At 45.3% G+C, this 70,876-nt stretch overlaps 2 protein-coding genes across 2 annotated transcripts; one reads left to right on the top strand and one right to left on the bottom strand.

The window, feature by feature from the left end:
- Positions 1-5,477: 5,477 nt before the first annotated feature.
- LOC136122269 (carbonyl reductase [NADPH] 1) lies at positions 5,478-11,429 on the bottom strand. The gene is made up of 3 exons (XM_065876199.1): positions 11,122-11,429; positions 10,265-10,372; positions 5,478-6,018 (listed from the first exon to the last, which is right to left on the bottom strand). The coding sequence occupies exons 1-3, from the start codon at positions 11,408-11,410 to the stop codon at positions 5,582-5,584; spliced, it is 834 nt and encodes a 277-aa protein (XP_065732271.1). The 5' UTR covers positions 11,411-11,429; the 3' UTR covers positions 5,478-5,581.
- A 7,340-nt stretch (positions 11,430-18,769) lies between these two features.
- Positions 18,770-40,638, top strand: SETD4 (SET domain containing 4). Its single transcript, XM_065876708.1, has 10 exons — positions 18,770-18,939; positions 22,460-22,555; positions 26,852-26,889; positions 29,257-29,345; positions 30,872-31,301; positions 33,639-33,813; positions 35,285-35,366; positions 36,502-36,582; positions 39,109-39,232; positions 40,504-40,638. Exons 1-10 carry the CDS (start codon positions 18,867-18,869, stop codon positions 40,636-40,638), a joined length of 1,323 nt encoding a protein of 440 aa, XP_065732780.1. The 5' UTR covers positions 18,770-18,866.
- The last annotated feature ends 30,238 nt before the right edge of the window (positions 40,639-70,876 follow it).

Below are 70,876 nucleotides of genomic sequence, written 5' to 3'. Positions count from 1 at the left end.
AAGTCTGAAATCAAGCTGTCTGTAGCACTGTTCTCCCTCCGACGTTTCTAGAGGAGGACGCTTCCTTGCCTCTTCCGCCTTCTGGTGGCGGCAGGTGTTTATTCACTTGGGGCTGCATCACTCCGATCGCGGCCTCTGTGGTCACAATGCCTCCTCTTCTTGTTTTTCAAAACTTGCTCCGTCTTGATCTTATAAGGGTACCTGCGTGATGGCATTTAGAGGCCACCCAGATAGTTCAGGATAATTTGCTCAGAATTCTAACTTAATCACACCTTTTGCAATATAAAGTAATATTTATCCTTTTGCCATACGTATTAGTCAATTAATCAGGATTTTCCAAGAAAATAGACCAATAGTGTATGCGTGTGCGTGTCTGTCATGTGTGTGTGTATGTGTGTGCACATACAGAGAGTGAGAGGGAAGGAGAGAGGGAGGAAGGGAGGTGGCGAGAGAGTTTAAGGACGTTTAAGGAATTGACTCACACAATTACAGAGGCTGGCAAGTACACAATCATCAGGGTCGGCCAGCAGGCTTGAGAGTGACATCAGTAAGATGGCAGAATAGGAAGTCCCCGCCCTCATTTCCCTACAGAAACACCAATTTGACAGAGGACCGGAATCTAGTTTCAGTACTCCAGAGGAGCCCAGAACTGAGAGAAGCTGCGATGCAACGCATAAGAAGAGCGATTTCACTTTATGCACCTCAGCCCTCCCCTAAGCCAGCACAGCTCAGCGCTGAGCGAGATGGCCGTGACCCTCGAATTCTCCCTTGTGGGGGAAGATGGAATGTAGTGTGCCTCAAATGTTCTGCTCTTTCAGTGCACTGCCCGAGGGGCCAGCTTTTCCCTTGCCTCACATGGAGTGCTGACGGAACCAGGATAGTTGGGACACCTGGGTGCACTTCAGGACAAAGGAAAAGGGGCGGGGATTTGGTGTGACTGGCACAGCTCTGTGAGATTGAGAGAAGGAGCAGAACCTGAAGCTTCTCCACAGGGAAGAAGGAAGAGGCATGGACCATGCCTCCAATATCCCGGCCCGCAGCAGTGCAGCAGTCAGACACCAGAGAAAGACGAGATTTCGGGTTCCTGGAGGGCGGGAGTAGAAACCAATAAGTCCTCTAATTTGGAATCTACACACACAAGTCCAGAGAAGGCCCCTCCATAGAAAAAGTCTGAGAGGCTCCCAGAATCTCTAGCCAGACCGAGTGGTGAAGGCCTTTCCCTTTCAAAGCCAGTCTGCAAAGACAGGGAGAGGTGGTTATTTCTTCTAATATAGACACCAGTGCAAAGTTACGAAGAAGACAAAGATTCAGGGGCACATGACATAATCGGATGAACAGAGGAAAGTTCCACTAACTGATCCTAAAGAAATGGAGATCTACAAATTGCCTGACCAAGAATTCAAAATAATCATATTAAAGTAGCTCAGAGAATTATGATAGAACACAGATAGACCACTAAACAAAATCAGGAAAACAACGCACGAACAAAACGAGAAGTTCAACAAAGACAGAAACCCTAAAAAGGAAACAAATTCTGGAGCTGAAGAATACAAAGGAATTTCAAAATTTACTAGCGAGCATACTTGATAAAGCTGAAGGTCACTGTGCTCAAAGAAAGTCACTTGAAATTATCCAGTCAGAGGACCAAAAAGGAAGAAGTGAAGAAAGTAAAGGACTTATGGCATGTCCTCAAGCAAATCAATATACACACGATGGTAGAGTCCCAAAAGGAGAAGAGAGAGAAAAAAAGGGAGAAGCCTTATTTAAAGAAAGAATGGCCCCAAACTTCCTATATCTGGGGTGGGAAATGGACATACAGATTCCCAAATGACCTTAAATAGAATGAACCCAGGATGGGATGAACCTACATGGAGACCCACTGTAGTCAAATTTTCAAAATTAAAAGACAGAAGTTTGAAAGTAGCAAGAGAAAAGCAACTTATCACATACAAGGGAGCCCCCATAAGACTCCCTTCAGTAGATTTCTTAGCAGAAACCGTGCAACCAGAGGTAGTGGAATGATATATTTAAAGTGTTGAAGGAAAAAAAAAAAACCCTACCAAACAAAAATACCATGCCTGGGGCTTCCCTGGTGGCGCAGTGGTTGAGAGTCCGCCTGCCGATGCAGGGGACGCGGGTTCGTGCCCCGGTCCGGGAGGATCCCACATGCTGCAGAGCGGCTGGGCCCACGAGCCATGGCCGCTGAGCCTGCGCGTCCGGAGCCTGTGCTCCGCAACGGGAGAGGCCACAACAGTGAGAGGCCCGCGTACCGCAAAAAATAAATAAAAAAAAAAGAAGATGACTTTAAAAAAAAAAAAAAATACCATGCCTGGAAAAACTATTCTTCAAAACTTAAGGAGAGATATAGACTCCTCGGCAAACAGAAGCTGAGGGAGTTTATCACCTCTAGACCTGCTTTACAAGAAATGCCAAAGGGAGGTCTTAAAGTTGAAATACAAGGATGGTAAGCAGTAACACGAGAGCATATGAAGTAAGAAACTCAATGGTAAAGGTAGATATACAGACAAACACATTACACTGTAATACTGTAATGATGGTATGTAATCAGGATTCAAGTCTAACAATTAAAAAGACAAAAGAATTAACTATAACTATAAAAATTTGTTAATAGATACACAATATAAAAAGATGTAAACTGTGATATAAAAGTTTGTGGTGGGGAGAAGTAAAAGTGTAGAGTTTTTGTATGTGATTGAAGTTTTTTTTTTTTTGAAGTTAAGTTTTTATAAGCTTAAAATAGACTGTTATAAGTATTAGATATTTTATGTAAGCCTCACAGTAGCCACAAAGAAAATACCTATAAAAGATACACAAAAGCAAAAGAAATCAAAGCATATCACTCCAAAGAAATCACAAAGGAAGACAGCAAGAAAGGAGAAACGAGACAAAAAAACTACAAGACAGAAAACAACAAAATGACTCTAGTAAGTCCTTACCTCTCAATAACTAAATATAAATGGATTAAACCCTCCAATCAAAAGACAGTTGTGGCTGAATGGATAAAAATAGCACCCAACTATGTGCTGTCTACAAGACACTCACTTTAGATTCCACACTGAATCTAAAGGCTGAAATACACCTTTCAGGTGTAGGCTGAAAGGGAAGAGATGGAAAAAGATACTTTATGCAAATAGTAACCAAAAGACAGTAGGAGTGGATGAACTTATATCAAACAAAAGAGGTTAAATAAAAAACTGTCTCTAGAGACAAAAAAGGTCAATATGTAATGATAAAAGGCTCAATTCATCAGGAAGCTATAACAATTATATGTGCACCCAGTATCACAGCACATAAATATATTGATGAAACATTGATGAAGATGGTCTGGAAGTGAATTCCCTCTTCCTCAGGGGACCTCAGTCTATTTTATCTTAAGGCCTTGAGATGACTGGAGGAGGCCCATCTACATTACAAGGATAACCTGCTTTATTCAAAGTGTACTAATTTAAATGTTAATCTCATTGAAAAAATACCTTCACAGCATTCAGACTGGTGTTTGACCAGTCTAGGTACTGTGGCCCATGAAAGGTGACACACAAAATAAGCAAGTATACCAAATAAGGTAATATTCATCATTTCCAGGGATTAGGAAATGAATATATCTTTGGAAGCCATTTTTGTTTATTTAAAAATTAAAATTTTTTAAATTAAAAAAATTTCATTGATTTATAACATTATGTAAGTTTCAAGTGTATGCTCGTATTACGTCTGTATACTCTATAGCGTGCTCACCAGTAAAATTTGAGTTTCCACCCATCACCATACAGTGATCCCCTTTATCCATTTCACCCTCCCCACTGCCCCTTCCCCTCTGGTGACCACTACTCTGATCTCTGTATCTATGTGTTTGGTTTGTTCATTTATTTGTTTGTCTGCTTTTCATATTCCAGATATGAGTGAAATCACACAGTATTTGCCTTTCTCCATCTGACTTAGTTCTCTTTGCATAACACCCTCAACGTCCATCCATGTTATCACAAATGGGAATATTCTCATCTTTTTTTATGGATGAGTAGTATTCGTTATGCGTTTGTGTGCGTTTCTGTGTGTGTGTGTATAACATCTTCTTTATCCATTCATCTGTTGATCGGCACTTAGTTTGTTTCCATATGTTGGCAATTTAGAGTAATGCCAAGATGAACACAGGGATGCATATAAGTTTTCAAATTAGTGTTTTCGTATTCTTTGGATGAATACCTAGAAGTGGGATAGCTGGATCATACAGTAGTTCTATACTTAATTTTTTGAGGAATCTCCATTACTATTTCCATAGTGGCTGCACCAGTTTTCATTCCCTCCAACAGTGTATGAGGGTTGCCTTTTCTCCACACCCTCAACAATCCTTGTTATTTAAGTGCGGTCAGCGAACCTAACCCTGTGGGATTCCCAGCGTGCTCCCAGGTGGGAGGGTTGTTTATGAAGGTCTTACTGTGTGCCAAGTCATTAATTGGAATGTTTTATTTAATGGTTATCTAATCCTTACAATTGCTAAAAGTGCCTGCATTCTGGTTTGTCCTAGGTCAGAGACAGTAAGTGGCATATGTAGTTAGGTGTTATTTTATGGAATTAAGAAAAAAATCTTTAAGATCCCTGTGTCCATTTCCAAACTAGTAGTTCAGATGTTATGGTGTTGAGCTAGACATTGACAATCCTGTTGGCAGTTTAGAAAAATAAAATAACAAGAGGAAACTAACAGCCTAGTGGAAGGGGGACACTTGTAAAGTAAACCTGACTCTTCAAATAAGGGTTCCACACTTGCCTTCAGGGGCTGTCACTTTTCACCTCCCCAAGCCTGAGAATCAGATGTGAAAAGTGACAAATAAGATGACAGTAGAGGCGTCTGTACAACATGGAGTGCTTCTGTGAAGGGAGGGAATGTGGTGGACAGTCCCTGGGGCCTTGGGGAAGCCAGGCGCGGTGCTGGGCAGTACGAAGCTTCTCGTCACTGCCCTGGGTGGTACTGGGCCCCTCTCACAGGGACTCGTGATAGAAGACACTTGTGCAATTCCAATGTGATTTCAACATTGTCACCTATATAGGGGTGATTCCTATGACTATTATCCCCATTTTACATTTGAGGGGATACAGTAGATGCAGTATTTTGATCAAGGTCATGCAGGAAGGCGGCAGTGCCAAGACTTTTTGGTTTCAGATGTTTGCCTTGAAAGATTTCAAACAGAAAAGTAGAATGAATAGTAGAGTGGACACCCATATGTCCTCCAAAGTAGGTCCAACAATTATGAGTAACTGAGCTGGTTCAGCCTTGAAGAGTCTGCATAAATGGACGTTTATAAAGAACTATTTATTCATCTATTGCCTTTTATTTATTATTTGTCATCCATCCCACTTTTCCTCCCCTGGGATCACAGAAGGAAACACAAATGGCTTCACAGAATTAGTAGCCATTTCCCAGTGAGAACTTGATAGAGATATTTTGATTCTTTTATTTCTTCTTCTTTTTTTTTTTTTTGCATAGGGATATTTTTGACAGTGTAAGTGTCCTTTCCGTGAAATTCGGACAGGAACATAATCGAGCCCATGGGAGGAGCTGTGAGTGAGCTCACCATTGCACAACTTTTTTCTCAGAAACAAACTGTCCGTGAGGCCCCTCAGCATCCGAGGGCAAAAGGGCCAAGTACACGGGGGTCTCTGCTCCTTCTTCTGGGCTTTTGGTGGCTGTGGGTCCCGCCATGTCAGTTCTCACCCACCCTGGGCAGCAGGCATTCAGGAGGATCTTGTCCCCTCCTCTCTGCTCACTCAGTTTCCTGGCTTGGATTCTGGACAGGACCGTGACGCCGATTTTCGTCACCCCATATGCGGTCTCAGGCCAGCCCTCCTTCCTGTGCACCCCGTTCTTTGTGTCTTCCACAAACTTGTTCATGAGCCCCACCAGCTCCTCCTCTGTGATGGTCTCACTTCGAAACTTCTGCTGCAGTTCGGGGCTGCATTTTTTAAGAGAGCTGACACTCACAAAGCTAGACACATTCACCACTCTGCCTAAAATACAACACAAGTCATTACGTAGAAAGGTGAGCACAAGAACAATGAATGCCAAATTCGGGACAGGATTTATGTCCTCATGTCCTCTTGTCGGAGGACCTTAGGGAAGGAAGAGAACGTATTTTGGGAGGGGGTTACTCATTGGGTTTTATCTGTTTTATTATTATAAGTAACAATCTGTTATTTCTAATGTTTTTAAAAATTACACATAATTATTTTGAAAATTACAGGAATGAACTATTTCACTTAAACCTAAGAAATAAGTAATGACAACGGGAAGAATTCTGTGAATCTACTACCCAGAACAACTTGTGAAAATTATTTTAAAAACGTAACTATTTAAAGTCTCTGCTAATGGTCCTGAGGGCATACAGCAAATGAAGAAACTTTTATTCCCGAATATCTGCAACAACTCAGGTAAGAACAGAGTCTGTTCTGTGGTATTTCTACCATGACCTGCTCCTTCCTTTCCCCCTTTCTGGCCATAACAATGGAAACTTCACTCTAGGATGGTGCATCCGAGAACACGAGACTATTGTATCTTCCCAAGTTGGGTAGGACATCAGCATGTCTCATGCTGCTCCTCAGCTACCTGTTGCAGAGGTTCAGTTCCTGGCAAGTGCATTTAGGAGGTGACCCAGCCCTCACTTGTGGGACAAAGGCTCTACCTTGGGCTGGACATCCTGAGAACACTGGGGCCCAGACTGCCCTTTCCCCAGCCTGTTTGTAAGGCAGAAGTATCACGCAAAGAGAGGCAAGCTGACAAGAGCAGAGACCACTGCTTCTCTTCCCTCCTAGCTCCTAAAGCAGGAGTGTCACAAAGAGAAGTGTCATCATCCCTGCCTCTATCTTCAGACCTGTGGCTTAGAGATTTTGCACAAGAGGGAGAAAGAGTCAGGACATAAAAACCGATGCTCTCCCAAAAGGATGTGATTTCATTTGAAAGAGTGTGGGGAAGTTCGACCCTAAGGGCACTCTCAAAAACAATGGAAGTTGTGCTGAAAAGCAATTAGGAGATTGGTAGCTTTGTTAGAAATATAAACTAAATCATGTAAGTCAGCAAGTTTGCCAGAGAAAACTAGAGAAAGATAAGGGTAGGAGCCCTTCTCGGTTCAGAACAGAGCACCAAAACTACCCTTTCAAAAGAGCCTGAATGTAATTGGATGGAGATCCATCGGTGAAGCAATTTATGCTGTGCCTTGTTAAAAACAGTGGAGTAATCAGCCAGCAAGTAGTGGAGCTTAACAGCTGGGTGTGGCGCAGGAAAAAGACAGCAAAAGAGAGTTCTGCTAAACCCACAGTAATCCCAGCGTGACTGTGCGTCTCAGCTAGGCTGTACTTTCTGAGATGAAACATCAGAAACTTCACACTGCGAGGGGAGGAGGGCGGAGACTCAACTTCAAAAAATAATGTAGCCAGTCACTGAACAAATAAGCAAATAACCACCACAAGCCCGTGGGAAGTAGGGTCTAATAGCAAGAGTAGCTATAAAATTCTGCAATGTCCCGTTTCCAACCCAAAATTACCAGGCATGGACAAAAATGTTAAACCCTTTTTTTCCATGGGGAAAATATGTGGCAACAGAAATGGCATGTCATGCTACCATGGTCAGTTGGCTTTGATGTCTATCCCACTAAAGGTTTGGAAGTTCAGAAAACATCAACAAATAAATTAGTAGATGGCATTAGGACTCCCATTCAATGATTCTCTGAAATACATAAACTGATTTAGAGAAATTGCCATATTAATCTTCCGGGCATTCTTCTAAGATGAACACATTTTTGAAACGGGTCGATTATTCCATGTCCTCCTTCTAATCTAGAACATGTAAAGAGTAAGAAGCAACTAGTAAATTAATAGAAATGACATTGTCCTTAAGATAGAATAGAACCAATTTGTCCAAATGTTGCAGTAAGCACCATTCAGAGATGCTATATTTAGGATAATTTATTTTGCTCTCAAAAACATGACCAAGCCTCTCTCACAACAAAAATAGCACATATTTCATGAATTAAAAATGCAAAATATAGAAAGGCATAAAGAAAGAAAAAAAGCCTGCAGGAGCGGAAGTCAGAATGGTTAACTGGTAAACGGGAAAGGCGGCTATATTACTATCAATAAAAGGGCCTTGGGCTTCCCTGGTGGCGCAGTGGTTGAGAGTCCGCCTGCCCATGCAGGGGACACAGGTTCGTGCCCCGGTCCGGGAAGATCCCACATGCCGCGGAGCGGCTGGGCCCGTGAGCCATGGCTGCTGAGCCTGCGCGTCCGGAGCCTGTGCTCCGCAAGGAGAGAGGCCACAACAGTGAGAGGCCCGCGTATTGCAAAAAAAAAAAAAGGGCCTTGACATTATTTATTTCATGGGTCTTCAACCTGGACAGTAGACAGAGAAATACTGTTAACTTCTTCTAGGATGGTTATAATCAGTAATCAAATGACAACCTTTTTTATTCTGTGTTAACTAGTCTACCTCAGGAAGTCTAGAATCAGCGGTGAAAATACTAACCCGTATCAGGGAAGCTTGACCAGGAGATCCAAAGTTCTCTCGAGGTGATAAACTCCTGGATATGGCTGTTTCATCTTCCCAGTGTGTTCCATGCCAGCCCCTCCCACTGACTGGATCCCCAGGGATTAGAGCCAGCCACCTGGAGCCCTCTCCTCCCAGCTAGGTGAGACTGTAGACCCGGAAGAGAATCACACGCTCGATTAAGTCACGATAACATGAACTGCTGTAGCTTTTCCCCAACAAAACAAGAATTCTCCTATTTCAAAAGGCAAGTAAACCTTGCTGCACTCATACTGAGAATATAGCATGTTATTTAAAATTCCATTTACTCTAGCTTTCGTGAGGCAAGACGAACTGTTAAACAGAGGCTGTCTTAGCACATCTGGAGGGTACTCATTCCTCCTTCTGGACAAAGCCCAGACACAGCAAGAAACAGCCCAGCTAAGTAAGAGGAGTGGTGGGCCAGAGGTCCTCAGCACGAGGTCAAGAGGAATTCGGCATGCGCAGCTGGCACAGGGAACTCCACTGCAGCCCGCAAGTGTTGGGACGAGTGGAGGAATCAGGTGACACTCTAAAGAGCTGACTTTTTAGGTCCTAGTCAACCAATTCTTAGAAGAACTTTCCAGGACAGGATGGGGAAACAGGGCAGAAGCTGAGTGTAAATCGTAGATGCATGTACTAAATCTCCAGCCACGCCTCTTAACCTTTCTAAAAGTATCTGCTTGTCTTATTTGTATGTTTAATGGGTGGTGGTTCCCCTCCTGGCCCATTACTTCGGGGGTAAGTATTATAGTAGTTTAACCCAAAGGAATATGAGAGTTTGTTTTGTTTGAAACATTGAGCAGATTGAAGGGCAGTTAAAATGGACCTGGAGTTCGGCAGGTCGGATTATGGAGGTCCCTACAAGTCATGCTAAGGGCCTGGACTTCACTCCTGAAGGATTTTTGGGCATGCAGAGTATAGAGAATGCCCAGGAAGCAAAGGACTCAAGAAGCAGGGAGAGACCCTTAGGAGAGTTTACAATTGTCTAGAAATGACAGCTGAGGGCCCGTTTGTAGAGCTGGGATGGGGGTGAAGGCCTGGGAAGAAAATCAGTAGGAAGTGTCTTAGGATCTGGTAAATGGCAGTAAGCGGGCAGGCATGGTGACCTCCAGGATCCTGGTGGGTGGATGATGGGATCAGTGGCCAAGATGATTTGGGGAAAGGACGAGTCTTTGGAAATATTTGTTTTAGATGGGGGGATTCAGGGGAGGAAGGATGGGAATCAGGTTAAGATGGAGAGGCAAGAAGACACAATGTGTGCCTGGAGCTCTGGGAACGTTCTAGGCAGGTGACAGATTTGAGTGAGGCCTAATGAACTGGTGGGAGTAGAGACTCCACTAGCCTGAGAAAGATCACTCTGAGAGGGGGTCAGAGGAGAGAAGGCCTGAGATGGACTCCTAAGGGAATGCCGCCTGTGGGGGGCCTGGAGCAAATCAAGAGCCTTTCAGAGGAGACCTTTGAGCTAAGATGGGAAAAAGAAAGAGCCAGATGTGCAAAGAGCAGCTGGACAGACAGCACCAATGACCTGGGCAGTGTTTAGAGGAACCTGAGGCCTCAGGGCACCTGGCCGGATGGTGACACAGATGGAGGCCAGTGTAGCTGAGCAGAAGAGGTGGGGGGCCTGTAGATGAGACCAGAGGCAGGCAGGGCCCAGATCTTGCCAGAAACACTGCAGTTTGGGCTCTTCATCAGACTCACCTCGGGGTTTTATTAGAGGCAGTAGCTCTGTGCACACATCTTGGGTACCAAAGAAGTTTGTTTTCATAGTCACTTCTGCTTGAATATGAAACGGTGTGGAATCAATGGCTTTTAGGAGAAAAGAAAAGTTGAGTGAATAAATAGTAGCCATCAAGTAACATTCTTTTTTTTTTAATAATAGTTGTGGCTCGCGGGCTCTAGAGCACAGGCTCAGCAGTTGTGGCGCACGGGCCTAGCTGCTCCGCGGTACGTGGGATCCTCCCAGACCAGGGCTCGAACCCGTGTCTCCTGCATTAGCAGGTGGATTCTCAACCACTGCGCCACCAGGGAAGCCCTCAAGTAACATCCTATAGGAAGATATAAAGAAAACAGCGCATGTGAAATCTGTTGAATTTTGCGTAAAAGTTGTGTCTAGTTAGTAGTATTGTGCCAGTGTGGATTTCAGGGCTTGATAATGCCTATGGTTTTGTAAGATGGCACCACTGCGGGGGGCCGGCTGCCCAAAGGGTGCACACACACGGGATCTCTGTGCATCAGTTTTTGCAATTTTCTTGTTTATTTCAAAATGCATTAAAAATTAACCCAACTGCCCCAAAGGCCAATCAGAAAGAAGCTGTGGGGCAATCTAGAAAAGGTCCCCAGGATTCGAGCCAAAGAAGCAAAGTTCCCTATGGGTAGAAAGCATCCAATTCCCTGCAGACTCCGCTCTTGCTGCACCCCTCCCCCCTTCCCTTCTCGGTCCCTAGGGAGTCATTCTGGACCCCACAGGCGGGAGAAGCCCCACCGCAGCGATTCCCCGACAGATACGGCCCATCCCGGATGATGAACGTCTCGCCTGGGAGCACCCAGCCCCTTACTCTTGAAGGCGATGCCCGCGTTGTTGACCAGCACGTCGAGGCCCCCGTACTCCTTGAGCAGGAAGTCACGTAGGGCGCGGATGCTCTGCAGGTCATCGATGTCCAGCTGGTGGAAGCGCGGGCTCAGGCCCTCGGCCTGCAGCTGCTGCACGGCCGCCTGACCCCGTGCTGTGTTCCGCGCCGTGAGGACCACGTCCCCCGGAAACTGCCGGCAGAGGTCACGCACGATGGCGAAGCCGATGCCCTTGTTGGCCCCGGTGACCAGCGCCACGCGGGCGCAGGACGACATAGCCGGGTGCTGGGTGTGCGGTGCCCTTGGGTGGAGAGCCGAGCCCGTTGCGCTTTCCCAACGGCGCGGCGCGTCAGAGTGTCTGCGCAGAAGCTGGAGCTTGCAGAGCGCGCACCTGAAGGTCCCACGCCCGGAGCGGCCAGGATGAGCGCGCAAGCGCAGGCGCAGGCGCAGGCTCCGCCCCTTCAGGGCTGGGATCGCCGGCGCCCTCCCAGCGGTGCAGGGAACGTAGAGAAGGGCCATCAGGCAAGTTTGCAGGACAGTCCTGCTGAAAAGTCGCTGCTGGCGACTGCCTGCCTGGCATCAGAGAATCGTTCTGATTAGCTGTGTTGCCTATGTTTAAACTGAACCCTATCCTCTGTTCTCCTCCTTTTCATCCGGATGTTTAACTCTTCGCGGTTGCGCTTGAAGAAATGGGTCATTTGTGCAGACTTTGTCTTTCCTGGTGTTTGAAAAATATCTCTCGAACTGAAGTCTTTGTAACCTAGAGTTGTGGAATAAGTTGGGAGAACATGGTAGGGATCAAGTGTGTGTTGCTTCCTCCCGTAAGTATGTGAAAGCCAAGCTACTGCCCTATCCTTGAATGATTCTCACGTGTTAGTGGGGAGTGTTTACCTCACTAGATACTTCCAGGGTTGTCAGGTTACCTGTATGCAGGTCCTGAAGAGTACAGGTGCAAAGGGGCTTTGCAGCCCTTTCTCACACTCAAAATAACTCATCAGGATGTATCTCCATTTTCAAGCGAGGAAATGGATCCTCAGAAAGTTCATAAATTAGCTCAGTGGTGGGAAATTAATTTTCTTCCTTACTACTTACCACTTAAAACAGAGGAATTAGGGGGTCTATAAGATCATTTTCATTTCTGTGCTGTCTCTTGTCGACTGAAAGGAAATGCACAACCTAGGGGACTTAAGCCTTGGGATATAGCCTCTCAGATAGCTGAGGGACTGTTCTGAAGAGGTAAGGGAGGAGCCAGGATATGTAGGAGTTTTTGCAAAAACAAAACAAAACAAAACATAAGAACAACCCAGGTAGTCGGAACATCAATTACTGCTAATTAAAGAAAACCAGATATCTCAAGTTAATGAGTTTAGCACTTTTCAGTGTATGGGAAGATGCAAGAGTCTGGGCTTATTGAAATTATTCCTTTGATGTGCACCTGAACCATCTAGAGCCAGTATCCTGTTTTTCTCCATCCTGAGTCCCCTTCAGTGTGCACCAGCGCAGTCCGCTGCCATGGCTGATGGCTTGATCCTTTGTTTACTGAAATGGCAGGCAACATTCTTTGTCCACACTCTTATGGTATCCACGAGCTACTAGTGGCTATTTAAATGTAATTTTAATCAAAATAATACAATTAAAGTTAGTTCTTTAGTTGCTTTAGCTGCGTTTCAAGTGCTGAATAGTCACGTGTTAGTGACTGCTGTATCGGACAGTTCACATATTCCTTTCCATCAGTGCAGAAATTTCTCTTGAACAGCTATATTTTAGATAGTCTCCAATTACGTTGCAATTTCAAGGGATTTTTCCAATCAGTTGCAAAAAACAAAACTAATAACCAGGGAACACGATCTCTGGTCGTGTTCCATATCAATCCTTACCTTTAAGGGAGATGATATATTGGCATTGCTCATAAGGCACCAGCCCAATTTTCTAGTGTTACTAGGCTGGTTATCCTTAGTATGCTTTTATTGTTTCTAACATAAAGGAGCCTTTAAACTTAAATGACCAAAGCCTGGTGTTAACCACATAAATCCATCCTGTAACTGAGGAGGTTTTCGACTGTGATTCAGTTGGTGGTTCTGATTGAGCTTGAGTGACCCTAAAAGAAAAATTCATATTTATGGCCAGAGTCAGAGCAGGTACTATTAACTGGCCAAGTGAGGGAGTCCCCTCTAGTAATATCAATTGTGGCCCAAGGGCCTTCCAAGTAGAGCCCTGGAGTGCAGAAATCCACCAAGGTAACCCAGAAGTACTGGCTATAGGTAATTGACCACAAACCTAACAATTGGATTAACTTTAACTCTGCATAAGTTTGTGAAATACAGGGCTGTTTTCCACAGTGGCTGCACCAACTTACCTTCCCTCAAGTGGTAAGGACAGATTTTAATCAGTATTATAATGTAGTAGGGAAGAGTGTCCAGCCTGAACTGAACTCAACTTGGATTTGTACAGAGGTGACTGGATGTTTTAAAGGGAAGTTGAGGGAGTAGGCAGGGGGAATGGAGGGGCTTGGGTAGAGTCAGGGGAAAATTATAAAGGCCTGGTGAGTGTAAATGCCCATCAGGGCTATAAAGAGACTGGGAGACAGAGGTCCTATCCTATCTGATCATTACATTTCGAAGGAATGGCTTTCAGATCCTTGAGAAAGAAAGACTCAGGTCCTGAGTTGTAGGAGATACATATATATTGCAAATGGACAGAGGAAGAAGTCACAAATTTTAAGTCCTTTTTTAGTAAATGCTCTAAGAAAGGGTAGTAAAGGACCTCTTGTCAGGTGTTGGCTAGAACAAATAGTAAATTCTTCTGGCAGCCTGGAGCTCATTAAGGGGGAAATAAGGTCATCCTAGTGATACAGCCTTGAGCTATTAGAAACTATGTTAGTGTTTAAGTCTTTTAACGTGGGGGTTGGTGGGGGAGTGGATGAAATCATTAGTGCCGAGTCGGTAGGTTTTATAGGCCCAGGCTGAGGCCTAACTGAAAAGAGGGCTTGGAAGAGACTGGCTAGAGCTTGGTCAAGAAGAGAATCTTTGTCAATTCCCCTCTAGAAAATGGGAGTATACATGATTTTTCTCCCTCATAAAGGGAAAATACCTGTTTTATCTACCCCTTTTCTTCTGTCTTGAATGCATTTGTAATGAGAATGTGATGCCTGGTGCTGCAGCAACTATCTTGAGATCATAAGGAAACAAACTAAGAGGTTAGCCAACTCCCTAAGGATGGTATTGTGGAAAATTAGGAAGAGCTTTGATTTTTAATGACATCACTGACTCATGGGTCCAAATCTGGAACCATCTATTTCCAGCCCCCCTTTGCTTTTCAATAAACTTTAAATTTTAGAATGGATTTATTGAAAAGTTGCAAATGCAGTACTGAAAATTCCCATATACTCCATATCAAATTTCCCCTATTATTAACATCTGACTATTGAAACTGAGTGGGACACTGTGAGGCACTCTCACGTACAAAAGCTCCTCCATGTCCCCTGTTTCTTGTTTGCAGTAAAAGGTTTTAGTCTCCTAGGTCTTCCCTGGGTTCCAAGGAGCAGGCACATGCAGTTACTAATTAGGGAAGTGAGGGAATGCAGAAAGAAAGGAAAAGCAGTTAAATAAGAAAACTAACGACAGTAGTTCAGTGATAAAACAGAGTCCTAGTTCTCCCCAAGGTATGTACGTAACAACTTGATGGATATCTTTGAATTGTTCTTTGGGAACTAAGACCTCATCCCCACCCCCAGAGGTGGAGGATGGAGACTACATGCTGAGCACAAGCACCGGACCCCAGACTGGCTGGGACCACAAAGTTGATGACTGAGATTCCTGAAACACCACCCTGTTACCTCACCACCAAACAATCAGAAGAAAGTCATGAACTCTGCAGCCCTCACCATCAAATGTTGCCTTTAAAAACGCTCCCCTGAAAACCATTGAGGAGTTCAGGTCTTCTGAGCGTGAGCTGCCTGTACTCCTTGCTGGACCCTGCAATAAATGCTGTACTTTCCTTCACAACTTGTCAGAAATTGGTTTTGCTGTGGGCGAGTGGACCCAAGTTCAGTTTGGTAACAAACACTATGATGGTAATTTGTTATAACTAAGAAATAACCCCGGAACAGTATTAACTAAGCTCTATGCTTTATGCGGCTTTCACTAGTTTTTCCCTCTAATATCCCTTTTCTAGTCCAAGGTTCTCTCCAGAATACCACATTATATTTAACTGTCGTGTCTCCTTAGTTTCCTCTGGTTTATGACAGATTCTCAGAGTTTACTTGCTTTTCACAAACTTTGACGGCTTTGAGGAGTACAGTCGTCCCTTGTTATCCAGGACCCCCCGTGGATACGAACAACCTGGGATGCTCAAGTTCCTCAAATAAAAGGGTCTACTATTTGCATAACCTAGGTACATTCTCCCATATACTTTAAATCATCCCTAGATTACTTATAATGCCTAATACAATGTAAATGCTATGTAAGTAGTTGCAGGTGTGTGGCAAGTTCAAGTTTTGCTTTTTGGAACTTTCTGAAATTTTTTTTCCTAATATTTTTGGACTTGCAGTTGGTTGAATCCACAGATGTGGATACAGAGGGCCGGTTGTACTGGTCAGGTGTTTGTGGGTTTGTCTCACGTTATTCTCAAGGAAGAACTGTTACTGAGTCCAAGCTTGTACTGCTTGGTGCATGACAGGTCAATGAATTGAGACACGAGGCGTTGAGGCAAGGAATGGTGACGATTTGGAAAGCCAGCAGACGGAGAAGCTGGCGGACTAGTGTCCTAAGGAACCATCTTTCCTGAGTTAGAATTCAGGCTTCTTTTATACCAAAAGGGGAGGGGTTGTGGCTGGTTGTTGCAGATCCCTTGGTACTGGCCAGACTCAGAGGCGTGTGATAATCCTTTGTTCTTGCAGCCGTCCACGGTTGGTCTGGTCATGATGTTCTCGTAAACCTTCAACAAGTTCTGCAACTTTTTAATCTCTATACAAATGAAAAGTGTTATGCCTTTAAAATGCAAGCCTGGGAGGCAGAGCCTTGTGGAAGGACTATTATGCGTATTTCAGGCTGTGGACAACGTTCTTCCTCCGTTTGGTAACACAAAGGTGCAGAGCCAGCATGATTAAGCACAGGCAACAACACAACCGTTAGAGTTAAAGGAATAGATCCAATATAGAGCCAGGTTGTTCTTCTGTGTTACAGAACTAGGGTTATGGGTTTTGGAGAGTAACATCTCCAAATGTTAGGTAAAGTACCCTTCCTATTAGAGCTGGGAACTTCGCAATCAACATAACTTATTACTGATATGCTAACCCTTATCACTTGGCCAAGGCAGTGTCTGCCAGGTTTCTCCACTGTAAAGTTACTTTTCCCTCCTTTCCATGCTGGGCTGTCTTGGAAGCAAGAGATAATCAAGGTGGGGTGGGTGGGGCAGAGATTGAGCCCCATCTCCTGTAGGGAGGCGTATTTACATAAACGACTGGAATTTTCCTGTTAGGCTGATCCTGGGACACGTCCGCCAACAGGGACTGCAGGGTGAAGTGGGGCTGGGCTGCCCTGCAACGGGCTCAGGGTGGACTGCGACCCGAGGCAAGGCGGGGTCGAGGCAACTTCGGGCAGGAAGTGGGGGAAGGTCCGGGATTGCGAGGCCCAGAGGCGAGGCGGAAGCTGGCGAGCCAAGGCGCGGGGTGGAGTCCGCTCTGGGATGCGCGCACTTGGCGGTTCCTTCTCTGGTGGTACGGAAGGATTGCGTAGGTCGGCTTTTCAGAGCGCAGTTCCCGGTCCACGGACCACAGGGTTTTCTTCCCCCCGGCGTACCGGTCCAGCTTTGGGGCGCTCTGACCCCAGCCGGTTTTGGCGGTGGCGCCTCCGAAACACAATGCGCATGCGCACGCCGAGAGGCTGAGGCCCGCGGCGGAAAGAGGGCTCCGCCTGGCGACGGAGAGCGTGGGTCAGTTTGGACTCGAGGCGGGCCTGGCGGCGCTCTATCCCTCCCCCTGCTGCTGTGGCTCGCTTCTTTTAACTCGCGAGCATCTGGCGCGCTGTTGTGGGTTTCCACGTGGGCCCGCCCACCGCCATCTTGAAGCTGTGCCAAGGTGAGCGGGTCGAGTTCCGGGGCTGGGCCTACCGTTGCCCAGGTAACGGGAACCTGCTCCTGCCGGAGCTTTCCATATACTTTAATTTTGGGGGCTCAAAAAGAGAGCTGAGTTCGGATGGCCTACCCCCGCCAGGCCTGGCATGATGCTGCTCATTACAGTACCCCTCCCCCCCGTTATCTGGGAATCGTTCATTTAGCGAAAGTGGACCCGAGAAGCCGCTGTGCAGGCCCGAAGGACCCTAAGGTCGGGAGTTTGTAACTGGTCGGGGTCTGAGCTCGCCCCCTGCCCAGCCAACCCGGCGGCCGGAAAACGGAGGGGGCGGGGGAGGGGCGGGGTGTGTCGCAGCTGCGGGGCGGCCTCACGTCTAGGGGCTGAGGACTGGGGGCGAGGACAGTGCGGCCAGCCGTGCTGTCGCCTTGGCGCCACGTGCGCAGCTCGCTCGCCGGACCCCGGGACCCGCGCGCGGCCGGGCCGGGGGTCAGTGTGGTCGCGTCTCGGCCCGTGCGCGGGCGGGGCACTGGGGACCCGGAGGGGACGAGCCGCCGGTGGCCCTGGGACCGGACTTGCCAACTTCGGGTCGATCAAATAGTGAACCTTCCAGTGCTGGGGTGGGATAGTAATAGGGCTTGGAGTTCGTGTCTTGTTATTAATTTCAGTTCGGTAGCTTTTAGTGGTTTTAAAAAAAACAGTGGTATGGTTAAAATGCACATATATATGCACTTAAGTAATATTCATATTATGTCACTTATGTACTCATACATACATAAGGCACAGACTAGGAGGATACAGAAGTAATAGTAAAAGTCCGCTCCCCGTGCATATTTTTTAATATCCTTCCTTAAAGCCTCTTGTTTTATAAACATAAAATGTGCACAGTATCAAACTCATAAGGGATCATTGAATTTGTTCTGCAACTTTATTTTTTCATGTAATATATCTTGGACATTTTTACATCTTAGCGCATACTTGCTATTAATGGCTTCATATAGTAGGCCACTCCATTATCTGATCATGCTGGTGTGTTTAATAGATTTCATTTTTATATTTCCGAGGAAGTAACGTATAGAAACTGTAGTCATTTTAGATTTTCTTATCATCTCTTTGTTTTGTCTGCTCTCTTGGCTCTCATTTTCTCCCTAATCTGTGGCAAACCCCCGCTTAGTTTATATTTATTTCAGGATGCTGGTTTTAAGGACAAATCATTATTTACTTCACGCTGAAAGAGGATTTGGTTTTTTCCTCTAAGACTTCCTAGCAGATGGGGGCTTCAGGACTACTGTTTATTCAAAGTACAGATAGGTCGGTGCTTAGTAAGTGCTGATTATCGTTGATGTACACGTCACCAAAGCACACAATTATGAAATCAGTTATGAGGATTTCTCTGATTAATCAGCATGTAATAGGACCTCAAGATAAAACTGTTTTAGAGGGACCAATATAATGGGCATTCCATTACTGTGCATGATTTAGGTCAGAGTATAAACAATTTATATACAAAAACACTTTAGAGAAATGGTGTACTAAATAGTTACATTTGTATGTTTAAATCCTTATAGGTACAATCAACAGTGATTATCATACAGCTGGAAAGAAAGGCAAAGCAAATGCTTTTTATTTTAGATTGGGCAATTAAGCAGAAACTGCAGTTTTAGTATGAGGAACGGAGGTGGAAGAACAAGCCGAATCAGAAGACGAAAACTCTTCACAAGTTCTGAATCAAGAGGAGGTACAGTTTTGATTCTTTTGGTGCCAGTGATGAAAAAAAGGAATCCTTTGTTGATTGCTGTTAACACATAGCTTTTCTCAAAGGCACACGAGCAATGTTAAATTTATTTATTTTTGGCTGCGTTGGGTCTTCGTTGCTGCGCGTGGGCTAGTTGCGGCGGAGCGCGGCTTCTCACTGCAGTGGCTTCTCTTGTTGCGGAGCATGGGCTCTAGGCACGCGGGCTTCAGTAGTTGTGGCTCGTGGGCTCAGAGTGCAGGCTCAGTAGTTGTGGTGCACGGACTTAGTTACTCCGCGGCACGTGGGATCTTCCCGGGCCGGGGTTCACCCTTGTCCCCTGCATTGGCAGGCGGATTCTTAACCACTGCGCCAGCAGGGAAGCCCATGAGCAGTGTTCATAGAGAATACTTCTTAAAGAATATTCTTTTAAATAGTGCCATTATATTCTTTTAAACCCTTGTAGAAATACAGATATATTGCTTCAACTATGTCTTCTTTGGGGATGACTCCCAGGTTTCTGTTTCTGGTCCTGACCTCTCTGCTGACCTCTAGCTACCTAAAGGGTATTAATATTTGGATGTAAATTTATCACTTCAAGTTCAGTGTAACCCAGTCTGAACGAGATACCGTATGTGAAAGTGCTTGGACCACTGGAGAGTACTACATAAATGCAGTTGTTATTTTTCATAAAAATTAATAGCAGTCCTCCTAGCTGACCCCCAGCATGTCAGCACCATGGAGGTAATCTTTGACTATGTATCCTTCTTTGCTCTCCGGAGCCCATGTCCTGCTAACTCTCACCTGGCCTTTCTTAGGTTCACTTCTCCCTCTCTGTTCTACCCAGAGATGACTTCAGCCAGCTCTTGGCTGGTTCACCACATTCTTGTTTTCTTCCCTGCTGGTTGTTCCATTTGTCACTGTCAGTCTAACTTTCTTAAGGGATGTAGCCTTTTTGGTATAGGAGCCTCCAGGATTCTCATTCTCTCTCTCTCTTTTTTTTCTTTTGGGCCGTGCTACACGGCATGCAGGATCTTCCCCAGCCAGGGATTGAACCCGTGCCCCCTGCATTGGGAGCACAGAGTTGTAACTACTGGGCCGCCGGGGACGTCCCCCTCATTCTCTTTTGTGTGCTCTCTGAATTCCTGCCTGACATCAACTGCCTTTCTAAGTGGCTCCCCCGCCCCACTCCCTGTGTTGGCAGTATGTTCTCCACTCACCATTTCCTGAGCACACCTCCCACATTTCCACCTCTGCCATTCCTCAAAGTCCTTCTTCAGCCAAAACATCTTTCTTCCCTTCTCCTTGCTTGTTCAGTTTCTCTCTAACCTTCGAGGCAGAGTTGAGGTCTTATGTTTTTGGTGATGCAATTTCCAGTTCTCACTAATGTCACTGGGTTATCATGCTTATTGGGTATTATTCTTTAGGAGCTATGGTTTTCCAGTTGTTTTTCATGGAAGTCTTGTTTCCCCAACTAAAATGTTAACTTTTTGAGGGTGAGGAACATGTTGAACGCTCTCCACAGTGGTTAATAGTGCTGGCAGTGTAGTAGTTGCTTATTAAATGTTCTTGCTGTAAACTCTGTTCTCTAGGTTGTGATAACGTATTTTAGCCTTAGATTTTGGAGCATGTATTTTTTTAGAAAACACTTTCATTGAAATGTAATTGACATACAATGAATGTCACATATTTAAAGTGTATAATCTGATAGATTTTGACATACAGTAAGCCATTATCGAAATCAAGGTATGAACATATTCATCACCCCAAGAAGTTTCCTTGTTTCCCTTTGTAATCCTTTCATCTTGTGCTCTTTGAACCCCCCCCCCGCCTCCATCTTCAGACAGCCATTGATCTGATTTCTTTCACTATTGATTTGTTTTATAGTTTAATCATATAGTATGCATTCCTTTTTATCTGCCTTCTTTTACTCAGCATAATTACTTTGAGATAATTCTCTGTTGTGTGTATCAACAGGTCATTCTTTTTTATTGCTGATAATATTCCATGATTTGTTTACTTCAATTGTTCCAGCAGTATTTATTGAAAAAACTATCCTTTCTCCTCGGAATTGCCTTTGCATTTTGTGAAAAGCCAGTTATCCACATATGTGTGGGTCTGTTTTAGACTTTCTTTTCTGTTCTATCGATTTCTTTGTCTGTCTTGATGACAGTATCACACAGTCTTAGTTACTGTAGCTTTATAGTAATAAAAAGTTTTGAAATCAATATTTCGAAGTGGTTTTGGCTATTCTAGGTTCTTTGCATTTCCATATGAATTTTAGAATCATCTTGTCAATTTCTACAAAAAAGCCTGCTTACATTTTGATTTGGATTGTATTGAATCTATAGATCAATCTTCTTAACAGTATTGAATCTTCCAACCCATAAGTAAGATGTATATCTCCATTTATTCAGATTATTGATTTGAGATCTTAAAAAAATTAAAAAAAATTTTTAATTGTAATAAAATTACATGGAACATAAAATTTACCATTTTAACAATTTTTAAGTGTAGTTCAGTAGTGTTCAGTACATTCACATTGTTGTACAACCAGTCTCCGGAATTCTCTTCATCTTGCAAAACTGGAACTCTATACCCATTAAATAATAACTCCTCATTCCCCTCTCCCCCTAGCCCCTGGCAGCTACCACTCTACTTTTTGTTTCCATGAACTTGGCTATTCTAGATACCTCATGTAAGTGGAATCATACAGTATTTGTCTTTTTGTGAATGGCTTATTTCACTTTCAGTAATGCCCTGAGGATTCATCTATAAAGCATGTGTCAGCAGGATTGGTTCCTTCTGAGAGCTGTGAGAGAAGGGTCTGTTCTAGGCCTCTCTTTTTGGCTTTGTCGTTGGCTGGCTGTCTTCTCCCTGTGTTTCTTCTATCATCTTCCCTCTGTTCTTGTGTCAAAATTTCCCTTATTATAAGGACATCAGTTGTACTGGATCCAGGTCCACCCTGATGACCTCATTTTAACTTGGTTACCTCTGTAAAGACCCTATCTCTAAATAAGGTCGTAGCCTGAGGTACTGAGGGTTAGGATTTCAACATATGAATTTTTGGGTACACAATTCAACCTATAATAGATGTCTTTTATTTATTTTTCTTTGCCTTTTGCACTGGCAAGAACCAGTGTAGTGTTGAATAGTAGTGGGGAGAACAGACATCCTTCTGTTCCTGATCTGAGGGGGAAAGCACGTAGTTTTTCATCTTTAAGTGTGTCAGCTGTAGGTTCTTTGTTAGATATTTTTTGTCGTGTTGAGGAGGTTCCCTTCTATCCTTGTTTGCTGGGAGTATTTATCAGGAATGAGTGCCAGATTTTATCCAATGATTTTCCTGCATCCTTGAGATGATCTTGTGGTTTTTCTATTTTAGTTTACATTATTTGTGCATGTTTTAAAATTTATTCCCTTTTATGATATGACTGTCTGAGACAGTTCATCAGAGATTTACTTTTTAAATGGCAATCTGATTATATAGTGATTTTAATCACCAGTTTTTCTTTCGTCTCTTGATTAGTGAATGAGAGCTACAGGCCTGAATTTATAGAGCTTAAGAAGTGGCTGAAAGATAGGAAGTTTGAAGATACAAACTTAATACCTGCTCATTTTCCAGGTAAGGTCTGACGTTCAGCTCTCACGTGAGAGACATGTGGGCCCAGGTGGTAGGAAAGCAGGGGTGATTCTTGCAGGTGGGCTGTATTCTCTCTGGGGGCATATCATCTCCTCAACCCGACAAAAAATATCTACCATCTTCTGTTGTGTGGCAGCCTTCCTGCCTTGTAGGTGTAATATTTACTTGACCTTATTCTAAAAATGAGTTTAAGTGGCTTGTGGAGAGAAATTCCAAAATGGTGAAATAACATTAAAAGTTAGAAAGGGGAAATGAGAATAGAAAAATAAGACGAAGGCAGGGATAAGGATAACACATAAAAGCCATGATTATGAAATTTCGTACCCCTGTCAGAGGTGAGCTACAGATTTGACTCATCTTTCCAGCAGCCCAATGTATATGGTCAATTAGCTGAATCTTAGTGTTCTGTAAACCCAGCTAAATTGTTTACTCGTCAGAAGTACAGGTATTTCTGGAACTTAGACCTGAGGGAAACATCTTCACTGGGCTTTTCTGGGAGGACATTGTGTAATGTGGGGACTGGTGTCCCCATCAACCTGCTTATGGTGATTTCATGGGGTTTTCAAGCCGTGCGGGCTGATGGGATTATCCCTTAGCTCAGGAGCATCGCCGTAGTTTTCTAAGGGGAGGGGTTCCAGAGAACCAGCAGAGGTGCTTGGTCCCTGGGGGTGGCTCCAGGAGAGGAGCCCTTAGGGAGGCCTCAGCGGTATTGCCCCCCGAGTGTTGGAGGAGGAGCCCCTGTGTGGCCCTGGCGTCCACAGTCACCTGAACAGGGGTGGGTGAACTTTCTCTTCTGGAAGGTGAGGAGCTTGTTGTGAAGGTTGGATTAACATTGTTTTCTGAAAATTGAGGAGCTTGTCATGGAGTTTGGGTTAACGTTCTCTTCCGGAACATTCTCTCACAGAAGTTGGGCAGCTTGTTATGGGCTTGTGCCTGCATACAAGGCGACCCAGCTCTGTCCACAAGTGGGCTTGAGGTAACCACAGAGAGGACCACCTGTCTCTGTGCTACAGATCTGCTGTAGCACAGAGACAGTTATGTGCTGAGGGCCTTGAAGTTCTGTATCACAGGGCAGGTGCAGACATTTCCCTTTGTAGAATATTTAGATCATATGCCTCTGAATGCTTCCCTTGGCGATTAAAATGAATTCAAGTACCCATTAGGTAATTTAACTTTGAGCAAACTAACTTCCTTATATATCACCCAAGATAAATGGTTTACCATGTGTGCCCCTGGTCCAGTGAGGCGATGTGTGTAAAGTTGTTCCCTATGTGTCAGTTATACATGATGACTTTGGGCTAAAATACTTGATTTGAACCAACTTCTATTAGGATTGCTCCTTCTTTATGATGGTGAACCATATTTATCAGCCTCTAACAGAATGTTTAACTTTCTGTTTTTGTGTGTCAAGGAACGGTCAGTAAAAACCATACTCTTAGATTTTACTGGATGGAGTTCTTTATGAGATGATCAAGGGAAAGTAGTGTCAGGAGTGGACTTGCTGTGCCTAAGGCCTGCCTACTCCTCGGGTGTCACTTTGCCTTAAGAAGGGTAGGTTTAAAATTGTCAAGCGGGAATTGGCATATGGTTTCAATCGAATGCCTGAAAGTAAGTAATCTGTCTATGGTTTGGAGCAGTGAAGAGTTAGCAGTTTTAAAAGTAGGAGCAACTTTCTCTGGGCCCACCTCCAGATTCCTGGTCTTGGAGGAGCTAAAGCAGAGTGTTTTGGCAGTGATCAGAACCCAGTACTTACAGTTCTGGGGTCAGGGAAGCTTCTGCCTTAGCTCGGGCTGCCATAGCAAATTACCATGGACTGGGTGGCTTCAAACAGTCATTTATTTCTCACAGTTCTGGAGGCTGGGAAGTCTAAGATCATGGTGTGGGCAGATTCAGTGTCTAGCGAGGACCGATTCCTGCTTTGCAAATTGCCATCTTCTTGTTGTCCTCACGTGGTGGAGAGCTGGGAGCTGGAGCAGGCTCTCTTGTCTCTTCTTATAAGAGCACGAATCCCATTCATGAGGGCTCCACCCTTATGACCTAGCCACTTACCAGAGGCCCTACCTTCTAAAGCCATCTCACTGGGGGCTGAGAAATCAACATATGAATTTGGGGGGACACAAGCATGCGGTCTGCAACACCTTCCCTAAGTGCTTTCTATATCTTCAGCTCTTAATCAGTGTATGATAGGAGAGCATGCTGATGGGAGTCTGTCAGAATGTACAGAATTCTGGGGAGTTAGTCCTGGTTTGTGGCAAGGCTCCCAAGTTGCAAGCAGGATTCAGTCTTTAGACTCTGACCTGATTTATGCTTTGGGAGCTGACCCTAGTATTTCCTTTTAATGCTAAAAGCACTGTCCAAATCGGGGCCTCCCAGGTAGATGGATGGTAGCAGAAATTATAAGGCAGGGAGAAGTCTGTAATAAGATCCTCATGGCCACTTGCTACACCTTGCCTTAGTAAGTGCAGGTTACTGTGATCTGCTTTCTGATCTACTGAATACTATGTTGTAGATATATAGGTAAAGTATCTTCCGGATTTATTCGACATGCCAAGTTCTGTTCATGTGTGCTCGAAGAGAAATTTCCACTTAAATTAGCACATGAATTTTTTTTTTTTTTTTTTTTTTTGCGGTACACGGGCCTCTCACCGCTGTGGCCTCTCCCACCGCGGAGCACAGGCTCCAGACGCGCAGGCCCAGCAGCCATGGCTCACGGGCCCAGCCGCTCCGCGGCACGTGGAATCCCCCCAGACTGGGGCACGAACCCGTGTCCCCTGCATCAGCAGGCGGACTCTCAACCACTGTGCCACCAGGGAAGCCCAGCACATGAATTTTTTTAAAAGATGACCCCACAGAAAAAAATCCTCTCATTAGTAATTGATTTTAGGAAGGGTTCTGGCCCACGGGGATTAACTCCACAGTGGGACACACAGAGGAAATTAAGTAAGTTCTTAAAACCAAAACCATGTGTTTGAGCAGACAGACGCTTCTGGGTAGGGAGATAACTCATCAAATCAAACTTGCCAGATACCGGGCGGGACTCGAGGCGGGAATTTCCTCCAGGAACCTGCAGCTTCCACTAGTCCCGCAGGCATTGACCTTTGCTGAATTATATACCCTCCTAGCTGAGAGAAAAAAGTCAACAACTGTGGATTTGAGAAGATGACTAGAGACACTCCGTGTGATAGTCACAGGTCATACATATTGTGCCCATCCCTGCCGGGGAAGCTGTCGTCTGACTGTTGCAGGAGGGCAGCCTTGGGCACAGAGGGGTAGACGTCTGTGTGTTGGTGGCGTTGACAGAGCTGCTGCGGAGGTTAGCGCTGTGAGTGTGCTCTGGCCAAGGCCTTGGCTCACGGGGAGCAGCTGGCCCTGGATCTACCCTGCTGAGCTCGTCAGGTCACGGAGGGCGTGGCTAATGGCTGCCCGGCTGGGGTGGGGAGGGGGTAGGCCTCAGGCTTTGAGGGACCTGAGTGAGCTTTACTGGTCATTCGGTTAAAGACTCGAGATCATTACTGGGGAAGGCCGGGTCTGGCAGTGGGTAAAAGTGGCCTGTGGGTCCAGCCTCTGAGGTTGGGTGGGCGTTAGGGTTAGGCTCCACCCCAGCTGGTGAGCCCCAGGGGAGAGAATCCAGCCTCAAGTTTCCTGTAAGAGACCCAGCAGCAGATCTGCCTAAAGGTGATGATCTTTAGGTGTTGACGCTGAAGCTTTGCCCTTCAAGATTATAAACCCAAAAGGAGGTCGGGCCATTCTCCAGAATAGCTTCTTTTTTCAAAAAAATTTATTTATTTTTGGCTGCATTGGGTCTTTGTTGCTGCGTGGGCTTTCTCTAGTTGCGGTGAGCGGGGGCTGCTCTTCGTTGCAGTGCACGGGCTTCTCACTGCAGTGGCTTCTCTTGTTGAGGAGCACGGGCTCTAGGCGCATGGGCTTTAGTAGTTGTGGCTCGCGGGCTCAGTAGTTGTGGCTCGTGGGCTCTAGAGCACAGGCTCAGTAGTTGTGGCTCACGGGCTTAGTTGCTCCCCGGCATGTGGGATCTTCCCGGACCAGGGCTCGAACCCGTGTCCCCTGCATTGGCAGGCAGATTCTTAACCACTGCACCACCAGGGAAGCCCCAGGATAGCTTCTTGATCCTTTGGTTCCCCTGGGAGTCAAAGGATGCGAGACACTCAGCTTCAGCTTTGTGTAATTTTGAAGTTCATCCACATCTTTTATGCAAAATAGTATCTCTAAGACCTTGAAGAAAGAGTAGGATTTACCCTTTTTCTGTCTTTGCATTCCTAGGTACAGGAAGAGGGCTGATGAGCAAAACATCCCTACGGGTGAGAATTTCTCTCTTATCTTGAAACCCAAAGTAGAGTTTGCTGCTTTGTTTTTGTGGTTCAATCAAGTGAATTAAAAATATTTTAGACATACAGATTATTTTTTTTTTTACTTAATGTATAGTTCTGAATACAGTTCTGTCAGTTAGAATTAAGTTTGTAGCGTATAAGAGACAAACCCAAGGTAACAGAGCGCAAGTGTCTCGTGCCGTCACGTGAACAAGCGTGGACGGGCAGACCTGGGCTGGTGTGCTGGTCTCTCGGGCTCCGTCCAGCTCTTATCCATGTTCTGAGAGGGAGCCCCACACCCTCAGCTCCAGGGTGCAGCTCCAGGAGCTCGAGCAGCAGGACGGTGCAAGGGGTGAGGAAGGGCAGGCTTCCCCTCACCCCGGAAATTCCAGCTCCCAGCTGCCGCCATCTCCCAGCTGCCGGGAGCCCCCAGCTGCCGCGAGCCCCCAGCTGCTGCGAGCCGCACCCTTCAGGTGGGACTGCATGGGGAGCAGGAGCAGGGAGCGCGTTGCGGGGGCGGCCAGCAGTCTGTGCCGCAGCAGGGTTTGTAAATCGGATCATACTGTAAATGCGCTGGGGATGGGCTGGGGGTGGAAGGGAGCTGCCCGAATCTGAGCATCCATAGTAAGTACGCCCGGCAGCCCAGCAGGCTGCTAACCCTCCTGGCTTCTGTCTCCTCACCTGGAAAGCGGGAGGTAAGTCATGCGGATGCTCTCCAAGGTCTGTTTTAGTTCTTCTGTGCTACTTAAAGGGTACCTAATGCACAGTTTTCTGTAAAGCTAGAAATTAAGTCCTTAATTTATTTGTAATGATCTTAATTTTCTGTTTCAAAATGGTTTTAATTTATTTTTACTTCCTTAATTTAATTTATAAAAAAACCCAGCTGTGTATATATCTTTAGCCTAAAGAATGGTAGCTTTTAATGTTATAATTCTATTATGCTGTCTTAATTTTTTTTATTAAACATGTAAAATTGTGGTACAATTGACACAACATAAAATTTACTATCTTAACCCTTTCTAAGTTTGCAGTTCGGTAGTATTAAGTACATTAACATTGTTGTGCAATAGTTTTCTTTTTGAGGGGAGGTGTATGACTTCATTCTGTAGCAGAATTTGGGGGGAGAAATATACCTCTCGTGAATACAGCAGTGGCTATGGGTAGTTTTTGTTAAGATCATGAAATGATAATTGGCAGTTGCTTTACATGTACTTTCAAATGTGGCTTTTTTGTGAAAACTTCTTGAAAATTGAGATGTATTTTACACATAGTGAAATGCACAGATTTAAAGTGTCCAGTTTGATGCGTTTTGATGATGAAGACATTTACCCCAGTCAAGACATAGAGCATTTTATTAAGTGCCTTTTTTTAAATCAGAAAGTCATGGGATGTCAGAGCAGGAAGGGACTGTAGTGACCATCCCAACTCAATCTTGAATCACAGATGAGGAGACCAGAAATTGAACCCAGGAGATTTTTGGCAGTGATTTTTTTTTTGTGTGTGTGGCGCACGGGCCTCTCACCGTTGCGGCCTCTCCCATTGCGGAGCACAGGCTCCGGACGCGCAGGCTCATTGGCCATGGCTCACGGGCCCAGCCGCTCCGCGGCATGTGGGATCTTCCCGCACGGGGGCACAAACCCATGTCCCCTGCATCGGCAGGCGGACTCTCAACCACTGCGCCACCAGGGAAGCCCTGGCTGTGATGTTTAACCAACTTAGATGCCAGTTATGATGAAAGCAGGATCTTGTATCTGGCTTCTTAGTGCTTTCTTTCTGATGTCTCTTCCTTGACGTCTTGATTTTTCTTTCTATGTTTCTGTCTCAGTGGGAGAAACTGAAAGCTATACTTTGGCAGGTGGTCAAATGAGACCCTTGTGCTGGGGGGGCTGCCCTTCTTTCTTTAGCCACTTGGCGCAGGTTATATGGCGAGTAGGCCATTGCTGGGAATAGTCACTGGACACATGGATTTCACTGGAAGAATTTTTTGGCGTGGTTTCTGTCTGTTGCCTATAGGTAGCACTATTTCCTGGTGTCAGAAAATGAAGGGATAATATGATTCGAGTTGTCAGAGTGTTTCCACATTCCTTTCTGGTGGAAGGCTGACTGGTGGTGGGTGTCAGTCACACAATGAACCTTTAATTCTTGCTGGGGATGTAGTGTCTATCCCTGGCGTGGGAGCAGCCTTGCCTGCATCTACTGACTTAAACTGGGGAGCCCATCCCCTGAGGGCTCTTCGGTCATCGGTGGTTGGGCTCTGCTGGGTTCTTATTAGATGATTGTGGAATCAAGGACTTTAAAGACTCATTCAGGTCCTTCCCAAAGCATGGATGTCCTAAACTCTACTTTCTTTTTGGCAAGGAGGGACAGATGATTATCTCATTGCCTGAGAGTTGCCTGCTCACCACGGACACAGTGCTTAGAAGCTACTTAGGGGCGTATATTGCTAAGTAAGTGACTGCTCACCTGCTTGTCTGGGCCAAGTGCTTCTCCCTGAAAGTTTATATCATTGGAGAGCGTGTCGTCCAAGACATAGCTCATTAGGACCCAGCCCTTTCACGTAGCTAACAAATATCTGAAATGATTTGAAAGGTTTACTCTGTTTTATGAAGGTGATTCTTAATTCATTGTAAACTGCGTTTTTAAGGTTTTAATAGGCTGCTCGGGATGTGGGTTTGAATCCTGATCTAACCTTACTAGAAAATAAGGATTAAATGGGATAATAGATGTAAATCACGGCTGAGTGCCTTGTCTCATGACACTCCACTCTCCTCCGTTGTAGTAGGTCTTGACAAATTCTATTTACTCTTTCATTTTTACCCTTATTGTACTTGCTTGGATTCCCCTTCAGCTCTGAAGAGCTGTCGACAGTATGAGAGAGTTGGTTTTGTTTGGCAGAGAAGAGAGGAGGCCAACATGGGAGCTGAGAACTATTTTCTGGCTTATGTTATAGGGGGTCTCTGTTTTGGGTGGGTTTCTGAGGACAGTGTGAGGGAGATCCTCAGCATAAGGGGTTTCTAAATTATAAAGGTTGGAAGATTGTATTGTTTCTCAACCCACAGTAAGTTCTGGACTTTTTTCCCCTGGCTTACTTTTGTAAGAGGGCTGGTGTATTTTCACTGGCCTGGGTAGAGGCAAGGATGCTCTTAGTGTTAACATTTTCTGCAATTTTGAGTAGAACGCATGGTAGTTTAGGAATCTGGACTTTGAAGGATTGATGGAAACTTTCCTAAATGCATTCACGCAACATGTGATCTTTTTATTGGTAACAAATAAAAACACCGCAATGTATAATTTGCAATAGAATGGGTACATTTAAGACAAAAGCTTTAGATCTGTAACAGGTATATAATGAGCCTCTTCAGTTTTCTGCCTGGGTTAGTATCACGTAATAGAACTTTCTGCAATGATAGCATTGTTTTACCTTGTGTTGTCTGGTACGGTAGCCACCAGCCACATATGGCTCAAGAGCACTTGAAATGTGGCTTGTATGACTGGGGAATTGCATTTTCAATATTATTTAATGAAAATAAATAAAAATTGAAATAGCTATATGTACGCAGCGGTTACTGTGTTGGATGGGGCACATCTAGGTTCTTTCCACCGGTTGCGCTCTACCCCCCAAGATTTATATCCTTAACCAAGTGGAACAAGTGAAATTCCAGCAAAAGCTTTAAAACTGGAGAACCAAGTTGGAAGCAAAGAGGTTTTTGCAAGAAAGAATCTCTGGCAAACAAAGCTGGAGCTCGGGTTAGTGAGCCAGTTCTTGTATCAGTGTGACTGGTTCACTGCATTTGTACTGGGGTGCAATCCGGGGAGGAAAGCCTTGAGGAAGGAAGACCTCTCTTGGGTGCATTAGGTGAGCTTGGCCACAGTCCCTCTGGGAGCAGAACTAAGCCCTAGGATGTCTGTACCTCTTGCTTACGCCGTATTTTGAATGAAAGTAATTCCTTTAATCTGCTTTTCATTTTAAAAGGTGGCAGCCTCCTCCATCTCCTGTGCTGGCTCTTTGCACCTTTTTAGTTTCAGAAAAGCATGCTGGGGACAGGTCTCCCTGGAAGCCTTACCTGGAGGTTTTGCCCAAGGCCTACTCCTGCCCTGTTTGTTTGGAGCCAGAAGTGGTGAATCTTCTTCCCAGACCTTTGAAAGCAAAGGCCAGAGAGCAGAGAACCCACGTGCAGGAGTTCGTTTCTTCCTCCAGAGACTTTTTCTCTTCCCTGCAGCCTCTGTTTTCGGAGGCCGTCGAGAGCATCTTCAGCTACAGCGCCCTCCTATGGGCTTGGTGCACCGTCAACACCAGGGCTGTGTACATGAAGCGCGTGCCGAGGCAGTGCTTTTCCGCAGAGCCGGACACCTGCGTGCTCGCCCCGTTCCTCGATCTGCTGAACCACAGCCCTGACGCCCAGGTGAGAGGTTAACCGGGAGACCCGTGTTTGGTTTCAGTAGGAAGGACTCTAACGTGTAGAACCTGTGACTCGGAAGAGCCAGCAGAACCGCAGGGAGAGGTGCAGCTGGTAAACCCACCTGCTGTCAGGTAGGCTCCTCTCTTTCTTCCCGACCCTCTTTCCCCTCCGGCATCCTTTTCCTTTGCCACTTTCCCTGCTCTGCTCTCCAGGCCTGCAGGTGCTCTATGCCCTGTATGGCCCGAACCCTAGCCCTCCCCCACCTCCCCGTGGTGCAGCATCCTTCTTCCTCCTTTCAGACCTGCGGCTAAAGTCTCGCTTGCTTTCCTGTCTCTTTCCCTTTCACACTTGGTGGCATCGCTGTCAGCATTTTGCCGTGATCTCTGAGGGACTTGCTCCTTCCCCCCTTGGAGCTCTGCAGTCTTAGAGGACAGGGACTTCGCCTTGTACGTTTTGTAACGCCAGTGCTCAGCACGGGGCCTGGCATGTAGTAGGCCTGTTCAATCGACTGTTCAATCAACAGTTTCTGGCTGGATGGCTATTTGTGGGAAATCGTTAAGGGGTCCCACTTTGGGAGTCAGTCGGGGATCTCTTCTTCCTCAGGCTTCTCTGCTCCAGCACATAAAGGAGATGATTATATCTGCGGGGCACACGGGGCTGAAGGCCTGGCCTGAGGGCAAAGGATGTCTGTGTGTCAGCTAACCTGTTGCCTGTTCAGGGTGCGCTTGCAGGCGCACTGGCGGGACCTGCGCTCACGCTGTCCTCTTAGTGACCCACGCCACCCTGAGAAGCCCACGTGCCCACGAGAGGAGAGCGTGGGGATGGAGGGGAGACCCTCCCTGTGCTTTCTTAGGCTGCGGCCATCGCCGTGCCTGTCTGCTCCTCGCTTTTGTAGAAAGATGCATTTCTAACAAAATTAAGCAAAGGAGACTGAGGGTAGATGGGTGTTTCTGTGGCTGATACTGCTGAACTAAAGTCAAGGGGGTACAGGACAGTAGGGTACTGGCCACAGGGACTCGGTCAGTCCCCATTGGCGTGACTTTATTATTGAGCTGTTAGTGCATTTATGTTCCAAACCAGGGATTTTACTGTTGAGTGTCAGGGCGTCGCAAACTACAGTCTAGGGCACGTGGTCCCAGGACCCTGGCAAAGCCTAAAATACTTACTCTCTGGCCCTTCATGGAAAAAGATCGCCAGCCCCTGGTCAAAAGTGCGCTGCAGGGCTTCCCTGGTGGCGCAGTGGTTGAGAGTCCGCCTGCCGATGCAGGGGACACGGGTTCCTGCCCCGGTCCGGGAAGATCCCACATGCCGCGGAGTGGCTGGGCCCGTGAGCCATGGCCGCTGAGCCTGCGCGTCCGGAGCCTGTGCTCCGCGACGGGAGAGGCCACAACAGTGAGAGGCCCGTGTACTGCAAAGAAAAAAAAAAAAGTGCGCTGCAGCTGGCGTTTGACGTGACACCGCCGGCCTTGGCCCTGACCCTCTTGTTGGTGCCACAAAAGCTAGAATTTCGGCCTGTTCCTCATCCCCATCTCACTGCAGTTTGCTTAGTGAGAAGGCCTCAGTGCTTGTACCCGCCGCTCGTGGGAGCAGTCCGGTCTCCTTGGTCTTTTCCTCTCTGCCTGCTACCTAACAGAGCTGTCACAAAATCCATATGACAGTGTCAGCCAACGTCATGCTGCTCACAAAAGGCTGTGTGTGTATCGTAGGACCTGAAGTTTCATGCTCGGCCTGGACGTCTGGGCCTCGCGGGGCTCCGAAGGCCTGACCGTGAGTTCCTCTGCCCTCCGTGGATATTTCCCAGCCAGTGGGAAGTTGCCCTCAGCCGGACTGGCTGTAGCCCACCTGGTCCTCAACCGAATGCGTGTCAACTCCCTGCCAGCCCTCAAAATTATTCAGACAGGCAAATCACATCGCCCCGGGGAACCAGGGCGTCACCCCTTGCGCCTGCAGGCCTGCTTCCCATGGCCGCTGCTGACACTCCGCTCCTAGGCGCAGCCCCTGTGTGGCCCTGTGTGGCCCTGTGTGGTGTGCTGTGTCCTCCCCCCGGGCCGTATGGGTGACTTACAATAAACTGCCGTTAGTCATCTGTCCGATCTGTCCGACGTCAGGTGTCGTGTGTTTGGCCATCCTTAGAGCCCCCAGGCGGGACTCCCTCCCACCCCGATGGGGGGGAAGTCGAGGAGAACCAAAGAGGCCAAAGTGCGGACGTGGCATTTTTTTCTCCAGGTGGATAAATTCCGTGATGAGTGCTTGAAAGCGGCATCCTGCTTAATACGATCACTTAATCTTTTTAGTTTTCTGCTTTGCTCTAAAAACATCTTTTACAATTCTTTTCTCTAGGTAAAAGCAGCATTTAATGAGGAAACTCGCTGTTATGAAATTAGAACAGCTGTGAGCTGTGGGAAGCACCAAGAGGTGCTCATCTGCTATGGCCCTCACGATAACCACCGCCTGCTCCTCGAGTATGGATTTGTTTCCGTCTGCAATCCTCATGCTTGTGTTTATGTCTCAAAAGGTTGGAATTCACTTTGGTTCTGATCACTAAGATGATAGAATTCCCCATCCCCCCATCTGTGGTTATGTTAAGTGTTTGTAACAATGGCAAAACCTTAAAGCGTGTATCATTTATTTTCTCCTAGGCAGGGCTAGCCTGATTCTTATTGACCATGTCATTTCAGTGTTGAAGTAAAACCAGCAAAGCTTTGATCGATGTTGAGGATAAGGAGAACTGAGATTTTTATTGCATTAGGTAGAATGGAAGAAAAGAGAAACTGCTAGGGAAATAAATAGAGTATTAATAGATGGCAAGAAGTGGAAATTTTTGTACTGAGACATTGTCACTAAAGATAAAATAGGATTAGAGGGCAACAAGTAAAAAATATTTATGAAGCACCCACCGTGTGTAAGGCGGTGCACCAATCACATGGCAAATATGTTACACAGTCCTTCTTTGGGCGGCTTAATGGCATGATAAAATATGCATTCCATTTATGTTCTTTTGTTACCTAGCGTCATCATTGGTATTACTCTTTTTAAAATAATGATTTACCTATTAAATTTATGCTGTGAAAATTTCAAATATGGTATTAAAAATAGTACACAGGGGGCTGATTTTTTCCCCCTTCCTTGAAGCAGCAGAGAAATAGTTTTCTAGGCTTTGAAGAAATGTCTAGAGATTTACTGAGTGTATAACTTGAGGTAGTTTTAATATAAGTTCTAATGGAAATAGAGACTTGGTCAAGGTGATACTACTCCATCCTATTAGTAGCCAAAGTAATAATGTTATTTCTCAGAATGAAATGGAAAAGCGAAAACTGGGCCTTGCTGCGTCTCTTAGAAAGCTAGCTTTGAAATTAGCCTCATATTATCAGAATAACTTTAATATCGATGACCACGAAGTATTGATTTGTTAAATAATTTGAACAAAATTCACACTTTCATTATTTCTGCATTTAAAAAATAAAAGTAGAGAAATGTAAAAAGAAATTTTAGAAATAGAAAAATCCCTCATTATCCTATGACCCCAAAAAGCTTCGTTAATTTTTGCATGTTCATTTTCAGTTGTTTATGATAACAGTCACTAATATCCAGACAGTTTTGAATTCTGGCTTTTAAAAGCTGAGTCTTGGAAACATTTCCTCATGTTTGTACGGAGTCTGTACTTCCGGTGGGTGTAATTTCTCAGCAGTCCTGCTAATGTCTTCATTACCCGATTTCGCGGGTTGATTTGCTTAGTGAGAGCAGCAGCTGAGGTAGCAGACGTTTTGTCCCCTGCCTTGGAATTCTTGTAGCTTTTCAGAGGGCTGAATCATACTCTCATTGAGTTGGGCTTGAAGACTAGATTCTTTTGATGTGAAATAGGTAAAATTGTTTACACATGTCTTGATTGCTGACGGGAAGGAAAGTAAGCTGAGAAGAAAGGGTCCCCCCTCTCTTCCACCTGAATTATACCCTAAATCTCAGCCTGATTTTTTTTTTTAATGCAGATATACTTGTTAAATATCTTCCATCAACAGATAAACGGATGAACCAAAAGATTTCCATTTTAGAGGATCACGACTTTATAGAGTAAGTGTTTCTCTCCAGTAGTTATTCCTTCAGGAAATCTTGATGAAAAGTTGAGAGCTGGGATTTTGACAGGTGTGAGCTGCCTCCCGACGTGGGTCTGGTGACAGGTAGCTACTTACTGAGCCTTTACTCTGTGTGGCACATCGTGCTTCATGTTGCGGGATACACAGGAGGGGAATTGGCTGGTCAGGCGACTTGTTTGGGGACCTAAGATACGAGCCTGAAGTCTCCAGTTCTGTACCGGGAGAGCCCCGTATGTACTGATCGGTGGCCCAGTGTGTTTGTGGCAAACGTGGTCAGGTGGGGTGGCATCGGCTACTGCAGGCCAGCCTGGCCGTCAGTCACCTGGCAACAGGATGCAGGCGCTTGGGATGGGAGGAGCCTAGGTGATTCCACGCCGAATGGGATAAACTGGGTTTGACACCCTCCCTTTCAGATTTTCTTCTATAGGTGAGATTAAGTTCTAAACAATGCGGCCGCACTGTGAGGGACACTAGCTCTGGTGGCTGCCATTTGTTTGATCCGGAGGATCATCCAGATTCTATATCATTCATCTCACTGTGGCCCCCTCATCCAAGTTCAGCTTCTTACCAAATAAAAATAGCTTTTTACTTTTTTTTTTTGCGGTACGCGGGCCTCTCACTGTTGGGGCCTCTCCCGTTGCGGAGCACAGGCTCTGGACGCGCAGGCTCAGCGGCCATGGCTCACGGGCCCAGCCGCTCCGCGGCATGTGGGATCTTCCCGGACCGGGGCACGAACCCGTATCCCCTGCATCGGCAGGTGGACTCTCAACCACTGTGCCACCAGGGAAGCCCTACTTTTTTTTTTTTTTTTAACACAAAGAATTTTCTGTTACTTAGGCTTTATTCTTAAGTATTTGCAGACTTACTTTTCTCTTTGTGACTAAGACCATGGTTGTGCAATGTTTAGTGGCCCCTTTAAAAAAATGTTTGGCTTTTTAGTCATTTACCGTGATGTAATGAAGCACCGAAATGACAGATTGGTAATTTTTTTTTTAATTTAATTTTTATTTTATGTTGGAGTGTAGTCGATTTACAATCTTGTGTCAGTTTCAGGTGTACAACAAAGTGATTTAGTTATACATGTACATATATCTGTTCTTTTTCTACTTTAGAAATTTGACATTTGGATGGGATGGACCATCTTGGCGGTTACTCACAGCTCTTAAGTTGTTATGTCTGGAAGCTGAAGAATTGTAAGTTCCCTGTGTGTTGGTCATGAGCTATAGTTACGATTTGGACATAACTTTGGCTTTTTGGGGGCTTACATTCAAAGGCCCAACCTCAGAGGAGAAAGGAATGCCCTTGTATATTGGGGTTGCTTATTCTCTGTGTAACTTGCCGGTGTGGGGAGTGGTTCACTTCTAGGTTTGCACCATTTCTGGAATTCTGGTTTTAGAGTCATAGAGTACACGGGCCTGAGAACTGGTCTCTCCTCACATGTATCCCCCTGGTGACCTGCAGCTCGTTGTTCAGGGTAAACACTTGGAAAAGCGTGCGTGTTGGCCCTGGTCAGAGGAGAGCCTCTGAGCAGGTGGGTTTTTCCTGGGAACAGACCGAGCTCCTGACCACTGGCTGGGCCCCCCCCCTCCCGGTTCTGTCCTGGGGGCAGATCCAGACGCCTGCTCAGGGAGAGGCCTGGATATTTCCATAGAGGAGGCAGGTGGAGGAGCCCCTGGTGTAGACACGCATCCTGGTCAGGTCCTCACTATTCCTGAGAGGCTGTTGGTCCTTCCCTTAGTGTGGAAAGGATGGTCACACGCGCGGCCGTGCGCTGCCCAGCCCTGGAGCTCCTTGCGAGGGAGTCGGGGAGTAATGCCTGCTACTTAGCAAATCTCAGGTGAGAGACACCACAGGGAGGACTTCCTGAAGATGGCGAACCCCGTCCTCGAGCAGTTGGGAGGATTAGGTGAGATAACGCCTAGAAGTAGCCCTCAGCACAGTGCCTGGAAGTAGTTTGTGCTCGTTCCATCGTGCCCGTGATGTTGCTGTTTATGGTATTGCTTGCTTCCTTTTCTGTAGGGACTTGGGGAGAAAAACTATCCCCTGGTCTCAACACCAGAAGCAGTTGTGTCTCTTCTCAGCAGATGGTGTGTTTTTGTCGTACAGACACTGAATTCTGTATGTGATATGTTTCCTTTTTATCGCTCGCTAGAAAACTCAAGAGGCCAACTTGTGGTCCATCCATGTGTGCAGGATTCTAAGGCCTGCAATTTATCACTGACTCATTGCTGGCTGTATCTTATCTTTCTTCTTCTTTCCTTCGTCTTGTTTTCCCTGTCCATTCATCTTGTGTTTTGTTTTATCTCGTGCATACCCACATAAGTTTCTTTAAGTCGTTCTTGGAGACGCGTCAGCCTCAAATAAAGCACCTGGATGTTTCCCAGAGGTCCTCCTGAGGCCTCCTTTCTTCCCTTTGGGTGCTTTCTGACTACCTGAGTGGTGTGGCAGAGGAAGCATGTGTTTGGGATTCTGCCTGACGGGTATTTGCACGCTAGTTCTGCCTCTCATTAGCTCCGTCACTTAGGGTGAGTGCTTTACTGTTCCGGATTCTCAGTTTCTTTGTGTCTGAGGTGGGGATTATAATGCTTTCTTTGCTAGGCGGTTGTGAAGATTAAAACAGATACTGGCTGCGTATAAAGCACTGTTCCTGGCACACAGTAATGGCGTTCCTTCTTTCTTTCTTTTTTTTTTTTTTTGGCCGCGCCACTCACATGCAGGATCTTAGTTCCCCAACCAGGGACTGAACCCGTGCCCCCTGCAGTGGAAGTGCGGAGTCTTAACCACTGGACCAGGGAAGTCCCAAATGTTATTTCTTGACTTCCTTTCTTTCCCGAGAGCGTATCTGCTCCTGGGGTTGCCACCATGATCCCTGAAGCTGACGACGTCTAAGACTTTGTTTTCTGTATGGCTTTTGGGCTGTTCTGAATTTCTCAGCAACTTCTGTGCCCTCCACTGGGATGGTAGAGCCGTCACCGTGGCCTTTCCCTCCTCAGCCACGTGCACTTTCGCGTTCTGTGCATCCAGCATCTGTCCCCCTGCCCCCTTCCTCCCTGGTTAGTGCTCCTCGCCGGCCTGTAGGCTTGACTCAGCCCCTCCTGCTCGGCACCTTGGCCGCGGCCCACGCTTGCCTCCCCTACAGAAAGCTGGCCCCGCCAGCCCGCTGAGCCCCATTTCCTACGGACTTCCTTAGTGTAAAATTGGAAGGACCTGCATGTAGAGAAAGGCTTCACTGTAGAGTCCTCTTTCCGTCTGTAGAGCATTTTACTTTGTGAAACATGTCCTGTTCCGTTTGCCATTTCTTTTAGGAGAGGCTGTCATTTGAAGAAAAGGAAAACCTCCGCCTTTGCTCCTTAGTCGGTAGCACTTTGACTGTGGACTCACCTTCCTGTCTGTCCCTTGTTCTCTTCCTGTGGCTGGTGGACGCGACTCTTCTTACTCACGTGCCACACACAGGATTGTGGTGCTAATACAGCTCAGGCCCTGCCTGCAAAGAGCGCCAGTTCCCTCGCTTCTTATCCTCAGCTTCTTATCCTCCTTCTGTCCTGTATACCTTGTCTGCTCCAGCACAGGACCTGCATGTGGTGGGAGGTTTGAGGGAACACGCTGATGGAATGAGTTTTATTACGTTTCTGGAAAAATAGGAGAAGTGTTCAAGTGGAAAAGCCGCCTTTGTTTTTGAAAACCTGCTGAAATGACCTTATTGAATATTTTGGTTCTAGGACATGCTGGAAAAAAGTACTTATTGGGGAAATAATTTCAGATACAAATGAGAAGGCAAGTTTGGACATAGCCCAGAAAATATGCCATTATTTCATCAAGGAGAGTAAGGCTGTGCTTCAAAAGGTATGCTTCTAGAATATTGCGTTCTTTTCTTAAAGAAATGTGTCGATAAAGAAGTTGTTTTGTACTGATGCTTGTTGGATAGGGTTAGTCCACCTTCTTAGGGTGTTGTTAATGCCTTAATAAATGAACACTGATGTAATCCGTGTTTTGACTGTTAACATGTGTCTGCACCTTTTAATAGGTAAAATTATTGCATGAATTCTTGGTAACAGATTTTTAAGGTACTCTTTCCCTTTTATTTTTAAATTTCTTTCAGTTAAAAAAATTTTTTTTTGGCTGGGTTGGGTCTTCGTTGCTGCACACGGGCTTTCTCTAGTTGTGGCGAGCAGGGGCTGCTCTTCGTCGCAGTGCACGGGCTTCTCATTGCGGTGGCTTCTCTTGTTGTGGAGCATGTGCTCTAGGCGCGCGGGGCTTCAGTAGTTGTGGCACGCAGGCCCTAGAGGGCGCAGGCTTCTGTAGTTGCGGTGCGTGGGCTCAGTAGTTGTGGCGCACGGGCTTAGTTGCTCCATGGCATGTGGGATCTTCCCTGACCAGGGATCAAACCTGTGTCGCCTGCATTGGCAGGCTCATTCTTAACCACTGCACCACAAGGGAAGTCCCGTCTTTCCCTTTTATTTAATGAATGTTTTAATTAAAGGAGGAATTAGCTTATTTGAATGAAAACATTACTAGGATTAAAAAAAATAATTTTATTGAACCTTGAAGACCTTGTGTTGAGTGAAATAAACCACGACCCAAAAAGACAAATACCCTGTACTGTATGATTCCACTTAAATGAGATATCTGGAATAGGCAAATTTATAGAGACAGAAAGTAGAGTAGAGGTTACCAGGGGTTTGGGGAGGGGGAAATGGGGAGTTAATGCTTGATGGGTACAGAGTTTCTGTTTGGGATGATGAAGAAGTTCTGGAGATGAATGGTGGCTGTAGTTATATAACACTGTGAATGTACTTAGTGCCGCTGAATTGTACATTTAAAAATGGTCAGGATGTTCATTTTTTTTTTTTTTGCGGTACGTGGGCCTCTCACTGCTGTGGCCTCTCCCGTTGCGGAGCACAGGCTCCGGACACACAGGCTCAGCGGCCATGGCTCACGGGCCCAGCCGCTCCGCGGCATGTGGGATCTTCCCAGACCGGGGCACGAACCTGTGTCCCCTGCATCGGCGGGCGGACTCTCAACCACTGTGCCACCAGGGAAGCCCTAAAATGTTAAATTTTATGTTTATGTATATTTTACTACACTAAAGAAAATCATTTAAAAATAACTTCCAGGTTTCTCATATGAAAGATGAAGAAGTGGCTTTGATAAACCAACTAACTTTGGTAGAAACACTGTGGACAGAAGAGCTGAAGATTCTCCAGGCCTCTGCTGAGACCCTAACCAGTTTGCAAACAGCTTTTACGTAACTTCACCGAAGTGCAGGTGATCACCTCCAATGGTGGGTGTGACTTCTTAAACATTTTAAAACTAAGGTTTATTTTATATAGAATCATTTACAGTCAATCAGCAGTTTCTATTAAACAGTTATCTGCTTAATCCTATTCCTCTGCTTCTGTCTGTCTGTGGGGAGGAGTGGTGGCTGCTTGGGGATGTCGAAGGGCATCTGTAGGGGCAGAGCAGGTCCTGGGGACTCCATCCCATCGGCATTTCTGTTGCTGTCAAAGCAAATAGCAGTCCTGGAGGAAGGCCTCCCAGGAACGAATGAATTGTCACGGGAGGGCGAGGCTGGGAGGGGGCCGGGGTCAGCCCGGGGCCCCGTTTGTGGTCTTCCTCTGGGTGTCCTGCTTCTTACCTGACTCAGCGGCCGTGAAAGCACAAGACGTAGTGCTGCTCTGTGCTCTGATGCCAGCGGGGTAGGGTTGAGGGGCACGTAGCATGTGGTGGTGAGTGGCTGGGTGGCTTGGGAGGGGGCAGTGTGGGGCGGTGCCCAGCCGTCTCGGCTCCCAGCCGGGCTCCGCCCCCGCCGCTCTGAGCTAGAGCAACTCACTTCGAATCTTCCGTCCTTGACTGCCCATCTGGAAACGAGATTGTTACGGGGGTCCCCTGTGCTCCCACCTAGCAGCAGGGCCTGTGGCACAGGCCCCGGTGGTGCTGCTGCTCCCCGTCTGCGCCTCCCCTGTCCGCTGAGGACCAGGGATTAGCTCACGGGGAGGGCCTCTCCAGCCCTGACTACCCGTGATTTCTGTGCGCAGAAAGCGAGTTCGTCCTTGTCGAACAGGAGACTCGTGGAGCCTCACCAGTCCTCCCTCTGTTTACAGTTTCCCAGAATGTGTTCAAATCTCTGTTCAGCCCGTGTCCCTTTCTCATGCTTTGTGGTGGGTGTTTAACCCTTTTATTCTGCTCCTTTTCTTCATTTTAATGGGGGTATTGGGAGGAACAGGAGATAAAGTTTTGTGCTCACTTGGTCATATTGAATTCAGGCTTTGCTTTCCTTTTTTTTCCTTTTTCTTTTAAAAAAAAAGACAATACAAGCACTTTAGGCTGTTGACCGCACTCTGGGTATGGGTTTTATGTAAAGTGTGCTCTAATTAGTACTTTTTAGATCTTGGCTGTGGATTTAAACTTCTCACAGCGTTTTCATGCCCGTCAATTAACAACTGTGAGGGGGTCAGAGCGGTGTCATCATATATCCCAGAAGCAAATACGTGCTTATTATAAAAACTGGACGTTGTTGAAACATACGGCAGTGACGTTTATTAAACGTTAGCGTCGCTGGGTCGAGGCCCTGTGCTGGGTGGGGCTCGGTGCGCGGAGTTTTACGGAAGCCTCACAGCCGCCCTATTTTACAAACAAAGACCGGAAGAAACGGCCGGAGATCCCACACCTAGCGTGTGGCGGCACGATGGTGCCGCTCAGCTGACCCTCTGGGGGACACGGGTCACAGCTCGGGGGCGTCAGTGTCCGGAATTCCGCGCTCTCCTGGCTCGGGTACGTGCCTCTCCTCCATCCTCACCGACGGCCGCGCTCCTCGCCCACTGGCCTTGGTGGGCGCGCGGCTTCACTGAAGGTTTCCTGGGGGAGTCCGCGATAGGGTCGGCTTCGCTCTCGCCGCCCTGCGATGTGAGAGCGGGGATGAGAAACATACCGGGAGCCGGTCCCTCCTCCAGCTGTCGTGGCCGCGCCCGGTCCCACCGCCCTCCCCGGGAAGGCGCGAGCGCACAGGTGCATTGTGGCTGGTCCCGGGGCGGAAGCGGGTCCTGTCCGGGGAGCGAGGGGCTGGCCTCTGTGCTCCGTGGACCCAGTGGCTCGGCCTGCGTGCCTTCCCGGCATGGACGCATCGAGCTGGCCGTTGCAGGAGGCTTCTGGGGGTTTCCAGGAGGACGGGGCGGGCCCCCGCACCTCACTGGGCAGGGATTACGTGACTGCCAGTTTGGGAAGAAGGGCTGGGCCCCCTGCGCAGCTCTTTCCGCTTCGCCCCTGGGGGAACCCAGCTCCACCCAGCGCAGCCGTGCCGCAGTGGGGACGTCTTCTTGATTCTGGGCCTCTGTGTAGGGAAACTGACCTAAGGCCATGATTATATTTTGACCTCTGTCCTTACCTAGGAGTATTTTTTATCCTTTTCAGAACTAGCGTGGGAAGGGGGTGTATACGCTCCTCAGGCCTCGGGGATCCCTGAATGGGTCATGGGGGGTGGGGGCTGCCCCAGCCCCGGAGTTTCTGTTGCCCAGAGTTCTGTCTTCCCTGCCCTGTTTTCAGCCTTCCCCAGAAGCGAATTCCTCTCGTGAAGCTCAACAAAAACAAGTGAATGGAGCCCACTCACCTCAGGGATCAGAGTTAGAAATAAAACATCTTCATTATTGTATCTTGAGCGTCTCTCCCTGTTCATAGATGCAGTTGAGGTTGACTTTGTTGTTGTTGTTGTTTTAAAGACTTTTTTGACGTCGACCATTTTTTTTAAAGTCTATTGAATTTGTTAGCATCTTTGCTTCTGTTTTACGTTTCCGTTTTTTGGCCACGAGGCATGTGGGATCTTAGCTCCCCGACCAGGGATCGAACCCGCACCCCCTGCATTGGAAGGCGAAGTCTTAACCATTGGCCCTCCAGGGAAGTCCCCCCTTACTCTGCTTTTTAATAGCTGTAGTGTGTTTCATGATACACTCTACCAGGGGTTCACCAGCTTTTTCTGTAAAGGACCAAATAGTACATGTTTTAAGCTTTCTGGGCCATACGGTCTTTGGCCCAACTGTAGTACACAGCAGCTGTAGACAATGTATAGACATGCATGCCTGTGTTTCAGTAAAGCTTGATTTACCAAGACAGGCCACGGGCCGTGGGGTGCTGCACTACAGCATCATTTATTTTTCCTGTCCCCTATTCGTGGACATTTAGGACCTAAATATATTAATTCTTACTTGAGAGTGTTTTATACCTTTAGAAATTAAAGCCCCTCACCCCCCAACAGGAAAAACTTCTCAGACCCATGTGGGACTTATGCTTTAGTTGTCCCGTGGTTAGAAAAAACGAACAATGACAAGAAGCAACTACTCAGAGACGTTGACAAATGAGAGCTCTTTCATCATCCATGACAGATCTACCCTTATTTGTAAACAGCAGTATAATAAGGGCCTGCTGTATAGCACGGGGGACTCTACTCAATGCTCTGTAATGACCTATATGGGAAAAGAATCTAAAAAGAGTGGGTATGTGTATAACTAGCACAACATTGTAAATTAACTATACTCCAATAAAAATTAATTAAAAAAAAGAAAACAGAAGTATAAGACTTTCAGTTTGCAGATGACGCTTGGTGTATAAATGCATTCAGACTCTTTGCAAGAAACTCGTGGCTCCTGTGGACAGTCTGGCCGTCAGGGCGAACCCCAGGGAAGTCACACACTGCCTCCCTAGCCTCGTCCTTGCCAGTCCCTGTGAGGGCCAGCACCCCGCGTCTGCCCACACAGGGGGGCAGCCTGCACTGTCCTTACCAGCAGAACTGTTTGCTCCCTTCTCCCATGTACCGCCTCTCACCCCACTGCCACTGTTCTCCTTCCCCCATTTTTGTTTTCTCTCTCCTAGGCCTTGGGCAGGCACACCCACCCTTGTTGGTATCTGGTTCCGGAGTTTGTGGGTGGTAAACCTCCAACGGCTGCCTTGGCCTGAGGGTGCGGACACCAAGAAGTGAAGGATGATTTGCGGCATTCCTGAAATCTTTCAAGCTAAAAATAGAGGAGACTCTCCTCGGACTGGGGCACGTTAAGTGCTCCTGCCTGAAGGTGGAGACTGTTAATGACCTTTCAGGAAATCAGCGCTGTAATGCTGTGAAAATGGCTGTCACTGAAACACCTGGACACCCCCTTGGAGGGGAGTCCGGGCACGGGAATGGGGGACTATTTTAGCTCCTCCTTTAGTTGGTAAAACCGCAGCTATATTCTGTGATAGATTAGTGTTGGTTGGGCAGCAGGAAGTTTTGTCCCGAGGAGGAAAGTATAACAAAACCTATTTGGGTTGTCAGCTGACATTTGAGTATAGAGCTTTGTCAGGAACGCCACCATGTTGGTTTACTTGGAAAAGAGCTTTGTTTTACAGGCCCAGGAAGTTACGTGTGAATTAAAGGGAACAAGAAGATTAGGAGGAAGGCCTGATGCACTTTTCTACATCCGTGCCCATGTACCACACACACCAGTGTCATTGTATCACATACACCAGGGTCATTGTACCACAGGCAACAACGTCATACCACATACAACGGTGTCATTGTACCACATACAGCGATACAACGCGTCATGTACAGCAGTGCCATCTGCTGTCTCTCCAGGGCTGTTCCCGCTCACCTTGCAGAGGGCATTTCTCTGTCTTCATCATTTTGTTGTAACCTTTCCTTGAGGGGATATTTTCTTGTTTAATTTCCTTCTGTTCAAGGTAGTTTTAACATCAGGCTATGAGTAAAATTTAAAAAAAACTGCTCACAGAAATATAGTAAGATTTAAGAAAAATGTAAGGTTACCGTTTCACACCCACTAGCACAGCAATCATAAGAAAAGTGGATAATAACCCGTGTTGTTGAGGATATGGAGAAGTCGGAACCCCACACACTGCTGGTGGGAAAGGAGGATGGTGTACCTACTTTGGAAACTAGTTTGGCAGTGGCTCAAGAGGTTGATAAGCATAGAGTTATTTTATGACCCAGCAATTCCCCCTTTAGGTACATACCCAAGAGAATTGAAAACATATGTCCACACAAAAACATGAGCATGAATATTCATAGCAGCATTATTCATAAGAGCCCCAAACCCAGATGTCCATCAGTGGGTGAATGGATCGATAAACAAAACGTGGTCTTCCCATAAAATGGAATGTCATGCAGCCGTAGAAAGGAATGAAGCACCGACACATGCCACATGGATGGACCTTAAACACGTTATGCTAAATGAAAGAATCCAGTCACAAGAGGCCACATAGAATTTTATTTGCATGAAATTTCCAGAATAGACCAATCTGTAGAGATGGAAAGTAGATTAGCAGGTGCTGTGGTGTGGGGCAGGGTGCTAGAGGGATTGGAGGGTGACAGCCAAAGAGTAGGGGGTTTCTTTTTGGGTTGATGAAAATGTTCTAAAATTGTGGTGATAGTTGCACAACTCTGAATATACTAAAACCCATTGAATTATATACTTTAAATGGGTGAATGGTATGGCATGTGAGTTATATTTCAATAAAGCTATTCTTTTAAAAAAAGTAGGGTTAGTACCTATTGGAGAATTCTATCCCTCTTCTTTTTTAATTTTTTAAATTGGTTTTTGGCCACGCCACTGTGTGCTTGTGGGATCTTAGTTCCCTGGCGAGGGGACTGAACCTGTGCCCTCGGCAGTGAGAGCGCAGGGTCCTAACCACTGGACCGCCAGGGAGTTCAATTCTGTCCCTCTTCTCATGCTCAGCTAACACTTTCACAGGCAGGGCTAGAGTTTGTCAGTCTGATGACGATGGTAGAGGCCTAGCAGCGTTAGGTCCTCTGCCCCACGCGTGACATTTATCACCTCGTTTAATTCTTACAATGATCTGTGCGGTAATAACTTTCCTGATTTTGTAAATGTGGGGACAGAGGTTCAGGAGGGTAGAGTTCTTGCTGAGGTCACACAGCTAGGATTCAAACCTCGGTCAACCTCCATACCCCACTCTCCTAAAGTTGATGCTTCTGTGACTGTGTTTGTGAAGCACAGGTGGGCTTAGGTGGGCACCTGCCCTCCCCTGATCAGGATCACGTGGACTCAAAGTGGAGCTGGAGTGGTCGCCCTTGGACGAGCATCTGGAGCGCTGGGATCTGTGGTCCTGCTGTTCAAGCACGCTCCCTCCTGGCTTGGTCACTGGCCTCTTGACAAGCAGAGACGCCTTAGTACATGGAAGAGCAGACTCAGGGCCCAGGGAACCTGACTTCACATTGACCCTGAGAGGGCGTGTTATTAGCCACGTTTTAGAGAAAAGGAAACAGGCTCCGAGGAGAGAAGGAATGCGGAGTGACGTGAGGGTGGCTGTGAGGCTGCTCTCCATCGCGGGCAGCAGGAGCCTTTATTAGGAGCACGTTTGTCACGGTGGGGTCCCCTGACCCTGGCATCAGAAACAGCCAGGGTGCACGAGCCCAGTCCAGACCCACTGAGTCAGTCTCTGGGAGGTAGGTCCGGGAATGTGTATTTGTTGAGGCCCCAGGTGATTTCAGGGCGCGTTGTCTGCAAACCACTGACCTAGAGACGCCAGAGGAGGGGCTGCGCCCTGGTCCCTGGTCCCAGGGCTTCAGTTGTCATTTCACAGGTTCCTGAGGTGAGGTGTTAGACAGACCTGACCCTCGATCGTGTGACTCCGACCCTGGGCCTCTGAATATGTGTAGCATCAGAGGGTGGCAGTGAGAGACGTCCTCGGGGTGATCCACTCTGACCCCTCATTTTGTGGGTGAAGCTCCCAGACAGTGAGAAGCTTGCTCTGGGCCATGGACTTAGCATCAGAAGCCACATTTTCTTGCTGTTTCTAGCAGACTTTATGCTTTCCTGCATCCTCCTTCCAGAGTGCAAGATCCAGATATTGTCCCAAATGAACTCCCCAAACTGTATTCTTCCGGGGAAGAATCAGAAAGTGGGAGCGGGGCTGTTGGAGGAGAAAGGGAAGCGGTAGCGTCAGCCTGAGAAGGGTTGGAGAAGGGACGCGCTGGAGCTGAGTCCTTCCTGGGTTTGGCCTCTGTCCTCATTTCAGCCCCTCCTCTGGTCTCACGGTGGCTCTGGGACGCACATATTATGTCTTTATTAGATGTGAAGAAACTGAGGCATAGAGGGGTCAGGGGACTTATCCCACATCATACAGTTGGGGTTTGACCCCAGGAGTGTCTGAGTTCAAGTCTATCACCTGTCAGCCACACCTGTTTCTGCCTCCAAAGATGGGCAGCCTAGGGTGCAGGGTTAGGGATGGGCCACCTGAGAGCAGTTTTTGTTGTGTCTCATTTTTGTGTTACAATGGGTGACCTCATTGGCCACAAGGAACCGGCAGCACCGAGCTTTGAGGAGAAAGAAGGCCTGCCCAGAAGTCCCTGCGGGCCAAGCCCTCTCCCTGCAGCCTGACTTTTTATGGTCGAATTTCAGTGTTCCAGCCTCTCCCACTCACCGTGAAGACCCACATCCCATAAAGGGCAGCAGGTGTTATTAGAGGGGCAAGAAGGGGAGAGTGGTCCCGCCAGGCAGGCTTCTCCCATTCCGGAGGAATTTGTCCTGGGGTGGGGATCCCTATTGATATCAAGGGTCCCTGTTCAGCTCTGCAGCTCTGGCCACAAGCATTTGGATGCCTTCTGGTGCCTAGAATCAGAGGATGAGGCAAAACCTAGGACTGCAAAGCACCTACTAAGCAGTTATTAGGGCAGTAAGTAATTGCAGTTCTAACTTTGCCCTTTTCACAAAGGGAGACTCTAAACTGATTAAGAGGAGGGGGGTTTCAGGAGGTCATTGAGGAAGCAGGTCACGTATAGAGCATGTTGGAGATGGGCAGCACAGACCTTCGATTCTCAGGTCATCTCTGGGACTCAGTGTCCTGGGTGACTGGCCTCTGAGCCTCAGATAGTGAAGGTGGGACCAGTGGTTTGCAGCCTTAACCATTCAAGGGAATCACATGTGGAGCCTTTTTAAAAAATTTTATTGAGGAATAATTGACAAATATAATTGTATATATTTATAATGTACAACATAATGATTTGATATATTGATACATACTCATTGTAGAATGATTACCAAGATCAAGATAATTAACACATCTATTATCTCACGCAGTTAACTCATTGTGTGCCCGTGCGTGCGCGCGCACATGTGTGGTGGGACTGCTTAAGATTTACTTTCAGGAACTTCAAGTCCACAATACCATATTATTAACTAGTCACCACGTTGTGCATTAGACCCGCAGAACTTATTCTTCTGATAATTGAAATTTATGCCCTTTGACATTTCCCCCTCCTTCCAACCCCTGATAACCACCATTCTATTTTCTGTTTCTATGAAATTGGATTTAAAAAAAAATTCCGCATGTAAGTGATATCATAAGTATTTGTCTTTCTCGATCTGGGTTATCTCCAAATTCATCCATGTTGTCGCAAATGACAGGATTTCATTCTTTTCTTATGTTTGAGTAATATTCCATTGTATATGTGTGCCACATTTTCTTTATTCTTTCATCTGTTGAAGGACATTTTAAGTTGTTTCCATATCTTGACTATTGTGAGTAATGCTGCAGTGAACATGGCTGTATGGATATTTCTTTGAGATACTGATTTCAGTTTCTTCAGATATAACCCAGGAATGGGATTGCTGGGTCACAGGGTAGTTAAATTTTTACTTCTTTGAGGAACCGCCATACTGTTTTCCATAATGGCTGTATCAGTTTACATTTCCATCAGTAGTGTATAAGGGTTCCCGTTTCTCCACATCCACACCGACACTTGTTATCTTTTGTCTTTTTGATAATAGCCATCCTAGCAGGTGTGAGGTGGTTTTGATTTGCATTTCCCTGATGATTAGTGGTGTTGAGCACCTTCTCATATAACTTTTGTATGCCTCCTTTGGAAAATGTCTATTCAGGTCCTTTGCCTGTTTTTAAATTGGATTATTTGCTTTTTTGCTATTGAGTTGTATGAGTTCTTTGTATATTTTCAGATATACAATTAGTGAATATTTTCTCCCATCCTGTTGGCTGACTTTTAAAATTATTGCTTGTTTGCCTTGCTGTGTAGAAGCTCTTTAGTTTGATACAGTTCCACTTGTTTATTTTAGCTTCTGTTGCCTGTACTTTTGATATCTTATCTAAGAAGTGATTGTCAAGACCACTGTCAAAGATCTTTTTCCCTATGTTTTCCTCCAGGAGTTTTACAGTTTCAGGTCTTACATTTAAGTCTTTGATCCATTTTGAGATAATTTTTTTGTGTGGTGTAAGATAGCGGTCCATTCTTTACCATGTAGATATCTGGTTTTCTCCTCACCATTTGTTAGAAGAGATTATTCTTTCTCCAATGTGGATTTTTGGTACCCTTTCAAAAATTAGTTGACCATATTTGTGTGGGTTTATGCATGGGCTCTCTATTCTGTTCCACTGGTCTATGTGACTGTTTTTATGCCAGTACCATACTTTTTTGATTACTGTAGCTTTGTAATATAGTCTGAAATCAGGACATATGGTACCTCCAACTTTGTTCTTCTTTCTCATGATTACTGTGGCTCTTCAGGGTCTTTTGTGGTTCCATACAAATTTTAGGGTAGTTTTTTTTCTGTTTCTGTGAAAAATGCCATTAGAATTTTGATAGGGATGTCACTGAATCTCTAGAACACTTTGGGTAATATGGACATTTTCATAATATTAATTCTTCCAATCCATGAACATGGAATATATTTACATTTATTTGTGTCTTCTTCAGTCTGTTTCAACACTGTCTTATAGTTTTAAGTACAGGTCTTTCACATCCTTGGTTAATTTATTCCTAAGTATTTTATAGTTTTTGATGTTTCTATAAATGGGATTGCTTTCTTAATTTGTCTTTCAGATAGTTTGTTATTAGTGTACAGAAATGCAACTGCTTTCTGATGTTGATTTTGTATCCTGCAATTTATTTATTAGTTCTAACAGATTTTTGGTGAATCTTTAGGGTTATCTATGTCTAAGATTATATCATCTGCAAGCATAATTTTGCTACTTCCTTTCTGAGTTGGATGCCTTTTATTTCTTTTTCTTGCCTAATTGCTAAGGCTAGGACTTCCAGTGCTATGTTGAATAGAAATGGTGAGAGTAGGTATCCTTGTCTTGTTCCTGATCTTAGAGGAAAGGCTTTAAAATTTTACCATTGAGTATGATGTAGCTGTGGACTTTTCATATATGGCCTTTATTATGCTGAGAAACATTTCTTTTATAGTTGATTTGTTGAGAGTTTTTATCATGAAAGGATGTTAAGTTTTGTCAAGTGCTTTTTCTGCATCTATTGAAATGATCATTTGATTATTATCCTTCATTCTGTTAATGTGATGTTCACATTTATTGATTTACATATGTTCAATTATCCATGCATCCCAAGGATGAATCCCACTTAATCATGGTTTGTGATCAGTTCAACGTGTTCTTTTTTTTTTTTTTTTTTTTTGCGGTACACGGGCCTCTCACTGTTGTGGCCTCTCCCGTTGTGGAGCACAGGCTCCAGACACGCAGGCTCAGTGGCCATGGCTCACAGGCCCAGCTGCTCCACGGCATGTGGGATCTTCCCGGACCGGGGCATGAACCCGTGTCCCCTGCATTGGCAGGCGGACTCTCAACCACTGTGCCACCAGGGAAGCCCTCAATGTGTTCTTGAATTCAGTGTGCTAGTATCTTGATGAGGATTTTTGCATCTGTGTTCAACCTCTGATGATTGACCTATAATTTTCTTTTCTTGTAGTGTCCTCGTCTGGCTTTTGTATCTGGGTAATGCTGATCTTGTAAAATGAGTTCGGAAGTTTTCCTTCCCTTTCAGTTTTTCAGAAGAGTTTGAAAAGGATTGGCATTAATTTTTCTTTAAATGTTTGGTAGGATTCACCTGTGAAGTCATCTGGGCTTTTATTTGTTGGAGATTTTTGATTACCCATTTAATCTCCTTACTCATTATTGGTCTGTTCATACTTTCTATTAATTCATGATTCATTCTTGGTAAGTTGTGTGTTTCTAGGAAATTATCCATTTCTTCTAAATTAATTCATTAGCATATAGTTGTTCATGGTAGTCTCTTATGATCCTTTGAATTTCTGTGGTATCAGTTATAATGTCTCTTCTTTCATTTATAATTTTTTTTTTTTTTTTTTTTTTTTTTTTGTGGTACGCGGGCCTCTCACTGCTGTGGCCTCTCCCGTTGCGGAGCACAGGCTCCAGACGCGCAGGCTCAGTGGCCATGGCTCACAGGCCTAGCTGCTCCATGGCATGTGGGATCTTCCCAGACTGGGACACGAACCCGTGTCCCCTGCATCGGCAGGCAGACTCTCAACCTCTGCGCCACCAGGGAAGCCCTCATTTATAATTTTATTAATTTGAGTAGTCTCTTTGTTTTTTCTTAGTCTAGCTAAAGGCTTGTCAATTTTGTTTATCTTTTCAGAAAACCAACTCTTAGTTTTGTTGATCTTTTTCTATTGTCTTTCTCATCTCTATTTCCTTTATTTATATTCTAATTTTTATTACATTCCTTATGCTAACTTTGGGCTTAGTTTATTTTTCCTTTTCTAGTTCCTTCAGGAGTAAAGGTTAGGTTGTTTATTTGAGATCTTTTTTCTTAATGTAGGCATTCATTGCTGTAAACTTTCCTCTTAGAACCACTTTTGCTGCATCGCATAAGTTTTTGTATGCTGTGTTTCTATTATTGTTTGTCTCTAGATATTTTTTTATTCCTTCTTTGACCTGTTGGTTGTTCAGAAGTGTGTTGTTTAATTTCCACATATTTGTGAAGTTTCCAGCTTTCCTTGTTACTGATTTCTAGTCTCATACCATTGTGGTTGGAAAAGATACTCAATATGATTTCAGTCTGCTTAAATTTATTAAGACTTGTTTTGTGACCTAACATGATTTACCCTGGAGAATGTTTCATGTGTGCTAGAGATGAATGTTGGGTGGAATGTTCTTTACACGTCTATCAGGTCTATTTGATTGAAAGTGTCTGTCAAGTCCATTTTTAAAACTGATTCTCTCTGTATGATCTACCCATTGTTTAAGGTGAGGTATTGAACTCACCCATGATTATTGCATTGCTATCTGTTTTTTGCCTTCAGCTTTATTAATAATTGTTTAATATATTTAGATGCTTCAATACTGGGTGCATATATGTTTACAATTGTTATATCCTCTTGATTAATTAACCCCTTTATCATTATAACAATATAATGACCTTCTTTGTCTTTTGTTACAATGTTTGACTTAAAGTCTATATTGTGTGATGTAAGTATAGCTGTCTCAGCACTCTTGGTTTCCATTTACATAAAATATCTTCACTTTCAGCCTGTGTGTTTAAAGCTTACATGACTCTCTTCTAAGCAGTATATATAGTTGGGTTTTGTTTTTTTATCCATTCAGTTACTTTTTTTTTTTGCTGTACGCGGGCCCCTCACTGCTGTGGCCTCTCCTGTCGCAGAACACAGACTCCGGATGCGCAGGCTCAGTGGCCATGGCTCACGGGCCCAACCACTCCGTGGCATGTGGGATCCTCCCGGACCGGGGCACGAACCTGCGTCCCCTGCATCGGCAGGTGGACTCTCAACCACTGCGCCACCAGGGAAGCCCCATTCAGTTACTTTTTGCCTTTTAAATAGAAAATTTAAACCATTTACATTTAGAGTAGTTATTGATAGGCAAAGACTTACTATTGCTATTTCATTAATTTCTTTCTAATTGTTTTGTAGTTTCTTTGTTCCTCTCTTCCTTTTTTGCTGTCTTTGTTTGTGAATTGATTTTTTTTTTAGTGGTATGCTTTGATTCTTTTTTTTCTTTATCATTTATGTATCTATACAGTAGATAGTTTTTGCTTTGTGGTTACCATGAGGCTTTCATAATACATCTTGTTGTTATAACTGTTAAGCTTATAACTTAACTTCAGTTGCATAAAAGTGTTCTACACATTTACTTGCTCCCACCCTCAACTTATATTGTTGTTGTCCCAATTTACAACTTTTTATAATGTGTCCATTAACAAAATATTGTAGCTATAATTATTTTTAAGACTTTAGTCTCTTAGCCTATATGCTAGAGTTCAAAGTGACTTACACACCACCATTACAGTATTAGGGTATTTTGAATTCTACTATACCTTTAGCAGTAAAGTTGATACTTCCATGTTTTCATGTTACTAATTAGTGTCTTTTTGTTTCAGCTTGAAGAACTCCCGTTAGCATTTCTTGTAAGGCAGGTCTAGTGCTGATAAATCCCTCAGCTTTTGTTTTTCTGGGAAAGGCTTTATTTCTCCTTCACTAATGAAGTACAGTTATGCTAGATAAAGTATTCTTGGTGAATAGTTTCTTTCCTTGAGCATTTTGAATGTGTCATCCCCTCTTCTGGCCTGCAAGGTTTCTGCTGAGAAATTTGCTGATTGCCTTATTGGGATTCCCTTGTATGTGATGAGTCTGTTTTCTCTTTCTGTTTTAAAATTTCTCTCTTTGTCTTTGATTTTTGAGAGGTTAATTATAATGTATCTTGGTGAATATCTCTTTGGGTTATATCTATTTGGGGACCTTTGGGTTTTATGTACCTGGATGGCCATGTCTCTCCCCAGATTTAGGAATTTTTCAGCTATGATTTCTTTAAATATGTTTCTGTCCTTTTCTTTCTCTCTTCTTTTGTTTTGTTTTGTTTTGTTTGATAGTATCCTGTAATTCACATAAGTTTTCTTCAGTCTTTTTCAATCTAATTTTTTTCTCCTCTGTCTGTATAATATCAAGAAATCTATCTTGGAGTTCACAGATTCTTTTTTTTTTTTAGTTTTTTAAATTTTATTTTTGGCTGCATTGGGCCTTTGTTGCTGTGCGTGGGCTTTCTCTGGTTGCGGAGAGTGGGGGCTACTCTTTGTTGTGGTGCGTGGGCTTCTCACTGTGGTCCTTCCCTTGTTGTGGAGCATGGGCTCTAGGCTCGCGGGCTTCAGTAGTTGCAGCATGCAGGCTCAGTAGTTGTGGCTCTTGGGCTCTAGAGTGCAGGCTCAGTAGTTGTGGTGCATGGGCTTAGTTGCTCTGCGCCATGTCGGGTCTTCCTGGACCAGGGATCGAACCCATGTCCCCTGCATTGGCAGGTGGATTCTTAACCACTGCGCCACCAGGGAAGTCCGAGTTCACAGATTCTTTATTCTGCCTGAGAGCTTCAACAGCTCTCTATTGCATTTTTTCATTCCATTCATTGTGGTCTTCAGCTCCAGAGTTTGTTCGGTTCTTTTTAAAAATGATTTCTGTCTGTTGAACTTATTTTGTTTATTTATTGTTTTCCTGAATTCGTTAAGTTGTGTTCTCCTAAATCTTGCTGAACTTCCTAAAATAATAATTATTTATTTATTTATTTTTTGCGGTACGCGGGCCTCTCACTGTTGTGGCCTCTCCCGTTGCGGAGCACAGGCTCCGGACGCGCAGGCTCAGCGGCCATGGCTCACGGGCCCGGCCGCTCCGCGGCATGTGGGATCTTCCCGGACTGGGGCACGAACCCGTGTCCCCTGCATCGGCAGGTGGACTCTCAACCACTGCACCACCAAGGAAGCCCTAAAATAATTATTTTGAATTCTTCTTTTGGTGATTCGCAGATCTCCATTTCTTTGGGATTGGTTACTGGAAAATCATTATGTTCCTTTGGTGGTGTCACGTTTCCTTGCTTTTTCATAGTTCTGATGGCTTTGCCTTGATGTCTGTGCATTTGAGGATGCATTCACTTTTTGGACTGGCTTCAGTGGGAAAAGACTCACCTAAATGTGGTTGCTAAGGGTGCTAGCCTGGCGGGATACAGTGTCTTTCATTCTTGGAAGGCACAGCAGCACAGTCTCCACGCGGCTCTGTCAGCTGAGGTCATCGTAGGTGCAGACTGCTGGAATATTCTGTGGCCAGGACTGCCAAGGTCCTGTGGGTAGGAGTGGCAGCAAGGCTTTTGGGAACTTGGGAGGTGAAGGGTGCTGGGGTCTTCTGCTGTTCCCATGGGAGGAAGTCCTAGCCAGTGGGATCCCTCTTGGCTGTGGTCTGTTGTGCTGGCAAACAGTAGAAGTGGAGCTGGAGTCCTGGGACCACTTGCTGAGGCAGCATCACTTGTGTCTAAGGTGTGAGCATGTACAGATGGCCTGTGGAACCAAGGTCTGGGTCTCTGGGTCTCACCACAGTGACTCTGGCTGGCGGGGCGTGGTGATGCACCGTGACTGTGGCTGGCGGGGCGTGGCACAGACCCTGGGGTGGCAAGGTGCAGCAGTGGCTTGGTCCTCGGCCCCAGGGGGCAGGAGGCAGGAGCAGCACAGCCTGAAGATGGTGGGTTGAAGTCCCACCTTTGACCCCAGGGGGCAGTTGTAGGACGGTAGTAGCACCTACCTGGTGGTGGCTTGTTAAAACCTTGTGTTAGGATCCAGGGAGCAGGGCTCAGGGCAGTGGCAGTGCCTCTGGCAATGACAGTTCAGAGCTTTGACCTGGGACCGAGGGGCAGGGCCGGGAGCACTGATAGTGTGTTTTGGCAATGATGGTTCCGAGTGGTGGCCTGAGTCGTGGGGTTGGGGCTCAGGGCAGCCCCATCAGTGACGATTCAGAGCCAAGACCTGGGAGCTGGGTGTGAGGCTCAGGGCAGTGACAGTGTGGTACTGGTAATGGTCAGAGTGTGACCTGAGACTGAGGGCAGGGATCCGGGCGGCCGTGGCTCCCATCATGTATATGATGATGCACTGTGAAGTCCTGATCCCAGAGAGTGGGGCACGGCAGTGCCTGGGGCCTCTGAGGACGGTGACAGCTCCAGCCCTAGGGAGGGGACATGGTTGTGGGCACTCGGGGCAGCTCCGTCAGCTGGGATCAGCCTTGGTGTAGACTGGGGGAGACCTCAGTAGCAAAGGCTGCAGACGTGCACAGTGGTGAGGCTTGCTGGAGCTTCTGCTTTCCTTTTCTCCAGGAGGTGGAATTCCTCTGGGGGTGATCTCCCTGGCACTCAGACGCTCTTGGCCTGAGGCTGGGGTAGCACAGGTAAGATGCTTCCTGCACGTCTTTACGTGGCCATCCTCGGTTTTTGAGCTCTGCAGGATTTCTGATGCTTCTTCATTGTATTCCAGAGCTTTCCCTGAGCTGTTTTTGTTGGTTTACAGTTTACTGTTTTTGTGAGGAGATGAACATTGGGACCTCCTAGCCCTCCACCTAGCTGATGTCACCTCCCTCTCACATGCAGAGCTTTAAAAACTGCAGAGGCCGGAGTCCCATCCCGAGGGTCTGATTTAATTGGTCTGGGGTGTGCCAACATCCTGGGGGTCCTAAAGCTCCCAGGTGACTTTGCTCTTCACCAGAGTTTCCTTTCTGAGTCTCTGGGCTATAGGAACAAGCTCCTTTAACTTCTCCCAGCTGGAACATTCTGGATTTTCAAGCCTACAGTTACAATAGTTTTGGGAGGCAGGAGAGAGAATGCCAGTTGCTGTTCCACTGAACAAGTTTATGCTGCCTAAATAATTTCTAAAATAGTACCAATCCCTGCTGAGTACAGATTAATCCAAAGCACAAGTGCTTTAACCTTCCGTTCAGCCAGGACAGTGAAACATGAGTGGCCAGACCACAGCAGGTGCTCAGTACGTTTTAGTTCTTTTCACAAGTCTCCTTTAAAAACTAGCTATACCTGTGAGTGTCCCAAGTGTTATGGTTGATGCCTGAAAAATACGAAATGGATCTCTGAATCTGTGGGACTCTTGCAGTGAGCTTGAGACACTTCCACCTTTGGACACTGGATGGCACAAGAAGACCGCTGGGCTGACGATGCGGACTGAGGTCCTTGAGGCTACCGTCAAAATCAGGCCACAGGGAGTGTCATTTTTTTTTTTTTCCAGATGTTAGGATCCAGACAAGGCAAACAAGAACTCTATGCGTTGCTACTGGGATAAAATGCAGGCTTCATATTCTCTTGTGGGCCGTTGGATCTCCTTGGGTGAGAAACGCAGACCGATAGGCAATAGTTCAAGGTGATGGCTGACAGAGAAGGGAGCTGGCCAGAATTTTTCACACCAGGTAGCAGCTTTTAATTAATTTTTCACACCGGCTAGCAGGTTTTAATTTCTATTCTATTTAATTTCTATCACGGGGAGCAGGGAGACAGGTCCTGACTTACAGGCAAAAAGAGCAAGGGTGGCTTTGGAGTTTAAACTGACCACCCACACAAAGAAAGGGGGGGCAACTCTTGTGACCCCTCTTCTGCCAGATGCTTCTAGAATTAGAAAGTGGTCCATTTGGTGGAGAGCTGGAAAGGAGCCACTTCTTCCCAACCTACGGGAGGGCTGCCTGTCTGTTGTTAGAGGCGTGCGTTTGATCTGAGGACAGAGCTTCAAAGTAGAGTGAAAACGACACCAGGGTGTCCTTGGACTGCTCTGTCTACAGGTGACTGACAGGCTCCAGATCCCACATGGCTGGGGCAGTGACGTGACCCAGCACACATCACCTAGTGACTGCACAGTGGCGGGGTGGGGGGGGGGGCTCCTTTGAAACGATCTCTTTGGTCCGCTGGACTTTCCCAGTGCCTCTGTGATCTGTCCTTCCATCAAGATGAATTCAACTTGCAGATCAGGGGAGCTCTGATCACGGTTTCTCCCTTCTCACTGTCGTCTCCTTCCACCCCTCTTGCTATTTATACACATCCCAGCCTTGTCTTAAGTGGGTGTTTGTTTTCTCTTGGGCATTTCATCTAGAGCGTGCTAGCAAGACCTGGATGAGGCCCTTACTATGGTATTGAAGTTTTTCCCCTTACTTGGAGGAGTAAACTACAGGTGACAGTTTCTCTGATTGGAGTTGCCTTACTGGTGGTGGCTGGCTGTTTGGGAAACAGATCCTGCTTCAGAGTATTCATGTTGGGATAATGAGTTCTCTGTGGTTGTTGTGGTTCAATATTCAGGCCAGGGGACCACACCGTAGCCCAGGTTGGGAGCCGTGGCGCACATGGACACAGCCATCAGCAGAAATTGTATGAAAAAGGAAATATTCTGTCTCTGTATTTACAAGGCAGTGTTTCTGATACCAGTGGGAGCAAAATATTGGCAGTGAGCAACTGTTAGAATTCATCATCTTTCTTTTACAGTTTGCTAGTGGCAGGAGTCTATGGGGGAGGCCACTGCCACTGAAAATGTCCCTCAGGAAGCTAACGAAGCACTGGCAGCATCTCTTATTGGGGTGGCTTGCCCTAGAACCCTGCTCCTTAAAAGCTGGTCTGGAGACCAGCAGAATCCACAGTACCAGGAGCTTGTGAGAAAAGCAGTCTCAGGCCCTGCCCTGAACCTACTGGGAGCTAGAGAAGCAGTGCTGCAGAAGTGTGACTGGCTCTGGGGTCCAAGCCATTGTGGTAGACAATTCTCAGTCTCCTGGACCAGTCGGTCGGACCATCAGCAAGCCATCTGGCGCAGTTGGGGGACGCCCATCCTTGACATGAGGGCGCTGTTCGTGGGGCTCTGCTGGGAGGATCCATGTGGCCAGATCCTTGGCGATTATCATAGTTTTGCCCCTTTGACTTTGGGGGACGGCTGTTCCCAAATTCCTCGGAAGTGCCAGGGGAGGTGGCCTGACGGAAGCCACCCAGCTCCTTACCCCCACCCCTTGCTGCGGCTGCTGGGCAGTCAGCTGTGGAACCCCAGTCTTCCTAACATCCATTTCTGAGGTTTACATTCACGGGGAAAAAAATAGATCCCCGTGCAGTGGTGTGGTTCTGAATTCCCTGAGCCACTGCAAATGCATGGGGGCTGGTGGGCCTCGAGTGGAAGAGTCCAGGGGCTTTCAGACCCGGCCATGGTGTTAACTTAGGAGTATAAAGGAGCCTTCATACACCTACAGCTTCTTTCTGGCCATTTCCGTGAGCTGCTTTCTGACTCCCTATAGCACTAAGGTTGAGTGTAGGGATGAGTTTCCTTGGAGCCTTGAAGAACGAGGCAGTGGTGGTGGTGGGGATGGATTTGGTCTTTGCTTATCTGAGGCCACCCATGGGTTCTGGGACAGAAAGACCGCAGAAGCGGAGGAGATTTTGGGAGAGATGGGCCGTGGGAAGGATCAGACAGCTTCACTCTGAGCGCTGGCTGTGCCTTTTCTTTCTTGTGGCCTGGGTTCCCTGCAGGTTCTGACATGCTCCAAGCTCAGATCCCAGCCAGCCGGGGGGCCAGCCGGGGGTGCTGGCAGCCCAGGGCATTCTGGCCATGTTGATTTCACGGCGTTGTTCTCACCCATTAGCTCACATTATGCAGAATGGGGTGGGGGCAGTGCCTGGTGTCCTTTCCTTTGTTTATAGACATAGTTTTCTTTGTGAGGGGCAAAAAAGAGCTGACTCCCTTTTAAGGGACACGAAAACTGAGTTTTGTCTTCTCTTCCTATTACTGTCAAACAAAAGTCACCTTAGAACTCTCGATCACATGTGGCCTGTCACTGGCAGGAAGCGAGGCCTTCCCCTGTGAATGTATAACTTACAGTAAGTTCTCAGCAGACCAAAAAAAATGCCTTTTATCATGCTCTGGTTTTTTTCCTCCCACTGTTTTATTTCTCTTACAACATCACTCAGGCCCAAATGGTATTTGTCAGGAGTAATTGGCAAATGCTGGAGGCTGTGTTCAAGGCTGCCTGAATGGAAACTCTCAAAGCCGTTGTCCATGTTGAAAGAAAATATTACATTTGATCTTTTTTTACGATTTCTGCAGACATGATGCGTGTCTGCATTCTTTAGCCTTATAACCCTTTATATTTGAGGGACAAAAAAAATCCCGGCAGGAAGTAGCCCTTCACAGCTAATTTACAGTATACCGAGAAGTAACCACAACACATGAGAAGTCATTTTAAAAACATGACCATGATTTATTTTTATTAGCCATCTAATAAACCTGCACCGGTTTGCGGGTTCTTATACATTGAATTATGACTTCAAGCTTCGCGTTTCATGTCTCCTTCTACTAGGATGTTTATTCTTCTGGATAAAACTATTCCTAAGGATGGTGGCAGCCATCCTTGGGATGCTGGGATGCCCTCTCACGCGGGCTCCATTGGAGGCTACGTGCTTCTCTGGTGCAGGACATCATGTAACCAGCAAATGAGAATCGTCTGATCAAACTGAGTCCCAGAGAGCAGAAATGATGCATCTGAGGGCCAGGAAGTGAATGGTGACAGGTCTCCCAACCCATAAGTCTTCATACTGTATCAGACAGTCCCTCTTAGGTACACAGCAGAGTGTAAATGACATAGATTGGAGGCTTTTTAAGGTCACACAACCCAACATAAATTTGCCTTTCTCCATGTTCCACATGTGTATAAGTATGTACCTATGAGGAAATGGCACAGACCAATGACGAGGACCACAGAGCTTCCCACCTCGAATCTGTGACATGGGGGTAATTCTGGAGTCATAACACACACATGTTATAGAACACATGTTACTGTTGGGAGAGTGTTAGATTGAAGAACACATTTTACAGAAAACTCTGGATCATGGGTCAGCCAGCCCCTATTTTTGTAAATAAAATTTTTTTTCTAAATGCAGACTTCTAAAAAATTGTGGTAAAATAGGTGTAACATAATAAAATTTGCCATTTAACCATTTTTAAGTGTATAATTCAATGACATTGAGTACAGTGTTGTGTGACCATCACCATTATCCATTTCCAAACATTCTCTATCACCCCAACAGGAAATCTGTACCCACTAAACAATAAGTCCCCATTCCCTCCCGCCCCCCGGCCCCACACCTGGTAACCTTTCATCTACTTTATGTCTCTGTAATTTTCTATTCTAGATATTTCGTAGAAGTGGAATCATATAACATTTGTCTTTTTGTATCTCGGTTTATTTCAGTCGGCATAATGTTTTTGAGGTTCATCTGTTCTAGCATATGTCAGTACTTCATTGCTCCCCCTGCTTAATTGAGGTATAATTGACAATTAAACATTGTATGTGTTTAAGGTGTACAACTTGATGATTTGATATACATTATGAAAGAATCACCACAATCAAGCTATTTAACATATCCATCGCCTCACGTAGTTACCATCTTTTTTAAAATTAAAATTATGTTTTTTTTTAGTGGTGAGGACACTTAAGGTCTACCCTCTTAGCAAATTTTTTTTTTCTTTTTTTTTTTTGTTTTTCGGTATGTGGGCCTCTCACTGTTGTGGCCTCTCCCATTACGGAGCACAGGCTCCGGACGCACAGGCTCAGCGGCCATGGCTCACGGGCCCAGCCGCTCCGCGGCACGTGGGATCCTGCCGGACCGGGGCACGAACCCGTGTCCTCTGCATCGGCAGGCGGACTCTCAACCACTGCGCCACCAGGGAAGCCCCATCCTCTTAGCAAATTTGAAAAACACATACAGTATTGTTAGCTGTGGTCACAGTGTTATACATTAGATCTTCAGAACTTAATTCACCTTGCATCATTGCTTTTTTTTTTATTGTGGTAAAAACATAAAATTTATCATCTTAACCATTTTAAAATGTACGGTCAGTAGTGTTTCCTATATTTAGTGTCGTGCAACAGATTTCTAGAACGTTTTCATCTTGCAGACCGGAAACTCTGTATCCATTGAATAACACCTCCCCTTTACCCTCTCCCCTCTGCCTCTGGAACCACCATGCTACTTTTGTTTCTAAGAGTTCAACTCCTTTAGATACCTCATGGAAGTAGAATCAAGCAGTACTTGTCCTTGTGTGTCTGGCTTATTTCACTCAGCATCGTGTCCTTAAGGCTTCTCCATGTTGTAGTATGTGACAGGATTTCCTTCTTTTTTATGGCTGAATAGTATTCTGCTGTCCGTATATACCATATTTTGTTTATCTGTTAATCAGTTGATGGACACTTGGGCTGTTTCTACCTCTTGTGAGTAACACTGCTATGAACTTGGATATGAAAGTATCTGTTTGAACATCTCCTTTCACTTTCTTTGGGTATATACCCAGGGGTATGTTAACGAAGTTTTATTGTAACACAGCTGGATCTCTTTGTTTACCGATTGTCTGTGGCAGAGTTTACAACAGCGGAGCTGAGTAGTGGTGACAGAGACCCATGGCTCACAAATGGCTCACAAAGCTGAAAATATTTACTCTCTGGCCCTTTACAGAAAAAGTCTGCTGACTCCTGCCCTAGATCTAATCAAATATGTGCTTCCTTTGGTGGTTCTGTTGGAGAGTTCCGTCTCCTGGGAACTGGTTTTGAACAAGGCTTAGTTCTTTACCTGGTATCTTGCACGCACTTTACCAGGTATTTGGTACCTGGTATTCGGTATCACACCGGGCTTGCTCCAACCGCAGACAAGCTCTTTTGGCCCTAGTACATCCGCTCTCCTCCCAGGGCCTGGACTGACAATAATGTTCTTTCCCTCCCTTAAAACCTAGAGCAAGTATGATCTGTGCTGTGGCAACAATTTTTTTATTTCTTGCCCCAACACATATGTTTTAGTTTCCCGTGGCTGCTGTAACAAATTACCACAAACTTGGTGGCTTAAAAACAATAGAATTTTATTCTCTCAATAAAGAATATTGGAGGCTGGCAGTCGGAAGTCCTGGAGGAAGGAAGGAGTCCTGGAGGCTGGAAGTCTGAAGTCCTGAAGGAAGGAAGGAGTCCTGGAGGCTGGAAGTCTGAAATCAAGGTGTCAGCAGAGTTGGTTTCTTCTGGAGGCTCTAGGGCAGAATCTGTTCCAGGTCTCTCTCCTTGCTTCTGCGGTTGCTGGCAATCCTTGGGGTTCCCTGGCTTGTAGCAGCATCACCTTAATCTCTGCCGCTAGGGCCAACATCACCTTCCTGTGTCTTTGTGTATCTACTTCTGTTTCTTTTCCATTAAAAGGACTTGGCATTGGATTGAGGGTACACCTGGTTAATCTAGGGTGATCTCATCTTGAGATCCTTCATATAATTACATCTATAAAAGCCCTATAAGGTCATATTCATGGGTACTGGTGCTTAGGACTTGGACCTTTCTTTTGAGGGCGTGGTGAGGACACAGTAGAGGAGGGAAAAACGTTTCCTCTACTCTCTTAGGTTCAGTGGCTGAGGCTTGCAAATTAACTGGCAATAGACAGACCAAGAGGAGAAAGATTTACTTTGCATGCATGTAAGTGTTGCAGGAAGGGGGGCCCCTTCCAGGGCCCGAGAATGGGCTCTTGTCTAACACTCAGAAGCGAATTGTCTGAGGAGACACACGTGCTGACGAAGCAAGAGACTTTATTGGGAAGGGACGCCCAGGAGGAGAGCAGCAGGGTAAGGGAACCTAGGCGGATAGCTCTGCCACGTGGCTCGAAGTCTCAGGTTTTATGGTGATGGGATTAGTTTCCGGGTTGCCTCTGGCCAATCATTCTGGCTCAGGGTCCTTTCTGGTGGCACACACAACCGCTTAGCCAAGATGGATTCTAGTGAGAAGGATTCTGGGAGGTTGGTATATGCACTGGCGTCTCCTCTCTTCTTTTGACCTTTCTCGTATTCTTCCCGTTTGTGTTGGCTTGTTAGCTCCGTGTTCCTCACTAGGATCTCCTGTCATAAAATAACTCATGCAAATTGTTGCTGTCTTTGCCTGGCCACGGCCGGCGGTTTCAGTCAGTGTTTTCCCTAACATAAGGGCCACACAGAAAAGAAATGAAAACTCCAAAATGTAGTTGGGTTTCAGAGCTTATATGTCATTTTTTTTTTAAAAGGTGATATACTGTAGCGAAAAGACTAGACAAAGGAAAAGGGGTTTGTACTTCTGGGGGGAGGGTAAATTGTGGGAAGGTGAATGTTTGGGGAAACTAATGGAAGATAAGGGCTATTTTAGTAAGGTTTGTTATGCAGACCAAGTTGGCAATCTCCAGTGATAGGAATCTCTGGGGATTAAGAGTTGTTCTCTTCCTGGTGTGGGGACGGGGGAGGACACCTTAACAAATGGAAGTTTATGCCCTGATTTTAGGCAAAAAGGAGGAGGGCAGAGAGTTCCTCCTGCACCTGCTGTGTCTCAGTTGCCTTCAGCGCAAGAGTCCTTATGCCAAAGTGGCGTATTTTGGGGTGGCATATTCTGATCCCTTTCAACACCCTTCAACCCACCACACATATAATGGATGACATTCACATCCAGGCTGTATAGATATATATACATCTGATATAATGACACATCCCATGAGTGGACTCAGATTTCTGGAAAATACAAAGAAACCTTGCAGGGAAATAAGGCAAATGACACTGTGCTTTTTTGGGTGACTTTTATAAATACGTTTATCCACATGGTAAATAAAGCAGCCATGTGATGATCTCAAAAACTGTTCACTTTGCAGAAAACTGTTAATGTGATTATTGAAAATTATTTAAAAAATGTATTTTATGGTACAGATTTTAAAAACATGGGTATTGATTTTGTTCTCCTTCTGTATTCCTCAGATAATTCAGTAGGCACGTGCTACAATAAATACGTTTAAATAAAGACCATTTTGTTAAAAGTCACGATAAATGGAATTCACAGATATTTGAATGCTATTAGTAGGGAGAGATCACGTGATGGCCTTGATCTGCAGGTGGCTTTCCCTGCTTATAAGGGACACAGTCATATTCAAGCTGTCTGATTTTTTTTTTTTTTTTTTTTGGTGATACGTGCCTGAGAGTAAATTTGAAATAATTTGAAAGTAAATTGGAATAAAATAAAGAATACTGAATACAGCCAGCTTGCAGATTTCTCTAGCACGCTGACTGAGGAGGGGCGTGGTAGCATTCTGTTCCCTGGTGATGCAGAGACTGCTGACACATTCTTTGCTTGTCCTTGATGTCTTTCTTACTGAAAATATATCCCTGAGTGAAATTCAAAAGAGAACAACAGAAACTGTAAAACCACACCTCATGAGCAGTATAAATTGTAGTTCCCACAACTGTCAGCTGTATCGTGGGCTTTTGGGTGTGAGTGGTGGGACAGGAGTTAACTATGTCTCCTTCATCTTAAGCCAACTTTTTTTTTTTTAGTTGGAAAAGTGCATCATTATCTTGATTTAAAAAAGTGACATTATTTCAGGAGTAACATTAAATCTACTCTAAATTATTGAAAGAATAATTTTACATCAGAGCTGTTAAATTTTTATTAATAACAAGTTATTTGTGCACACCTTGGGCTGCCTGGGATAATGTGAAGGTTGAACTTGATATGCAAGGTGGTTTCCCTGTTGAAAAATTAGGTGCTTCTCCAGCCAGAGCACCACAGTGATACACAGCAGCGGAAACGGGAGTCACAGCTACATTTTCTGGAGAGAGATCAAAGATCAGGACAAAGCAGGGGGGGCCTTTTATATGCAAGCCTGCAGAGCAGGCGCTAGGAGTTCTGGGGCTGTCTAGAGCTGCACGGGTTGGAACGGGAGTGGCCAGGGCAATGCAGTCCCCACTCTGCTGGACTGATCCTTTGAGGTGAGATTTTTGGAGTGGATCGTGGAGAAACAGAGAACGTGTTACAATTAGGATAAGAAGACTTCAAGGAAACAAGCAGCCTCTCCAGCATCTATAATCAGGGGGAGGCGGGGTGAGCACACACCAAAGGGCATTGCAGATAGGGAGGGACCTGTGACCTGCTATCACACCGAGGAAGCCACTGCTGCACTTCACACCCCTGGGGCCCTGCCTTGGCTCCCAATCAAAAGCACACCTAATTTCAGAACACTCAGAACACATTTCAGATTTTCTCAAATCTTACCATGCAAAATCCTACTCCAAAAGGAGAAGAGGGGAGGAAGTTAAGGACTGTGGGAGAGAAGCAGAGGGTTTTTATAATCACTTCGCAGCTTCTACCCAAGAGTTGTTCTACTCTTCCCAATCATCTCGTATTCTTGGGAGCTCAACTGTGTGTCTGCAGCTGGGAGGGACGGAGAAAGGCCGTAGTATAGAGTTGGAGAGACTTGGATTGATGTGTATCTGTCTCCATATCACCATGTTCCCTTTCCATTAAGATGTGGTACCTCCAAATCTGTGACATAACATTGCCACGTAATTTGGCAATGTGCAATGAGAAAAGAAAAACACACGGTTTGCCTGAAGTAGGAGAAATATGAGATACAGTCATTCACAACAGCCATATCAATTGTTAAGCATAAATCATGACTTTTGATTCTAGTACAGCGTAAACCAGTGGTTGACAAAATATGGCCCATGGACCGAATCTGGCCCGATGCTCGTTTTTTGGTAAATGTTCTGTGAGAACACAGCTAAACCCATCCATTTACACAATATCTGTGGCTGCTTTGTTCTTACAAAGGCTGATTGAATTGTTGCAACAAAGACCCTCAGGCCTGCAAAGCTGAAATGTTTACTATGAATAAATAGAAAAAGTTTGCTGACCCCAATTAAAAACTTAAGATGGAAACCAAAAGCAAAGATGAACTACAGACACGGTCTAAGTGGTGGTCTTGTATTATAACATTAGATTGCGTCTGTACTCTCCCCTGGACTTGTTTTGCTTTCTGAGCTACTTTCAGGTAAAAGTGAAGAGCTTACTGGTAAACCCGTAGGAAACAAATGACAGTGATAGGTGGCCCCAGATTCTTGTTTATTGTTCTCTTCCCAAAGTATCTACTGGATGTCTTCATTGTCTTCAGAGCACAAGTGGTTCCTCTATGCTCCCCAAACACTGATTCACTTTAATCAGTCCCTAAAATGTGGATAAGTACTGGCTAATGGATGTTTCCAACAGTTGTAATGTATCTGAAAAGCAAATAACCAGTAGTACACAATAATGAAGTCATTTATCAAATATGAGAAATCCTCGCACACAAAATTGTGAATTCTCATGATTGGTGTCACGACTACAAAACAGCAGTTTTTTACATCCTCTGATTACAGGAGCATAAATTCTGTATTTCGAATACAGAAAAAGAAAAAGGCCAATGTCTTACATCTTTTTGAAATTGATGTTGAGTGTGCAGGGCTTTGAGACTTTGAGGAATCATGTCCAACATTGTACTGAGCAACATTAAAGAAATAGTGGATTGAAACGCAATGAATTTAGGATGGAGAAGCAGTGGATTGTATTTCCGTTCAGGCCTGTCAGGGAGTCAGTTCATCTGTATTTCTTGTGTCATGTTGACCATCTGACATGTCTAGGAAGTGAGATTGATTTGCTCACCTTTCGGAAGAGCAGTGAGTAAAGAATCTGTTTCTAAATGATTTTTGCCGTAAAATCCCATCAATTTGGACTCGTAATAGTTTAGATATAATATATCCCTGACAAGTTTTGTTTTCACATCTGTGGTCTGAGATGTGCTGTTTTTGAAGCACAATCCCAATAGGAGTTTCCATCTTACTAGAGTTTTTGGAAGAGTCTTAAATGGATCCAAGCATATACTTCATGGTGGCTCCTGAGAAAATTCTGTTTTTCTCATTCTTTTGCCCAGAAGAACTCTCTTCCTCAAACATGTTTTTCTGTCCAAGCTGAGTCTCTTGGGCACCAAATCCCTCCCCCGGTTCCTCTCCCTTCTGTGGAGTGCCTTGCTCTCCCTTAGTTCCTCTTAAACCCCTCCACTCCTCCTTCCTTCCCTGAGGCCCCTTCCTGATTTCTCCTGGACCTCTGTCTTTGATTCCTGATTCCTTTCCATAAGGTCTCCTGCAAAACAAACTTTTCTCACCCACTGCACCCCACCCCCAGAGAAACCCATGCTTCTCATCATGTCACCCCCCTCCTCCTCCTTTTCCTTCCTCTTTCTCTTCGCATTCTTTGGGGAACACTCTTAGGAGCTTCAAATTCTCACTGTCCTTTTAAAAATTGAGATATAATTTATGGATAAAATTCACCTTTTAAAAGTATCCAATTCAGTCGTTTTCAGTATATTCACAAAGCTGTGTAACTATCACTACTATGTAATCCCAGAACATTTGCATCACCCTCAAAAGAAACACCTGGTCTATTAGCAGTCACTCCCCACTTCCCCTCCCTTCAGCCCCTGGTAACCACTAATCTACTCTGTTTCCATGGATTTACCTATTCTGGACATTTCATGTAATAGGAATCATAGAACAGGTGGCCTTTTGTGAGTGGCTTCTTTTATTTAGCATAATGCTTTCAGAGTTCACCCGTGTTTTCGCATATATCAGTACTTCATTAATTTCTATGTGGAAGGATATTCCATTGTAAGGATATACCGTATTTTGTTTATTCATTCATCAATTGGACATTTGGGTTATTTTCACTTTGGGGCTATTCGAACATTGCTGCTATGAACATTTCTATACGAGGTTTTATGTGAACATGTGTTTTCAGTTCCCTTGGGTATATACCTAGGAGTGGAATTTTGAAGAATTGCCAAACTGTTTTCAAAAGTGGCTGTGTTATTTTAATTCCCACCAGCGATGTATGAGGGTTGCAGTTTCTCTGCATCCTCACCAACACTTGTTTTGTCTATCTTTTTGATTATAGCTATCCTAGTGAATATGAAATAGTATCTAATTGTGCTTTTTGTTAGCATTTCCTTGGTGACTATGATGAGCAGATTTTCATGGTTCTTACTGACCATTGTGTATCTTCTTTGGAGAAATGTCTATTCAAGTCATTTGCCCATTTTTAAATTGGATTATTTGCTTTTTATTGTTGAGTTGTAAGACTTCTCTATATATTCTGTATGCTAGACCCTCAGCAGACATATGATTTGCAAATATCTTCTCCCATTCTGTGGGGTATCTTTTCACTTTCCTGATAGTGTCTTTTGGAACACACAAGTTTTTGATTTTGATTAAGTCCAATCTGTTTTTTTTCTTTAATTGCTTGTGCTTTTGGTGTCATATCCAAGAAACCTTTGTCTAATTGAAAGTCACAAAAATTTACACCTGTTTTCTTCTAAGAGTTTTATAGTTTTAGCTCTTACATTTAGGTCTTTGATTCATTTTAAACTAATTTTTGTATATGGTATGAAGCAAAGGTCCAACTTCATTCTATTTATTTATTTGTTTATATTGCCGCGCCATGCGGCATGCGATATCTTAGTTCCCCGACCAGGGATCGAACCCGTGCCCCCTGCAGTGGAAGCGCAGAGTCTTAACCACTGGACCGCCAGAGAGGTCCCCCAACTTCATTCTTCTGTGTATGAATATCTAATTGTCTCAGCACCATTTGTTGAAAAGACTATAATTTCCCCATTGAATTGTCATGGTACTCTGCTGGAAGTCAGTTGCTCGTAAGTGTACGGGTCTACTTCTGGACTCTCAATTCTTTTCCATTGATGTAGATGTCTATCCTTATGCTAATATCATACTATCTTGATTACTGTACCTTTGTAGTACATTTTGAAATTGGAAAATGTGAGCCTTCCAAATTTGTTTTTCTTTTTAAGATTTTATTATTTTTTGGATATTCTGAGTCCCTTGAATTTCCATATGATTTTTAGGATCGATTTGTCAGTTCCTGCAAAAAAGCCAGCAAGGATTTTTAGAGGGATTGTGTTGAATCTGTAGATAATTTGAGGACTGTAACCATTATATCAGTTACGGTTCTGTCAGTCAAACAGAACTGGTAGGAGGTGCACACGTACTCACACACACACAGCAGGAAGTTGGCTCCTGCAGTTGTGGGGCCTGCTAGGCAAGTCTGAAGTCTGCAGGGCAGGGTGTCTAAAGAGCAGGCTGGCACTCTGGGACATGAGGAGAAATTGAAGTCCACGGGTGGAATATCTTCTACTTGGACACCTCAGTTCTGTGCTTACAACTTTCAACTGATTGAATCAGGCCCGCCCGAATTACTTAAGATAATCGCGTTTACTGAAAGTCAGCTGTTTATAGAGGATAACCACATCTACAAAATACCTTCATAGCAACACCTTGATTAGTGTTTGATTGAATAACTGGGGACTATAGTCTGGTCAAGCTGACACATACAACTGACTATCACGGCTACCTTGACTATATTAAGTCTCCCAATCCATGAACGTGAAATATCTTTCCACTTGCTTAGATCTTTAAAAATTTATTCCAAGGGGGCTTTGTAGTTTCCATTGTATATGTCCTGCACTTCTTTTGTTAAATTTACTCCTACCTATTTTGTTCTTTTTGATGTTATTGTAAATGGAATTGTTTTCTTACTTTCATTTTTGGATTCTTCATTGCCCTGTATAGAAATACAGTTGATTTTTGTATATTGATCTTGTATCCTACAGCCTTGCTGAACTCTTTATTAACTCTAATAGTTTATTTTGTGGATTTCTTAAGATTTTCTATATATGTGACCTGCAAAGAGAGAAAGTTTTACTTTTTTCTAATGTGGATGCCTTTTATTTCTTTTTCTTGTCTAATTGCCCTGGCTAGAACCTCCAGTACAATATTGAATAGAAGTGGTGAGAGGAGCCTTCTTGTCTTGTTCCTGCTATTAGTGGCAAAGTTTTCAGTCTTTTACCATTAAGCATGATGTTAACTATGGGTTTTTGAGATAGCCTTTATCAGGTTGAGAAAGTTCCCTCCTATTCCTACTTTACTGAGTGTTTTTATCATGAAAGGGTATTGGGGTTTGCCAAATGCCTTTTCCATGTCTGATCATATGGTTTTTATCCATTATTCTCTTAATAAGGTGTATT

This window comes from Phocoena phocoena, chromosome 4 (genome assembly GCF_963924675.1).
Source record: "Phocoena phocoena chromosome 4, mPhoPho1.1, whole genome shotgun sequence".
In the NCBI taxonomy this organism is placed as follows: Eukaryota; Metazoa; Chordata; class Mammalia; order Artiodactyla; family Phocoenidae; genus Phocoena; species Phocoena phocoena.
The sequence above is the reverse complement of the archived record's forward strand: the minus strand, read 5'-3'. Positions and strand labels throughout refer to the sequence as shown.

Bases quoted from the DNA above. Each gene is read 5' to 3' on its own strand.
- LOC136122269 (XM_065876199.1), bottom strand. From the start codon at position 11,410: ATGTCGTCCTGCGCCCGCGTGGCGCTGGTCACCGGGGCCAACAAGGGC. The intron at 10,373-11,121 runs GTAAGGGGCTGG...TTCTCCTAAAAG, and splicing joins CGCGGGCATCGCCTTCAAGA to CCATTGATTCCACACCGTTT. The intron at 6,019-10,264 runs GTGAGTCTGATG...GTTGTATTTTAG, and splicing joins GCCTCTAATAAAACCCCGAG to GCAGAGTGGTGAATGTGTCT.
- SETD4 (XM_065876708.1), top strand. From the start codon at position 18,867: ATGAGGAACGGAGGTGGAAGAACAAGCCGAATCAGAAGACGAAAACTC. The intron at 31,302-33,638 runs GTGAGAGGTTAA...TCTTTTCTCTAG, and splicing joins ACCACAGCCCTGACGCCCAG to GTAAAAGCAGCATTTAATGA. The intron at 36,583-39,108 runs GTAAGTTCCCTG...TTTTGGTTCTAG, and splicing joins TGTCTGGAAGCTGAAGAATT to GACATGCTGGAAAAAAGTAC.